The 72089-nt window shown below is 40.5% G+C and overlaps 3 protein-coding genes and 1 pseudogene across 3 annotated transcripts; all 4 read right to left on the bottom strand.

The window, feature by feature from the left end:
* Positions 1-13527: 13527 nt before the first annotated feature.
* On the bottom strand, positions 13528-15927 carry LOC119726599 (E3 ubiquitin-protein ligase TRIM71-like). The gene has a single exon (XM_038198338.1). It carries the CDS (start codon positions 15847-15849, stop codon positions 13906-13908), a length of 1944 nt encoding a protein of 647 aa, XP_038054266.1. The 5' UTR covers positions 15850-15927; the 3' UTR covers positions 13528-13905.
* Positions 15928-42391: 26464 nt separating this feature from the next.
* On the bottom strand, positions 42392-44002 carry LOC119726893. The gene has a single exon (XM_038198744.1). It carries the CDS (start codon positions 44000-44002, stop codon positions 42392-42394), a length of 1611 nt encoding a protein of 536 aa, XP_038054672.1.
* Positions 44003-56895: 12893 nt separating this feature from the next.
* On the bottom strand, positions 56896-59351 carry LOC119726186 (E3 ubiquitin-protein ligase TRIM56-like). The gene has a single exon (XM_038197791.1). It carries the CDS (start codon positions 58929-58931, stop codon positions 56964-56966), a length of 1968 nt encoding a protein of 655 aa, XP_038053719.1. The 5' UTR covers positions 58932-59351; the 3' UTR covers positions 56896-56963.
* A 12401-nt stretch (positions 59352-71752) lies between these two features.
* The window catches only part of LOC119726892, a 2144-nt pseudogene continuing 1807 nt past the window's right edge, over positions 71753-72089 (bottom strand).

The raw sequence follows: 72089 nt of genomic DNA, 5'->3' as shown, positions 1-72089 counted from the left end.
TAGCAACCAAAGTACTATACCATTAGCAACCAAAGTACTATATCCACGGCGCGGTATTTGTGTGCAAATGCATGCTGGTGTGCGCGTTGAGCGTTGCGCGTATTGTTTCCAAGAGCGCGCCACAGAGTTGGGTTCAAACATTTCGTGAAGGGGTGGTTTGGAACAAACCAAATTTTGCACTCCATCAGCAATAGCTTAATTTATTACCAGACAGTTTTGCCAAACATGTTTCGTTGAGTCCGTGAAATGTGACTCACCAGTGACATGTCCCCGATGTCAAGTCTGAGTCATGAGTTGAGTCATGAGAGCCGAGTTTGAGTCATCATCCATTGTAATTTTGCAGCGCAAGTCACACTCAAGTCCGAGTCACAGACTCGGTTCTATATTGCTACCATACTGGTGTATGGCTATGTTGTCCATTTTACTATCTGAAGAATGAATATGCAAAGGTTAAGTCAGGCAAAGATAACTTGATTCGTAATTGAAGTCCGAGCTCGAGAGAGAAAATGCAATGTAATGTGTGTTTTCTGTCAATTTGTTCACTTTGAAATGTAGGTGCTATATGAAATGTCAGTGGCAGTCAACTGTGAGGAAGCCAAGAAATGTGTCTGCAAAAACAAGAACAGATTCCCTAATGTACTAATAGATTCATCGATGTACAGGTAAGTTCATTTGTAGAAATTACTTAACTTTTAAATAGACTGTTAAGTCTACTGCATTGTGAATTGTTCTTAATTGTAGGTGGGGGGATGGGTGCTGAGGTAGTCTGTAATTTTTATCCGTTGTTCCATGGCATCAAAATTGCCGAATCAACAGCTTAGTCCAGATTTCGGAATGAAATGACATCATGTCGACTCCGATTAACTGGCACTTGGGGTCGCATAAATTTGCATGTGTAGATATATCAGACATTGGACCAGAGACAGAGAGGGTGATACAATGGGTGATACTCAGACTAGTGTTAAGGCTTCACTCTTACTAAACCATTTTGTATTTCAATTCATTAAAAAAATAGTGGACTTCAACATTCGGCAATTAAAGACAGTTCATACCATTCAAATCTTTTTTGTTTTGTTCATAACTAGTATTAATTGTAACTGTGTAAGTGACTGTTACACCTGGTGTGACGTTTGAATTTCATTTTCTGTGTACTTTTCAGTGGTGTAACTATGGGGCATGTGTCCCCCCCCCCCTTGAAATGTTTAATTGCACAAACAAATGTATACGTTACCTTAAGTGCCCCCCCCCCCAAAAAAAATAAAACCCCACCAGCTGCCCCCTAGAAGCTTAACCCTAGCATCGCTGCTGGTACCTTTAGAAAGTTCCAGATCACGTACGTTTCACTCCCATAGAGTGTGTGATATTGATGATTTATCTATAGTTGCAGGGGGAACTTGACTGCGCCCTCAGCAACCATACTATGTCGGCCCTGGCATCCAGGGGCTTCCTCTTGTTAGATGTCAGGTGTCTTGTTAACTGTTTTACGTGTGTAATGTAAACAAATATTTACTTTAAACATTTCTTTTTGAGTCGCATCATCGGTGTAAAATAGGCAGCCCCCATTACAATGTATGTATGCAAATAACCCTAGGAGTCACACATGCCCTGTGAAAAATGCAGCTGAAATGTATGTGAGATGCTGATTAGTAAAATAACAGACTTTGGATCTTTGCTGAAATGCCTTTGTTGTCATGATTCTCTTGGAGAGATATTCTGTAATTAAAGCAAATGCTCATTGCTTCAAGTTCATTTAGACTACTTGGTCTATCAGCATTTAGCAAACCAATACTTATTCAAAGAAGCAAAAGCCTCAATCCTTTATGGAATAAACTAAACTTATATTGTAATGATATGGAACCTCACACAAGTAGGTCATTCTATACAATTAAGATCCAAAGGCTGACATTTTTCCAGTCAAATTTATCATTTGCCATTCAAGTGCCATTAAAAATGACTTCAAACTAATTAATATTTGTTGAGTAGGTCATTTGATTCACAAAAGCATTCTTGGAGGAAAGAGTACACACACAAAGGAGTGCATCTTCAATTACAAAATCGTACATGTCAGACGTATAGGGACAGGAAAAAGTGGACCCCAAATTCATAGAATGTTCCAAATGCATCTTCTATTGTAGTATTTTAAAAATTATTAAAACAAATTAAAGGGAATATACATCATTTGCTTTTACTGTAATTTTCAGAAATGGATGGAATTGGGGGGTTGGAAATATATAGCAAATATAGTTACACTGACTTTTTTGAGGTTTTGGGTTCGAAAATGCTATAAAAACCAAGAAAAACAATCATTTTCCTGTAGTCTGGTTCCCTGACTCCATATAAGAAGAAACAGAGCAGTTTACATACATTGGGGAATTGTAAGGTCAGGGAACCAGTCTAGCTGGCTCGTACCCATTCATAGGTTTGTAATCGATTGCAAACAAGTGCGATGGTCAATTGGGGGCAGTATTTGAAAAAAAGCCAGTTTTTTTCCAACGCTAATCGGCCGATCAGCGTTGGAAATTGATACAAAAAAAAATACCACTTTTCTTGAAAATGACAGTATACCAGGTGCCATGATTTTACAGGATGCTTTACACTGTCATTCACTAACAGTCCAGCAAGGTATTTCAAAATGATTTGGTAGTTTTATTTTTTGATGTTTGCAAATGTTGTATTTTCCCTTTAAGAAAGGCAAAAAAAGAAACAAAATCCAGTTCACAAATGTACATCCATATCATACTAACTGCATTTACAAACATCCATTTATCATTTCAGTAGAATGTACAAGTTTCCACTTTCAATTTGGTTGTAAATGTAATGAAACTAATATTAATTTGATGAGGCACTCAGAAAGCACTGTGAAAGAGACAACCAAGGGATTGCATATGATTTACTTTTAAACTATCACTTTAGTTCAAAATCGCACACATATTTCATCCAGTTGCTTTTGAGTACATGGAGGTGCAAGATCTTTTTCATTTAAAAATAAGTTGCATTTATTTAAACTCAACAATTTTCCCAATAATTTAAAAATCAAATAACAAAATGTAAGGAAATGTTTATATTTTATATACAGGAGTATGATTATATCTTATACTTGGAAAACACATCATGCATTGACTTCGTATTTGCTGAGACAAATCTGAGAAAATTGAATTGCCTCTCGTGGTAATACTTTCCCTCTCATTTGTAATATTTCTAAAATGTGCACTATTTGCAAACAATGTTAAGGGTCATTTTTTCCTCTCATTATTGGAGCACCTGATGTAGTATTTTCAAGTACATGTACATGTAGGCTAAGTACATGTACATGTAGGCTGGGTGTTTAAGTTCAAGATTTTCCAAAGGGGAAGTGGTTAAGGTATTAGAGTCAACACATACAGAGACCAAAGACCTTAGAAATAAACCAAATATACAGTATTGTAGAATGTTATTAGAGGGAGTGTACTTTCAAGTTCTTTTTCAGTGATAACAATATTCAATATCTGATGGAAGTGGTTGATGGATACACTGGATAGCCCCAGTTTATTTAATCCGTCCTTACACTCGGTGATAGACCTCTACAGACTGTCCTGCAGCCACTACCAGATCACCACCTGATGTGAATGTGATGCCACATGGATGACCACATCCCTTGATCACACATCCAATGTACTTGCCATCAGGACTGTAATGTAGAATATCACCTGTTTGATATCTGCCCACAGCAACATAGATGCTGCCATCACTGTCACAGCACACACCAGCAGGGCGCCCATCCTCCTGCATGTTGCTGGTCATGTCTACTGAGAATACACTGGCACCATAGTAGTCTACACATACCAATCTTTGCTTAGGACAGTTTGTGTAGATAAGGCGGTGATTGTGCATTGTTAGATGATATTCAATCAGTGGAGCAGGCAGTCTCCTGATGAGGGATCCATCTGGGTTGTGTAGAGATATCTCATCCTCGCCTTCATGACCCACTGCCATCAGATTGCTGTCATCCACTGCAAGGCTGTATGACCCTCTACCTGGTGTGAACTGATGGAGGAGCTGATGTTGCTTGTTGAAGACCTTGACTACTGGACCATCTAGAACAAGGAGCTTGTCATCCTTGCTCACTGCAATACACCATACATCAGTGAGGCCATTGATTTGTAGCCTTTGTGGGATAGGAGATGGTGTGTGTTGACTATTGGTCAGTGATACTGTGAATAGTGTATTAATCCATGTGGGTAATACTATGTTATTGTCAGAGAGTGCTGACACATGTCGTAGCCGTGCATTTCCTAATTCAAAGTTATTGATTTCAGTCTTCAGTTCCCATTTCTTCTTCACACATGATCTTGCAGGTCTTGGTGATTGCTTTGCTGCAGCCTTTGGTTCTTCCTCCAGAATGAGTCTCCCAAGTGACCTCTCACCTTCTTCAAAGTCCATGAAGGTCAACTTGTCAGGAACTTGCTGTGGCTGTTTCCCTGTCAATTCACTGAGGTTATGCAAGAGCTTCTGCTGAAGTTCAAGAATCTCATAGCAACTTGATTGATTCATGAGTTGTTTCACCTCCTCCAACTTGTGCTCTGTCTGTGTCACCTCTTTGCTGTTATTGGCTTGAGCTGCATCAAATGTTGTTACTCTTTTTTGATAAATCCTGTCAGTCTCTTTTAACAGTTTCTGCTCCTCCTGTCGGATCTTGGCAACCTCTTGGTCAGCTTTCTCTGTGATTTTCTTGTTGGTGTTTGCAAACATGGTATTGAGTTTCTTACGAGATTTGTAAGTCTTCTCAATGCTGTTGTTCAGTTTTGTTTTACTCTTACTAACACTTGCAACAAGTTCTTTAACTTTTTTCAGACATTTCTCAAAAGCCACAGGTAGTCCAATGAGGGAGTGTTTTGCATGGTCAAGTACCGAGCAAGTTGTACATATGACTTGCTGACATGAGTTGCAGTAGACATTGAGATTCTGATCTGGATGCTTGCCACATTTTGGAATGTCTTCTCTTAGTTTACTCTTGTAGACAATCTCTCCTGATCGAAGTTGAGCCAGTGTGTAGATTTTATGAGATTTCATGAAAGTCATACGTTCATGAGCCTTTTGACATTCTTGACAGAGGAAGTGATCACAGTCCATGCATCTTGAAATAGCCTGATTCTCCTCATCACAGTTTTCACATTTGATGTCTGAGCCTTGACCTTCCAGTAGCTTTTCCTGCATTGTAACTTCCTCCACCAGGGCACTGAATGCAAAGTTATTAGGGAGATCAGCAACCCCAGACCCTTTCAACATGGTTTCACGTCTGCACAGAGGACATGTCAGCTTTGTACCACTAGGATCTTGGCTCTGTCTGAGCTCTTGGAGGCATTGCAGGCAAAAACTGTGCAAACAGTCCAGCAGTTTGGGCTGCCTGAAACGGTTGGTGCAGATGGAGCATTCCAGATGATCCACACTAATCTTCTCCAACACTGATTGAGCTGTAACATTGAATGCCATCTTCACTGTTGGGCTTGATGTGATCGGAGTAGACGACCTTTAACCTGCAAATGAAGCACATCAATTGAAAGCTTTAGGATTTACATGTTTTCAAACTTCAAAGGATGATATGGTTGTAATAAGCATTCATAGGTTACAAAACTGCACCTGTGCAAACCGGCAAAATCAAACTTGATAGTGAAATTCCAACTCGTGTTTCTTCTCAAAAACTCGTCTTGGGCCCATATTTCACAAATGAAATATTTATTTTTGAAATAAAAAATATGAAGAGAAAAAAAAACAGAAGTCGTCTGATCTTGAACGGGCTGCGATCAGGATAAACGTGCAATCTCCACTTCACCAGGCAGAGTTTTGTTCCGTGTTGCTACATTGTAGCCATGGAAGTTGCCCGTGTGCCTGCTGTATTTCTAGAAAAACACGGACATTGTGTGGATGGAGAAACTTTTAATAGAGAAACTGACGGTTTCAGGCTGTGTAGTGATATTGTAAATGGTAAATTTCACACTTTAATCTTTTTCAACCATGCCAATTGCTTTATGTCATGTTTGGCGGAAATATAAAATTAAAAATTGGCTAAACATTGTATATTTTTTGTTTCAATTGTCAAAGAATTTTTTTTGAATCAGTGGATCTGTAATCCAAATATAAAAAATGTGGCCTAAGGCCAAAAAAATAATGTCTCCGGTTTCTGGTATGCGCGCGCGTCGCCGTAGCCATGCGCATCGGCAAAATGAAAAAGTTTTTTTTTTCAATAAAAGATGATGTCTCAAAACCGCCAAACTCACTGGTTTGACTGGAATTCTGCTGCTGCACAATTTTAACGAGTTTTTAGATGGGGTTATGATCGAGAATAAGCTTTATGTGGCCTCTCTGGACTCCCATATATTTGCACTAAGTTTAGTCGGGCACCATTTGCAGTCATCAGCCGACATTTGAAGCCAAAAAAAAAAAAAAAAAACAGGTAAAAAAAAAAAAAAAGCCGCGTCGCCACACCACTTTTGGGGCAAGCTTTATACCAGAAACCAGATACTTTTTTTTTTTGGCCTAAAGTGTTAGATTTTTACGTATAAATGAACTAAAAAATAGGACTTATCCATTGATAGCGTGGTTGGTACATGTGGGTACATGTGCATGAATTCAAGTTTCTGCATTGCGTGCTTTCATGAACTTCTTCAGACAGGTTTAACACACTGCTCATGCTGCATCAGAGAAGGAAACTGATTTACAAATTGGTAGTCAAATGTCTGCACAGATTCCTATGCCAATTCTGGTTGCCTTTGTCAAGCTTATTCTCAACTAAACATACCTGAATGATGTCAGAAGATATTTCTGCAATCAATTTGGCAGTTTGATGAAGAAACTGGTGGACTATTTGGTGGATTCTCACTCTCTGGATTGACTTGAATGTCTGTAGGGTGTGGCATTGCTCACTGCCTGTAAATTCCCAATTCTATAAATACACCAGAATGCAATGGATCACAGGTCACACAGTTGAACTTGTATTGCCTAGTCAACAGGTATTGTTATTTTGTGAACACCTTCGAAGGCCCAGTTTCTGGTAACAATAGCTTTACCAAGGGCCTGTTCCAGTCACTGTGTTACACTGAAGCAGAAATATGAATATAACACATATGCAATATATTGAACTGTAGTCCTATTGGTACATGTACATGTCTGTACATTTGTATGAAATTTCTGTAGCAAAGGGAATATATGCCAATGTATGCATGGCATTCACTAGATTACAATGCAACATATAGAACATTACAAGTTAGTTATTCCTGTCAGTCCCATTTGGAAATCTTTAAACAAAAATACAGCATTGTGTGGTACCTTACATACGTGTAATATTCATTTTCACATTTCTTAAGGAATTTTCATGATTATTTGCAGACCATAGAAATAGTGTTTGTACTGTTCACCAATACTTTCAATGCAGATATGATATGAGATATGGGATATTTGTGATGACTTGACTTAAGCTTTTGAAAAATGTTTTTTAAAAAGGAGCATTGGTTTTTTACCCCTCAGCCGAGAGGCTCGAGGGGTATTGTCATCACCTACGGCGTCCGTCCGTCTGTCAGTGCGTCCTGACCATACCCCCCTTGTGGGGTGATGTTCCTTTCAGGACACATCACCCCACTTTTTTCACAATAGAAAAACATCACCCCAGAAGGGAATCTTTAGAAAAAGGGATAATGGGAACACAATGCTATCACCCCACAATTCCGTCTGGCTGGAACGGCCGTATGTCCGTCCAGGCAGCTTAGTTTCCGGATGATAACTTGAGTTAGAAATGTTGTTTGGGATTGTAACTTCGGTAGGGGGTTGCCCTTGGGAGAAGGCAAGTTGGGATTGGTTTTGAGGTCAAAAGATCAAAGGTCAAGGTCACCGTGGTGAGTTATCGGTAAATGGTTTCCGGATGATAACTTGAGTTAGAAATGAGATTTTGGTGTCTAACTTTGGTCGGGGGTTGCCCTTGGTAGTAAGCAAGTTGGGATTGGTTTTGGGGTCAAAATGTCAAAGGTCAAGGTCACTGTGGTGAGCTAAAGGTAAATGATTTCTGGATGATAACTTGAGTTAGAAATGAGATTTTGGTGTCTAACTTAGGTAGGGGGTTGCCCTTGGGTACAGGCAAGTTAGGATTGGTTTTAGGGTCAAAAGGTCAAAGGTCAAGGTCACCATGGTGAGTTAAATGTAAATGGTTTCTGGATGATAACTTGAGTTAGAAATGAGATTTTGGTGTTTAACTTTAGTAGGGGGTTGCCCTTGAGAGTATAGGCAAGTTGGGATTGGTTTTGGGGTCAAAAGGTCAAAGGTCAAGGTCACCGTGGTGAGTTAAAGGTAAATGGTTTCTGGATGATAACTTGAGTTGGAAATGAGGTTTTGGTGTCTAACTTTGGTTGGGGTTGCCCTTGGGTACAGGCAAGTTGGGATTGGTTTATGGGTCAAAAGGTCAAGTTCAAGGTCACTGTGGTGAGTTAATGGTTTCTGCATGATAATTTCCATTAGACAAGATATTTGATTTCGGATTGTCAGTTTTCCCTTTTCGACAAACTTAGGCTGAGGGGTTTCAACAGCAACGCTGTCATTTTTGTGTCTACCTTGCAAAGAAAATAAAAAACTGCAAATGATCCTTGTTAATGTTTCTGGCATCTAAAATGAGTTCATGGATGATTTAAAAACAGAATTATGGATGATTTAAAAACAGAATCAATTTTTCAATTTGGCAGATTAATAGCTACTTGTTGTACACCCTATCAGATTCAATAGGAATAAATATTTCCAATTTTAGGTATTTTTTATAATTTCACTATACTACTTGTGATCATATTGTGATAAAAGTGTCCAATACATATCATGACAAATGGTTACACCCCTGTTCCTACAAATTCAACCGTTCATTAATGACGTCATAGACTAGGCCAGCAGTACACATTTCAGACATTAATTTTGTGGATATCTAATTTATTAACGTTTGCACAAGGAATGAAGGGGATACATGATTCAGTCAGTCTAATCATAAAAAAAAATGTGAAGACAAAAGTTTCCCATCATGAAAATCTGATTAATGACTAATACATGAACATTTATATGGTGATAAAATTATTATTTCTTAAGAAACAACAAAGTATATGCTCTTATGAAAACCATTGTCTCTCACACTGTTTGAAATGGCAAACTCTTCTGGTTTTTAGGAAGTAAAGGATTACGAAGGTTGATAACCCATATGTTGTCAAATTATCCAGGTTGACTTGTCCTAACTAAAGTCCCCTAAGTCATGATGAAAGTTGTTTTATTTCACTTTAAAAGGAGAGGAAGAAAAACGCTTTACGAAAACAAAAATAGTTCTGACAGTATTCTCAGACAGTATGCTCTGGCTACTTTCATTTTTTTCTATAAACATTCTAAGCTTTTCTGTACATTGAGTCAGGTCCCTTTGATTGGCTGAACCAAATGTCCAAATTCAACTAGCCTTGGATCCAAGTTGATATTTAGAATGCACCACCAGGATTCTAAGACAATGAGTGATTTTCTTTGAATTCAGGATTTGCCAAAAAATAGGTGGTTTTTTTTCTTCTTAAACTACAAGAAAAGATATGTTCAAGTTTTGCTGCACACTTTTTTTTAATGAAATTGCTCACTGTAAGGTAATTAATGTAAGGTCTCACTGAGTAAGACAGTCACATCACTTTCTTGGTCTAGATCCAAGTCAGAATTTTGGATTATTATTGGTAGAAACATAATAACAAACAAGTAAAATGATGATGACATTAGCAAGCTCTGAAAATACAATCATTTACCCAAATTGAATATATATGTACTTTTAACCATGGGTGTCAATCTTTGGGGGGGGGGGACCAGGGGGACATGTCCTCCCCCTACATACACCTTTTGAAGGATGGGAGACACAATATCAAATGTTGCCCCCCCCCCCCAGATTTTTGAACTTGTGTGTCTCATTTACAGGGCCCTATCATGTACTACAATGTATCTTTTGCTAAAAAAATATTGGTTGAAGTGTTCAGAAATTGCCTCAGATCGCACCACAGAGCATTTGAATCCAAAATTTTCGGGGGCCTTAAGCGGGCCCCGAACCCCACGCCTTTAGCTCAGAATATAATAGCTTATTCTATTACTTCAACCTCAAAAATGATGTTTAAATTATTATTTTTTGCCAAGAAAATATTTGTTAAAGTGGTCAGAAATTGCCTCAGATTGCACCATAGAGCATCTAGAATTAATTTTTGGGGGGCCCTTAAGCAGCCCTGAACCCGCACCGTAAGGGCATCGTGTTTCATGCCCCGATTTATTCTGATCGAGGTATGTGTCCCCCCCCCCCACTTTTGAGAAGTGATTGACGCCCCTGCTTTTAACACATTGTTGCATCTAAAGAAGTTCTCATGTTCAGAAATGTAAAGTTACGTGAATGCTTATTTACAGAATGGGTTTCAAGTTAATACAAAAATGTCTTCTGTTTCTCACCTTTAACCCATGTTTATATTGTCACCGACAAAATCACTAATCTTTGCTCACAGCTGAAAAACTAAGTTTTGAGAAGATAATGTTTGAAATTGAACAATTTTTCTTTAAACTTGAAAAATATATAACTGATGCAATAGCTGATAAGTTATATAGCTCAAAATTGTCTCCGTTTTCATGAAAGCTTGTTTAATTAAGAAACATAAAAGATATTCATCACTTCATCAAAACGGAAATGTTACGGGAATGTCACAGGTATGTAGCATTGTGTTTGTACACAGATTCGTTGTGTGTGCATGTATAAAAGTTATACAATTTAGAATGCAGATTCTTCACGTTATCAAAATGCAAATTATACAGGCTAAATACATTTAAATATAGTACACATATAAAATCAATGAGACTAAGTGACGGATAAGGATTTGTCAATTTCGCCAAAACGAAAAGAAAAAAAAGTTGTCACACATTCACCTCTTTGTGTAATTAGCCTTATTAATGAACTAGACAATTTTGTGTCTAAACATGTTGGAATTATGTACAATTAGAATATCAAAAAAATCTCAAATTGCTTCGTCATTGATTGTCACATTGTCAAAATGGCGACGATTATGTGCAGATAAATTGCCATACTATTTTACTGCATTCAAATCAACAGCAGCTTGACTTTTTTTCTTTCCCTAAAAGAAAGCTGCGGCTGTCTTTACAGGGAGAGTAAAAAAAAACCTGTGAATTGATACATTTTTTACAAAGCCTTTATCCAAGATTGATGAACCAGTGATATTCAGTTATCAAATTGTTTCAAATAAGTCTGCAATTTGAAAGATTTTTAAATTTAAAATGTCAGTAACAAAAGCAACTAAATGTGACAACTACTAAGCTTTGTACATAATGTATGCACATCCTTTCTATTTTTGAGATGGCTATTACTGTTTGATTCTCAAAACTGAGAATATTCTATCTCATATTTCCCACTTCTTAGAGTAAGATCATCGGTGTTATCACATTTTTATTTGTGAAAACTTGGGCATGAAAAATGGTAGACAATTATAGTTGGTTAAAAGTGTTATACATTGTGAGTGGATTATGTACAATTGTACATTGAGATTTGACCAGACTTCCAAGATGAATGATGCAATATGTGGCACTGGCAACTAACAATGGAAGTCTATGCTTACGATGACCTGTCTGCGCTAATGACCTGTCTGTGCAGTAACCAAGTAATGAGCACTGAATCACTTTTCAGTAAACAAAGAAATAGATTTTTATGTGAACTAATAAGCCAGTGTAGTAATAACATCCTACTTTGTTTACATGTGCACTTTCTAAAGGAGCCAGTGGTGGTCTACAGTCCACTGAGCACCATAGGAAAGCACACACATAAACAAAGTGTGACGTCATTACTACGGTACAGAGGCTTATAGACAGGGGTATACCTTTTTCGATTTTAGTTCTGATATGAAAGGAGATTTCTGATATTTTAGATACCCTGGGAAATTTATGTGCAACAAACCATGCATAAATATCACCGCACACAAATATTGGTGAACCCCAAGCTTCTAGATCTAGAAGCTTAACCCTAGTTACGCTGCTCAGGTACCTTTAGAAAGTCCCAGATACTAATTGGTAAAATAACAGACTTTGGATCTTTGCTGAAATGCCATTGTTGTCATGGAAGCTGCGTTCTCTTGGAGAGATATTCAGTAATTAAAGCAAATGATCATTTCTTCATAAGGAGTGCGTTCAATTAATTCCCCTGTGCTTACTCGTGCAAGTGCAACAGCGTTCGATTTACCTCTCACAAGACTTCTCGCGCTTACTAGAGGCTGGCCCAAGTAACCGACTCGCTGAGCCGGTTACTTGGGTAAGTATCCCATAAGACCATGCAATAAACATGGCTGCCAACATGACGTCCAGTGGGCGCCTCATGCTGTGTCCAAAATGGGCTTCCAGAGCTATGGCTACGTCTATTGTCAGCGTGTCCCTGCGTATTTTCAATGGGCGTGGACCTAGATAGCTCTAGACAGTTGATTTGTATGCAGCCCATGTCATGTCAAAGTTCAACTTTCCAGCTCTTGCACGAAACTGTACCCAAATTGTTCGTTACTTAGCTCCACTGCGCATGTCTGTCATCACGCCAGGAGCCAGGCGCGAGTTAGCTGTGGGAAGTAATCAAATGCACTCTTAGACTACTTGGTCAATCAGCATTTAGCATACCAATACTTATTCAAAGAAGCAAAAGCCTCAATCATTTATGGAATGAACTAAACTATTACCGTAAAGATATGGAACCTCTCACAAGTTGGTCATTCTATACATTTAGGGTCCAAAGTCTGACATTTTTCCTGTCCCTGTAACCTCCAAATTTATAATTTGCCATTCAAGTGGCATTAAAAATGACTTCAAACTTAATAATATTTGCTGGATAGGTCATTTGATTCACAGAAGCATTCTTGGAGGAAGAGTACACACATAAAGGAGTGCATCTTCAATTACAAAATCGTAGATGCCAGACGTATAGGGACAGGAAAAAGTGGACCCCAAATTCATAGAATGTTCTAAATGCAACTTCTATTGTAGTATGTAAACAATCACATATGAGGAAGGCAGAAAAAAATATTTCAATTTACAAATGTACATCCATCATACTAACCACATTTACAAACATCCATGTATCATTGCAGTAGAATGCACAAGGTTTTCATTTTCAACTTGGTTGTAAATGTAATGAAACTAATATTAGTTTGATGACGCACTCGGAAAGCACTGGGAAAGAGACAACCAAGGGATTGCATATGATTTACTTTGAAACTATCACTTTAGTTCAAAATCACATATTTCGTCCAGTTGCTTTTGAGTATTTACTTTTGTCTCGTGTACACGGAGGTGCAAAATCTTTCTCATTTGAAACTCAGTTGTGTTTTTTTTTAACTCACCAATTTTCCCCATAATTGGAAATATTGAATAACAAAATCTAAGGAAATCTTTACATTTCACAAAGGAGTAGGGTTATATCTTATACTTTCAAAACACATCATGCATTGACTTTGCATTTGCTGAGATGAATCCGAAAAACTTGAATTGCCTCTCGTGGTAATATTTTCCCTCTCGTTTTTTAATAATTTTAAAATGTGCAATCTGCCCTATTTGCAAACAATGTGAAGGGTCATTTCTTTGCTGTCATTATTGGGCCCCCAGATCTGTGATTTTATAGGAAGTAGCAAGTAGAGCGGGTGTTAAAGTCCAAGATTTTTTAAAGGGGAAGTGGTTGAGGTATGAGAGTCAACACGTACGGAGAGCAAATACCTTAGAAATAAACCAAATATAGAATATTGTTGAATGTCTTATTCGAGAGATGAACTTCAAGGTTCTTTTCAGTGATAATTAACAATATTCAATGTCTGATGGAAGTGGTTGGTGGATACACTGGATAGCCCCAGTTTAATTAATCTTTCCTTACACTCGGTGATAGACCTTTACAGACAGTCCTGCAGCCACTACCAGATCACCACCTGATGTGAATGTGATGCCACGTGGAGAACCACATCCCTCGATCACACATCCAATGTACTTGCCATCAGGACTATAATGCAGAATAAAACCTGTTGAATATCCACCCACAGCAACATAGATGCTGCCATCACTGTCACAGCACACACCAGTAGGGTGCCAATCCCCCTGCATGTTGCTGGTCAGTTCTACTGAGAATACACTGGCACCATAGTAGTCTGCACAAACCAACTTTTTGTTCTGAAATGTTGTGTAGAAAAGGCGGTGATTGTACATTGCCAGATAACCTCCAACCATTGGAGCAGGCAGTCTCCTGATGAGGGATCCATCTGGGTTGTGTAGAGATATCTCCTCCTCATCTTCATAACCCACTGCTATCAGATTGCTGTCATCCACTGCAAGGCATGTTGGTTGGCTGTCTGACCCTCTACCTGGTGTGAACTGATGGAGGAGCTGATGTTGCCTGTTGAAGACCTTGACTACTGGACCATCTAGAGCAAGGAGCTTGTCATCTTTACTCACTGCAGTACACCTTACATCATCAGTGAGGCCATTGATTTGTAGCCTTTGTGGGATAGGAGATGGTGTATGTTGACTATTGGTCAGTGATACTGTGAATAGTGTATTTTTCAAATTGGTTAATACTATGTTATTGTCAGAGAGTGCTGACACATGTCGTAGCCGTGTATTTCCTAATTCAAAGTTCTTGATATCAGTCTTCAGTTCCCATTTCTCCTTCACACATGATCTTGCAGGTCTTGGTGATTGCTTTGCTGCAGCCTTTGGCTCTTCTTTCAGAATGAGTCTCCCAAGTGACCTCTCACCTTCTTCAAAGTCCATGAAGGTCAACTTGTCAGGAACCTGCTGTGGCTGTTTCCCTGTCAATTCACTGAGGTTATGCACGAGTTTCTGCTGAAGTTCAAGAATCTCATAGCAACTTGCTTGATTCATGAGTTGTTTCACCTCCTTCAGCTTGTGCTTTGTCTGGGTCACATCTTTGCTGTTATTGGATTGAGCTGCATCAAATGTTGTTACTCTTTTTTGATAAATCCTGTCAGTCTCTTTTAACAGTTTCTGCTCCTCCTGTCGGATCTTGGCAACCTCTTGGTCAGCTTTCTCTGTGATTTTCTTTCTGGTGTTTGCAAACATGGTATTGAGTTTCTTACGAGATTTGCAAGTCTTCTCAATGGTGTTGTTCAGGTTTGTTTTATTCTTACCAACTCTTGCAACAAGTTCTTTAACTTTTTTCTTACATTTCTCAAAAGCCACAGGTAGTCCAATGAGGGAGTGTTTTGCATGGTCAAGTACCGAGCAAGTTGTACATATGACTTGCTGACATGTGTTGCAGTAGACATTGAGATTCTGATCTGGATGCTTACCACATTTGGGAACTTCTTCTCTTAGTTTACTCTTGTAGACAATCTCTCCTGATCGAAGTTGGGCCAGTGTATATATTTTGTGAGATTTCACGACAGCAATACGTCCATGTGCCTTATGACATTTTTTACAGAGGAAATGATCACAGTCCATGCATCTTGAAATAGCCTGATTCTCCTCATCACAGTTTTGACATTTGATGTCTGAGCCTTGACCTTCCAGTAGCTTTTCCTGCATTGTAACTTCCTCCACCAGGGCACTGAATGCAAAGTTATTAGGGAGATCAGCAACCCCAGACCCTTCCAACATGGTGTCACGTCTGCACAGAGGACATGTCAGCTTTGTACCACTAGGATCTTGGCTCTGTCTGAGCTCTTGGAGGCATTGCAGGCAAAAACTATGCAAACAGTCCAGCAGTTTGGGCTGCCTGAAACGGTTGGAGCAGATGGAGCATTCCAGATGATCCACATTAATCTTCTCCAACACTGATTGAGCTGTAACATTAGATGCCATCTTGGTCCTTCAGTTCAGCATGTATTGTTAATATTCTTGGACCTGTTAATTAGAAGAACAAGGTGACCTGCATCTTAAATCATGAATCATTAGTTCTTCTGTGGTTTGGTCAAATGGGTTATTTTTCTTTTTTCTTTTTTTTATTGTACATTTTGTTTTACAGACGCACTGTTCGATTTCTAAAACATAAATGGGTGCACCTGTAAACAAAAAAAGCAAAATCTAAAGGAACTGAAATTTGAAATAATTTTCCCCCAAAAAAATCCTCCAAAGGCACAAATGTTTGCGAAGAAAAAGTTTATTATTGCATGGTGTACCTTTCTCATATTAAAAAAAAGAAAGTAAAAAATGAAGTAAAAAAAATAAAGAGGAAAAATTAGGCAAAAGTTGCCAGGTCATGAGCAGGCTGAATGCACAATATGCTCTACACCAAGGCACAAGCACGCTGCCACTAACCATTCAGTCAATATACTTTTTCTATATTGAATATTTGGTTTTGCCCTTCACCAAAGTATTTTTATACTTTTTATGAAGTTGCATTCACGTAAACATTCGTGTAAGCAAAGTTTCGTACCATAGTGCTTGCCATGAGCATTGCCCATGCGTTTGCAGCATCTCAACAAAACCCAGTTGATGTATGGCCAGAGAAACTGACACTTCTCTGGCTGTGTTGTGATACGGTAAATTTCATGCTTTTATTTGTTCCAACACTGCCACTGCAATAATCACAAGTACGGAGAAAATATAAAATTAAAAAGTGGCTAAACATCTCAATTTTATCTTGTTCAATTTGGCCTACAAAATAAAAAAGGCAGCAGAAAAGAAAAAGAGTGTGGCCTTAATGAAATTGTTGCTTTTCTAATACATGAAAAAAAAACACCCAAAAACGTCTAATCCAATGATAGTTGATAGAATGCATTAACTCATTTTTCCCCATTTGGTGAAGTCATGATTTTCTTCAGACTGGTTAAACAAACTGCTCATGGTGCATCAGAGAAGGAAACTGAAGTACAAATTTCTAGTCAAATGTCTGCACAGATTCCTATGGGGTTATTGTGGTTACATTTGTCAAGCTTAGTCTCAACTAAACATACCTGAATGATGTCAGAAGATATTTCTGCAAGCAATTTGGCTGTTTGATGAAGAAACTGGTGGACTATTTGGTGGATTCTCACTCTCTGGATTGACTTGAATATCTGTAGGGTGTAGCATTGCTCACTGCCTGTAAATTCCCAATTCTATAAATACACCAGACTGCAATGGATCACAGGTCACACAGTTGAACTTGTATTGCCTAGTCAACAGGTCTTGTTATTTTCTGAACCCCTTCAAAGCCAGTTTCTGGTAACAATAGATTTACCAAGGGCCTGTTCCAGTTGCTGTGTTACACTGAAGTGGAAATATTCAACACATGTAATATGTTGAACTGTAGGTCTATGTACATGTTTGTACATTTGTATGAAATATCTGTAGCAAAGGAAATATATGCCAATGTATGCATGACACTCACTAGATTACAGTACAAGATATAGAACATTATAAGTTAGTTATTCCATGGTTATTCCTGTCAGTCCCATTTGGAAATCTTGAAACCTAAATACAGCATTGTATGGTATCTTATACTCATAATATTCCTTTTCACATTTCCAAAGGAATTTTCATGAGTATTTGAAGACTGTAAACAGTGTCTATACTGTGCATGAATAATTACAATTGAGACATTTGATATGGGATCACAATATAAGATATTTGTGATGACTTGGGTTAAGTTTTTCAAAAATGCTTTTAAAGTAACAGATTTTCCCAAAGAATCATTGTTTCTTTTGGTGTCGACCTTGCAAAGAAAACAAAAACAAAAACGTAAATAATCCTTTTAAAGGTTTCTCGCATCGAAAGTGAGTTCATTATGGGTGATGTGTGTACTGCACATCGACTGCAAAATGCAGCCTGTGCCCCAGTGTGTAATGTGATGGCCATACATGTACATGTACATAGCACCCGAGGCAATTTGCAGCCCCTGGGTGTTAAAAACGTCATATCCCACACAGCGGCCTATCCAGCTTTTGATGTCAGGGGGGCAACCGCGAAAACCAAAAGGGGGTCGGGGGGGGGGGGGTCAGGCTGGTACTCATTTTCCAAATGGGGGCTTTTTCAAAAGTGACCATTATTATGCATACTGGAAAATATATGCCGATTTTCACAGATCAATGTAATGGTTTCGGAGCTTGGTTTCTTTTTTTCCTGTCAGAACTCTCTAACCATTTATGGAAATAGTTACTGAAAAAATATCTTTCAAAAAAGCTGCTGGGGACAAGGTGCCCCCCCCCATCCCCTGCCCTGCCCCATCCCCTGCCCCCTCCCCTCCCCTCTGGATACACCACTGATCCCACATCACATTAGTCAACAATTGTCAATTGTAATTGAAGTCCGAGCTAGAAAGAGAAAAAGTATTGTAACATGTGTTGTCAATTTGTTTACTTTAAACTTCAGGTGCTAAATGAAATGTCAGTGGCAGTCAACTGTGAGGAAGCCAAGAAACCTGTCTGCAAAAACAAGAACAGATTCCCCAATGTACTTCCATGTACAGGTAAGTTCATTTTGTAGAAATTAGTATCAGTTTAAATAGACCGTCAAGTTGAAAAGTGGCCTCTTGAGGCAAACACTTGTTGGCACACTCGCACAGCATTGTGGATTGTTCTTAATTGTAGGGGGAGGAAGCTAAGGTAGTCCATGGAATATCCCTGTACACAGCAAGGGTCTATGATATGCCAGCAGATGCGGCGATTAATTAATGCAAAACAAGACTGCGTATTGACCTCTATATTCTGACCATTCAGCAGGCGCCTTCTATATCGGGTCTTCGGTAACCCATTGTCATGTGCATCTAATAAAACCTAAACACGATATATAATGTGCTTTTACGTTGTAAATTATGGTTGCGGACTGTATGGATATGTTACACAATTCCCGAACATCCTGTGACTTTGATTTGTCATCATATAGTATTTCGAAGACGTAATGAGAATGCCCTCTTGCGCATTCACGTTTCACCCACGGTGAGAGTTCCTGTATGTTAACAGTTTTGAAAGCCAGTGTCGAGTTTTATTGGATCTCTATGCCCATTGTTGTATTACAAAACATGACATCAAAATTGAACAATCAACAGCTTAGTCCAGATTTCGGAATGAAATGATGTCACGTCGACTCATGGCTTGTGCATGGGGTCAAATAAATTTGCATGCGAAATTATATCACTCACTGGACCAGAGACAGAGAGGGTGATACAATGGGTGATACTCAAGACTAGTGTGAAGGCTTCATTCCTACTAAACCATTTTGTATTCCAATTTATGCAGAAAAGAGTGGACTGCAACATTAGGCAATTAAAGGGGGTTGATACCATTCACATCTTTTATTGGTTCGTAACTAGTTTAATTGTAACTATGAAAGGGACTGTTAAACCTGATATGATGTTAGAATTCTTATTTCTGTGTACCTTTCATTGGCGTAACTATGGGGCATGTGTCTCCCCCTACCACTCCATTTGAAATCTTGAATTGCACACAACAAATGTATATGTTACCTTCCTTGCCCCCCCCCCCCCCCAAAAAAAAATTTGGTGAACCCCCAGGTGCCCCCTAGAAGCTTAACCCTAGTTACGCCGCTGGTACCTTTAGAAAGTTCCAGATCACGTACGTTTCACTCCCATAAAGTGTGTGATATTGATAATTTATCTATAGTTGCAGGGGGAACTTGACTGCGCCCTCAGCAACCATACTATGTCGGCCCTGGCATCTAGGGGCTTCCTCTTGCTAGATGTCAGGTGTCTTGTTAACTGTTTGACATGCGTAATGTAAAGAAATATTTACTTTAAACATTTTGTTTTGTATATAGCATGCCCTACAAATGCTATTTCGGGTAAAAAATTCCAAGTGGTAGTTTTTCCCTTGTCACAAGCGGTTGCTAAAGTACCAAAAAAATTCTGAGTTTGTCTTGTTCATGACATGTGAAGTTTTCACAGGCAATAAAATACTTAACATGAAACCCCATAAGGCAATCTTTAACATACAATCGATTTCTTTTCGCTTCATTTTTTTGTTTTGACAAAAATGAGCACTTTTAAAAGCTGACCAAACAGTATTGTTTCAATGTTTATTTTTTTGCTTGCGATATGTGGTACCAGACATCAACAAGCCTGACTAATTTTCTAAGATCATAGTTACATACTCAATATATTTTGAGAGCATTTGGACAATATTCAAATGCAGTCAATCAGGAGATAAAAAAAATCAAGAGAAAATGTGTTCACAAATCTGATTACTTGATAATCCCCTCTACCATTATGTACAAGTATAAATGTTGGGGAAACCACTGATGTTATGTTTTTGTCAAAAACAACATGGTCCTAAATGTAAAAAACGAAAACTGAGAAAAGACGGTTGTTCTCAGAAAAAGTTTTTTAAAATGTCTTCGACAAAATATACAGTAAATGAACTAACTAGTGATACAATAACAACGGCTTCCAAATTAAGTGATCTATAAATGATAAAATACAAATATATCTTTTTGAGTTGCATCATTGGTGTAAAACAGGCAGCCCTCATTATGTATGCAAATAACACTAGGAGCAGAGTTGTAACAGGCCCAGTGGAAAATGCGGCTTAAACGTATGTGAGATGCTGATTGGTAAAATAACAGACTTTGGATCTTTGCTGAAATGCCATTGTTGTCATGGAAGCTGCGTTCTCTTGGAGAGAGATTCTGTAATTAAAGCAAATGCTCAGTGCTTCATTTAGACGACTTGGTCTATCAGCATTTAGCAAACCAATACTTATTCGAAAAAGCAAAAGCTTTGATCAATTATGGAAGAAACTGAACTATTATTGTAATGATACAGAACAAGTAGATCATTCTATACATATAGGGTCCAAAGTCGGACATTTTCCTGTCCCTGCAACCTCTGCAATGTATAATTTGTAATTCAAGTCGCATGAAAAATTACTTTAAACTAATTAATATTTGTTGAGACTAGTCTCGAGACCAGTACTTTGGTAGAGACCTCCAACAATGTCTTCTAATACAAAATCGTAGATGCCAGATGTACAGGGACAGGAAAAAGTGGACCCCAAATTCAAAGAATGTTCCAAATGCATCTTCTATTGTAGTATTTAAAAAATCACATTTAAGAAAGGCAAAAAAAAAAGATTTCAGTTTACAAATGTACATCTATCATACTAACCACATTCACAAACATCCATGTATCATTGCAGTAGAATGCACAAGGTTTTCATTTTCAACTTGGTTGTAAATGTAATGAAACTAATATTAACTTGATGAGGCACTCAGAAAGCACTGTGAAAGAGACAACCAAGGGATTGCATATCATTTACTTTTGAACTATCCCTTTAGTTCAAAACCACACATTTTTCGTCTAGTTGCTTTTGAGTGTTTACTTTTGTCTCGTGTACACAGCTCAGGTGCAAAATCTTTCTCGTTCGAAAATAAGTTGCATTTATAAAATCCCAACAATTTTCCCAATAATCGAAAAATCGAATAACAAAATTTAAGGAAATGTTTAAATTTTATACAGGAGCAGGGTTATGTTATATATTATACTTGGAAACACAAAATTGAATTGCCTCTTGTGGTAATACTTTCCCTCGTGTTTGTAATACTTTGAAAATGTGCACTGCGCTATTTGCAAGTAATGTGAAAGGTCATGCCTTTACTCTTTACTATTAGGCCAGATCTAGGATTTTTTAGGAAGTAGGCTGGAGTGTTAAAGTCCACGAGTTTCCAATGGGGGAGTGTTTAAGGTATTGGAGCCAAGTTCAACAAATACAGGGACCACTGTCCTTACAAATAAACCAAATATACAGTACTGTAGAATGTTATTTGAGGGAATGAACTTTAAAGTTCTTTTTCAGTGATAGTATTTTTACCAAGGAGATCCAACACCTCGGACCTCTGGTGCGGAAATGGATTCTTGACCTGATAAACAATTGCATGGTGACCAAGAACATCCCAAAGATCTGGAGAAAGACCAGAGTATTTGCTCTTTTAAACCCGGTAAAGACTCCGCACGTGTGTAAAGTTTTTGACCGATCTCCCTGCTATGTCACCCATACAAGCTGTTCGAGCGCCTGATCCTAAACAGGCTTGCCCCTGTTACCGAGACATCCCTTATCCCTCAGCCAGCTGGATTTCGACCTGGCAAGGCAACAATAAGCCAACTCTTGAATCTGACACAGCATATTGAGGATAGGCTTCAAAAAAGGACAAATAACCGCAGCTGTTATTGTTGATCATTCGGCCGCATATGATACTGTAAACCACTGCGCCTCCTGAAAAAGATCCTTGGGTTGATACAAGACCTGGCATTTACAGATCTTATTAGAGCCCTTCTCAAAGACAGGTGCTTTTTTGTTGTTCTGCACAACAAACAAAGTTGCTGGCGATGACAGCAAAACGGCCTACCTCAAGGCAGTGTGCTGGCTCCGTTGCTGTTTAACGTCTACACAAATGACCAACCAATAGATCAGGACACTGAGGGTTTCAGATGTGGACGATCTCTGTGCTTCATCAAAAGAGACTTCGTTCAGAGCTGTAGAAGCAAAACTGCAGTTAATGTAATAACATCATAAGGAAATTGACAAACTCGAAATGGGGATCCAAAGCACGCACCCTAAGATCCACTGCCCTGGCTCTGTGCTATTCTTCAACGGAGTACGTATGCCCCATCTGGGAGAGATCACCCGTGCTAGGAAACTTGACCCAGCCTTAAACAATACATGCTGTTCGATCACTGGATGCTTGAAACCCACCAACACAAGCAATTTCAACGTCATTGTTGGCATTGCCCCTCCTGATATCTGAAGGAAGTTGCCAGCCGAGCTGAGATGTCCAAAGTGATCAATTATGAGCGTTAATCATCACTTCCTCCTTGGACATCAAGCTCCGGCACAAAGACAGAAATCAAGAAAAAGCTTCCTCAGCCATGTCCACTCCCTCGCAACATCCAGGGAAGAGGTCAGACTCCAATTCTGGAAGGAAAGACTCGGAAACAACCCCCACCGACTGACATGGAAATACCACTAGCTGAAAACCTCCCAACAGGTGCTACATCGACATGGGTTAATGGGACAACTCTCAACCGCTTGAGAACCAGGACTGGCCAAACACAGACCGCGTCAAATGGGGCTACAAAGTGGTTCAGCTGCCGGCATGTGATTGTGGAGGGGCAGAGCATACCATATGCTCTCATCTGCCCTTTGCTAACTAGCCTGTGCAGTGCAAGAGATCTTGCGGAGTTCATTGAGCAAGTGGCAAAACATATTGTAGGTTACTTTAAAAACACGCAAAGAAGAAGTGACAGCAATGTTCAATGCCTGATGGAAGTGGTTGGTGGATACACTGAATAGCCCCAGTTTAATTAATCTGTCCTTACACTCGGTGATAGACCTTTACCAACTGTCCTACGGCCTCTACCAGATCACCACCTGTTGTGAATGTGATGCCATATGGGCGACCACAGTCCTTGATCACACATCCAATATACTTGCCATCAGGACTGTAATGCAGAATATTACCTGCTGAATACTTGCACACAGCAACATAGATGCTGCCATCACTGTCACAGCACACACCAAAAGGCACCCCATCGTCCTGCATGTTGTTGGTCATGTCTACTGAGAATACATTGGCACCAAAGTAGTCCACACATACCAACATTTTGTTTAAGCCTGTTGTGTAGATTAGGCGATAATTGTACATTGTCAGATAATATCCCATCATTGGAGCAGGCATTCTCCTGATGAGGGATCCATCTGAGTTGTGTAGAGAAATCTCCTTCTTGCCTTCAAAACCCACTGCTATCAGATTGTTGTCATCCACTGCAAGGCATGTTGGTTGGCTGTCTGACCCTCTACCTGGTGTAAACTGATGGAGGAGCTGATGTTGCTTGTTGAAGACCTTGACTACTGGACCATCTAGAGCAAGGAGCTTGTCATCCTTGCTGACTGCAATATGTCTTACATCATAAGTGAGGCCATTGAGTTGTAGCTTTTGTGGTATATAAGATGGCTCAGTTTGACTACTAGGCAGTGAGACCTTGAATATTGCAGGAATACAAGTAGGGGGCCTGTTGTTATTTACGAATAAGAAGTTTGATTTAGAGAGTGCCAGTATTTTATTGTTGGAGAGTACTGAAACATGTCGTACATGTATATATGTATTTCTTAATTCAAAGTTCTTGACTTCAGTCCTCAATTCCCATTTCTCCTTCACACTTGATCTTCCAGGTCTTGGTGATTGCTTTGCTGCAGCCTTTGGCTCTTCCTCCAGAATGAGTCTCCCAAGTGACCTCTCACCTTCTTTAAAATCCATGAAGGTCAACTTGTCAGGAACTTGCTGTGGCTGTTTCCCTGTCAATTCACTGAGGTTATGCAAGAGTTTCTGCTGAAGTTCAAGAATCTCACAGCTACTTGCTTGATTCATGAGTTGTTTGACCTCCTCCAGCTTGTGCTCTGTCTGTGTCACCTCTTTCCTGTTGGTAGCTTGAGCAGCTTCAAATATTGCGACTTTTCCTTGATAAATCCTGTCAGACTGTTTTAAGAGTTTCTGCTCCTCCTGTCGGATCTTGGCAACCTCTTGGTCAGCTTTTTCTGAGATTTTCTTTTTGGTGTGTGCAAACATGGTATTGAGTTTCTTGCAAGATTTGCATGTCTTCTCTAAGGTGTTGTTCAGTTTTGTTTTACTCTTACCAACTCTTACAACAAGTTCTTCAATTTGTTTCTTACATTTCTCAAAAGCCACTGGTAGGCCAATGAGAGAGTGTTTTGCATGATCAAGTATAGAGCAGGTTGTGCATATGACTTGCTTACATGTGTTGCAGTAGACATTGAGATTTTGATCTGGATGGTTACCACATTTTTGAACTTCTCTTTTTTTACTCTTGTAGGCAGTCTCTCCTGATCGAAGTTGAGCCAGTGTGTAGATTTTATGAGATTTCATCAAAGTCATACGTTCATGTGCCTTTTGACATTCTTGACAGAGGAAATGATCACAGTCCATGCATCTTGAAATAGCCTGATTCTCCTCATCACAGTTTTGACATTTGATATCTGTCCCTTGACCTTTCAGCAGCTTTTCCTGCATTGTAACTTCCTCCACCAGGGCACTGAATGCAAAGTTATTAGGGAGATCAGCAATGCCAGACTTTTTCAACATGGTTTCACATCTGCACAGAGGACATGTCAGCTTTGTACCACTAGGATCTTGGGTCTTTTGGAGTTTGTGAAGACATTGCAGGCAAAAACTATGCAAACAGTCCAGCAGTTTGGGCTGCCTGAAACGGTTGGTGCAGATGGAGCATTCCAGATGATCCATACTAATCTTCTCCAACACTGATTTAGCTGTAACATTAGATGCCATCTTCACTGTTTGGTTTGATGTGATAGGTGTAGATAGACCTTTAACCTGAAAATGAAGCACATTACGTAAAAGGTTTTGAAATATATGCATTAAACTTTCAAACGATAATATGGTTGGAATACGTTTAAATGTACATGTACAGAAGTCACAAACTCGTGTCTATCTAGTTCAATATTCAGACAATTGAAAGAATATTCACGTTATATGCATGATTCAAACCTGCAGGCTGTTTTTCCAAGAAAATAGCAATCAATCATAACAGTGTGGAGTATAGGGTCTACATTGTCAATGTAAGAAAAATGCCGCATTATCAGTTCAGTTGTTACATATACATGTATGAGACATTTCTCACCACATAAGGGGAATTGTACATTAAGGTTCATTGAAAGTCAGTCCCAAGTAAGGTGACAATTGACATGTTTTCAATGACAAAGAAAGAGTGGTTTAAATCACTACGCTGAATAAAGATGGCACTATGACATCGAAAGCTACACTGCTACATGTACACCATTTTTAAAACGGAAAAGGTATCTAATCTTTTCTTATTAACGTAATGGAGAACAAGATCAGTATACATGCTGCTGACAAAGAATGTCTTTGGCACCGTTAATTAAAATAGCTTGTGAGTTGACCTGACTAAGAGTGACTTCTGATTTACTTTAGCAGGATGGGGCTATAAGCTCTGAATGAAGCAGATCATAACAGACAGTTCATACACTTTTGTTGTACCTCTGCTTTTTCTTTTGCAGACCCATAACCCGGGGAAGGGGAGTATCTACTTTACGGTCATAGAATAAGAAAATAGTTCAAGTAGGCCTACAGCAGCCGGCCTTTTTTTTTCAATTTGAAAGAGGCACTAGTTTGTAAACCAAAAAAAAAGTCTCCCTGAATTATTTGTACTTTTTTTTATCACAAAGCAACACGCCTGCCAAGTCTTTTGATAGGTCTAACACTAGTTTTGCAAGTTTAAGTATCAACAAAAAGCCACATATTTCAGTCACAAGTACAAGGAGATTCATGTACATGTATTCCATCTCTGGATTATTCTAACTGGTTTGACAGATCTGCCTGAATGTCCGTTACATAAACATGTAATTGGCAAGGATTCAGTTTACATGTAGTTATTACGAGATAGGATGCAAGTCCATTTGTTTGCAATCCATTAAAAAAAGCTTACCTTCACTACACATGAAATGAGCCATTGCTACCTACCCATTCTAATGTCAATACGGCAATGGTAGAAATGAGCAAAGATGGCGATCTACTGTATGTATACGCCCCTCTGTACAGCCATTTGCAGTTCCCGGATTCCACTTGTGTACAGCTTTGGTATGCACCTGTAGTTAAATAAAATAGAGCATGCAGACTAGCTGTGTTTTATTTGGATCCAAAGGTCTAGTGCTTGTGGTATGAGCATGATGATTGACAGGTTTACCAGAAGGGTAAACATGAAGAAGTCACAGGGATCACAAAATAATTACAGTTATTCTAAGCTGACTGTGATTTTGTTTAATATCTTTTGGTATGTCACAAATCAGGATACTCAAGTCCGTAGTACAGGCCAAAATAAATCACTAAATAAAAGAGGTACAAGTATAGAATCAACCAACATGGATTATTTTCGTAAGGTGGTTCTTTGTTCTTTCTTTTTTATTTCCTTTATATTTATCTATATTTTAGCTAGTATTCAATTGGTATTCATAAATAACTCAGACAGTTTAGCCATTCCTATTGGTCGAGAGCCCGTCACGTGGCCGGTCTTAAACGGATGATAAAGACATGGCTAGCTGGTCTTAAACACTTTTCAAGTGTCACATATTATGTGGACTCCTAAAAATCCAGTGCCTCTTACCGTTTCATTGGTTGAACGTTCACAATCCTCACGTAGGCATGCGCAACACTACCAGTGAGTAACATTAGATGCAATCTTCACTGTTTGGTTTGATGTGATAGGTGTAGATAGACCTTTAACCTGAAAATGAAGCACATTACGTAAAAGGTTTTGAAATATATGCATTAAACTTTCAAACGATAATATGGTTGGAATACGTTTAAATGTACATGTACAGAAGTCACAAACTCGTGTCTATCTAGTTCAGTATTTAGAAAATTGAAAGAATATTCATGTTATATGCATGATTCAAACCTGCAGGCTGTTTTTCCAAGAAAATAGCAATCAATCATAACAGTGTGGAGTATAGGGTTTACATTGTCAATGTAAGAAAAATGCCGCATTATCAGTTCAGTTGTTACATATACATGTATGAGACATTTCTCACCACATAAGGGGAATTGTACATTAAGGTTCATTGAAAGTCAGTCCCAAGTAAGGTGACAAGTAACATGTTTTCAAAGACAAAGAAAGAGTGGTTTAAATCACTATGCTGAATAAAGATGGCGCTATGACATCGAAAGCTACGCTGCTACATGTACACTATTTTTTGAAACGGAAAAGGTATCTAATTTTTTCTTATTAACGTGATGGAGAACAAGATCAGTATACATGCTGCTGACAAGGAATGTCTTTGGCACATTGAGTTGACCTGACTAAGAATGACTTCTGATTTACTTTAGCAGGATGGGGCTATAATCAAGGCCATAGGAAGCGGTATGGATTTTTCAAATCATCTACTGATGACGTCATGCAATCTTCGAGCGCCCTCTAGCGACAGGTTGAAAATTAGCAAAAATGTATTTTGAATAGATGTCTGTGGCGAAGTTTGTCGGAATCGCCTAAATATTGGTGTATATGATGACCTTGACCACCTTAAGACGTGTGCGAAGTTTTAGGCGAATGACGTCATGAGACCGGAAGTTATAATGAAAAGACTCTTTTTCATTTGAAAATTCCTGAAAAATCAACCATGGCAGTTTTTATATTTGTTTTTACTTTAATTGTTGAGTGAAGGGTAGGTCTAAAACATTTCAAAGTTTCGAGGCGATAAGGGAACTCAAACATACCCTGCACACGCTTAAAACTTCACGTTGACAATACCTCTGCTTCAAAACATGCACATGCACAGGACAGGACGTCCACAATGTACATGTACATGTACATGCACGTACGTTGTACATAGGCACATACATCGTATGTCAGTCAGCCTGCAGCGCACGTGTTGCTGAGGTCAAATGCTGTCCACAGTGACCGTTTTATCCGATTTTTGGCTAACTTTGACAGATTTTATGTTCATGTATGCGCATAGACAGTGACGTATTATAGCACTTTTGGCATTAATCTTTGTCAGATATCATTGAAAGTTGGCATAAGCATAGTCCCTATAGCCAAGATGTGTCCCGAAGAGTGATGTCATGGTGACTTCATCAAGTGATTTATTATGGATTTATGAATAATTAATTTTTCGCATAGACTTTGTACACAGCTTTCTCCAATAATACCAATAATAACAGGCTTATCTTTTCTTTTAATGTATACAAGGCCTTGCATGGCCCCAAGGGTGGATGTTTTTGTTTCTAGATGCTCTGTGGTGCGACCTGAGGCAATTTCTGACCACTTTAATCATTTTTTTTTTAAGGAAAAGATGGTGATGTATGCAGTTCCTGCCTTTATTGTGACGACACTGAACCAAAAATGGGTTCCAATTTTTTTTTGGGGGGGGGGGGGGGGTGGCCCACGTTGCCCTCCCCCAATTTTTTCTTGTGTTGTGTTTGTGTTTTGTTTTTGTTTTTGTGTTTGTGTTTAAAAGAAAAGGGCGTAATCATACATGTACATGTCGCCACTAGGTCTACATGTTAAGTTAAACGGAATGGCAATTGGCGGCCACCATGAATTTTAATTGTCCTCAGACTTGTACTTGTGTTTTCTTAAAAAGGAGTGGTTTTCTAAATGAGAAAATAGCAAGGAAGAACCGGTTTTGTGCAAGCAAAATTCAGGGAATAATCCGTTGAAGTTAATATCTTGTTGGAAAATTTCAAAATCATTCAAAGAAAGTAATTACCGCCGTGAATCAGAGTTTATGAAGGGACAGAAAGTGGGATTTGCTATCAACAAGACCGTTCGTCATTCTTTACCTGATGGGATGTGAATCAATTGGAGGATGAGAGACTCTGCGAGCTGATGTATTCTTTTTTGAAAAAAAAAATACTTAACAAATGTGGTGGTCTACCCTATTATAATTCTAGGGCTGGGGTCTGTCCTTGATTAAACACGGATGAAACTGGACACCAATCAATCACTTCTCGATCACTACGGTTTATTACCAATCGGATGCTTGGTCAATCATAGAGGTAGGAATAGAAAACCCCCAAAACAAAACCCTGAAACAAAAAATAAGTATTGCCTATTTATTACATAATACACAGTTTCATAATCATATCTGGGTTCTAGACACACTTTTAGTTCAATAATCGTCTTCAAAAATAATAATAAATATATATAAAACCTTACCCCAGGGTCAGTCAGTCCCAAATGTTAGGATGTCTCATGCATGTACATGGAGTAGTGTACAGTCTGTACTGTGAAAAACACATAGAACTACATGGTTAAACACATGTACATGTGGCCTACGCAGAAAGTTTCATTTTATACCTCACGTGGCTGCAAACTTTACACAAATAAAATGATCAAAGGAAGCTGTAAAGTGGGTCTATGTATCTTGGCTTAATAAATACTCACTTCCTGGAACTTTAGTCCCCCGAAATTATACCATTCTGTCTCATTTCAGGAAGCAGGGTTGTCATTCTTGAGTTCCTAACATTAGTGTACAGCATTCTCCTACATGTGTCCGAATTTCTCATTGATCGCCCACTCGAGCTCTCCGCAAAATTATTTCTCATTGAGGGAAAGTCCCTCCGCACGCAATCGCTGTGCCATAGAGATAAACGATAAACACACCATGCACAATGGCGGTGTCCTATTATATCGGGACTCCCACACAATTACGCTCCGCAGTTCAATCATGTACATACACTGGTATCCATACCTGTGAATTAAGTCTTAAATAAACAGAAATCTTCCCCACAAGCTGGTTGCAAAAAAAAATGTTTTTCTAAAAAATACATAAGCCCTGTTGATGCTGATAGCAAATCCCACTTTCCGTCCCTTCATAAACTCTGATTCATGGCGGCAACTTTCTTGAAACTATTTTCGAATTTTCCAACAAGATATTAGTATCAACGGATTATTCCCTGAATTTTGCTTGCACAATACCGGTTCTTCCTTGCTATTTTCTCAGCTAGAAAACCACTTCTTTTTAAGAAAACACAAGTACAAGTCTGAGGAAAACTAGAATTCATGGTTAAATTCCATATAACTTAACATGTAGTGCATGGCGACATGCGATGAGCAAATGTCCAAAACTTTTCACTACGATAGGCTAAATTGTGACGAATTAATTTTGACGATTTATGTAAAGTTCATCAAGTGACATATAAGGCCTACTGGTTAAACTTGCAGATGTGCAGTGCTCCAAAATGTGTCTGGTACAAATTGCGAAGAATAAAATTCCCTGTATACATGCATAGTGTTTGGGAGGGGGGGGGGGGGAGTGGCTTTTGGTTACATTTGGGAGGGATTGGGTCAAATCCTGGATCCGCCTCTGCAGCCCTGCCAACTCTAACACATTGAGCGTAAGACTCAAACATTTCAGGTTATTCTCATGCTTTAACGCCGACATGGGATTTCTCATATAAAATATAAAATATAAAAAGATAATTGACTCCAAACTTGAAAATGATGTTTAAATGATGATAGCTCAAAAAAAAAGGTTAAAGTGGTCAGAAATTGCCTTAGATTGCACCACAGAGCGTCTGGAATCCAAAATTTTTCGGGGCCCTTAAGCGGGCCCCGAACCCCACGCCGTTAGGGCTTCGCGCTATGCGTATGCATCAACTGAGCTCCCTGCCCTGAGATGAGCCTGACCAATAAATTTTAGCTTCCTACGGGCCTGGCTATAAGCTCTGAATGAAGCAGATCATAACAGACAGTTCATACACTTTTGTTGTACCTCTGCTTATTCTTTTGCAGACCCATAACCCGGGGAAGGGGAGTATCTACATAACGGTCATAGAATAGGAAAATAGTTCAAGTAGGCCTACAGCAGCCGGCCGGCCTTTTATTTCAATTGGAAAGAGGCACTAGTTTGTAAACCAAAAAAAAGTCTCCCTGAATTATTTGTCCTTTTTTTATCACAAAGCAGCACGCCTGCCAAATCTTTTGATAGGTCTAACATTAGTTTTGCAAGTTTAAGTACCAACAAAAAGCCACATATTTCAGTCACAAGTACAAGGAGATTCATGTACATGTATTCCATCTCTGGATTATTCTAACTGGTTTGACGGATCTGCTTGAATGTCCGTTACATAAACATGTAATTGGCAAGGATTCAGTTTACATGTACCGTAGTTATTACAAGATAGGATGCAAGTCCATTTGTTTGCAATCCATTAAAAAAAGCTTACCTTCACTACACATGAAATGAGCCATTGCTATCTGCCCATTCTGATGTCACTTACGGCAATGGTAGAAATGAGCAAAGATGGCGATCTACTGTATGTATACGCCCCTCTGTACAGCCATTTGCAGTTCCCGGATTCCACTTGTGTACAGCTTTGGTATGCACCTGTAGTTAAATAAAATAGAGCATGCAGACTAGCTGTGTTTTATTTGGATCCAAAGGTCTAGCGCTTGTGGTATGAGCATGATGATTGACAGGTTTACCAGAAGGGTAAACATAAAGAAGTCACAGGGATCACAAAATAATTACAGTTATTCTAAGCCGACTGTTATTTTGTTTAATATCTTTTGGTATGTCACAAATCAGGATACTCAAGTCCGTAGTACAGGCCAAAATAAATCACTAAATAAAAGAGGTACAAGTATACAACCATAGGGATTAGTTTTGTAAGGTGATTCTTTTTTCTTTCTTTCTTTTTCATTTCCTATATATTTATCTATATTTTAGCTAGTATTCAATTGGTATTAATAGTTAAGCACTTCACTTGCATACTTGAGTTAAGTTATAGTCAGCCTAACTCAATACTTATTTCTTTCAGTGATTCAGCATCAGCAGTGCTACTTTGCAATATTTCCACAGTGCATTGTAACTACCTGTATGCAGGGAAGTTGTATTGATTCACGTTTTAGGTAAAACATCCATCATGATAAAGACAAACCATTTTTGTTCAACAAGTAATAAAATTGCATATGGGTAATTCCACAAAGTTGGGTACAGAATGTGTGACATGAGGGTGAGTTTTTCAAAATAATGTGAAGAGCACTAAAATAACTTTTTTAGGTGCTGACATATATGTAGTGTCTAAAATAATAAACCATTTTGAGACATCTTGTCAAACGTTTTATTTTTAACAGTGTTGTTTATTAACAGATGCAAAGCAAGTTTCACATGTAACACGGACACCAAACATGAGGAATCACCTTTCCCATTGTTATTTTATAGAATTGATATGCTCCAAGTATAGAATGTATTTAAAAGGGCTTGATAAGTACATTAATTAAATTCATACATTTTTTGGCTAATCGTTATGAGATTATTGAAATCAGCTGTTGTTCACTCACATGAAATGGGCAAATTATATAAATTTGGCCCTTCATACATATTTTTTCTTGTATTGTCTGTTCCAAAAATGTTTGTCTACACCAAACGTGTAAAACACAAGGAAGCAAACCCACACGTTCAACTTATTTTGCCATGTTACCATTTCTTTTACACAAGACAGTATCCATGCAAAATAATTTTTTGGTTTCACATGTAACAATGACACCAAAATATTGGTGTCCTGTTACACGTGAAACTGATATATGGATTATAAGGTAATAAGCTTTAAACTTGATAAAAAATGAGTAAAACTTCATTTATATTAGTTAAAAATGAACAAATTTGAAACATCAGCTGAAGATGTGAGTGTGTTTAGCTTTGAGACTCCCATATTGGACAGGGTTGGGTTTCACATGTAACATGGATGCCAAATTATTGAACGTTCTGATTACATCTCAAGATGTGATGCCTAAACCATTTTGCCGTCCCCATCCTTCCCGTATCCCGTCCCTACCCTCCCCTACCCCACCCCACCCTCCCCCACTCCATTCCCACCCTTCTAGTACCCATAACATATTGGACAGGGTTGGGTTTCACATGTAACATGGATGCCAAATTATCGAAAGTTCCGATTACATCTCAAGATGTGATGCCTAAACTATTTTGCGGTCCCCATCCTTCCCGTATCCCGTCCCTACCCTCCTCTACCCCACCCCACCCTCCCCCACTCCATTCCCATCCTTCTAGTACCCATTACATAACAGTGTTGTAGTCGAGTCCATCACAAGTCCCTGCAAGTCCATCATAAGTCCATCACAAACAATTCAGTCTTAATCAGGTAATAAACTTTAAACTTGATAAAAAAATGAGTAAAACTTCATTTACCGGTATATTAATTAAAAATGAACAAATTTGAAACATCCGCTAAAGATGTGAGAGAGTTTAGCTTCGAGACTCCCATTATTGGACAGGGTTGGGTTTCACATGTAACATGGATGCCAAATTATCGAACGTTCTGATTACATCTCAAGATGTGATGCCTAAACCATTTTGCCGTCCCCATCCTTCCCGTATCCCGTCCCTACCCTCCCCTACCCCACCCCCCCCCCTCCCCACTCTACCCTCCCCTTCCCCACTCCATTCCCACCCTCTAGTACCCATTACATAACAGTGTTGTTGGATGCATTGTTCCTTGGATTAACCATTCCCAAATGGATGAATTTACTGAACATGCTGAAGCCTAAATCAATGCAAATTATGAATTTATTTCTTAGGGGAAGATTTTTTTTTAGTTTTGTACTATTCATTCTTATGTGTTTTGTTTCTTTTGTTTGAAAGAAAAGTTGAAATATCTTAATTCAAACCAGAAAAAGAAAATCACATGATGCTCCACCCCCATTATGAGAATGGAATGGTCTGGCGGTATCCTGGCCTGTGACCAATCAATGTTGACACTTCCCCTCTTATTTTAGACTAACTTCAGTAAAAATCACCAACTTTCGAACCCCCTTCAAACAGATAAATGAAAAGGACCCCATTTTTAATAGATCAGACGTTGACCATCCAACGCAGGCAAAAGCACAGGCCAAAACACAAAATCGTACCACACCGTCGCATGGAAACCACGTCGTGATATTTCCATTACGATGTGCAATTTCAGTTAGGGTTTCGGGACACATATTTAGCGTCATTTGTGAAAGCTTAGCCTCTTCTAGTCCGAGTAACTTGGACCCAACTTATCGCCTTTTTTAACATTTTGGACATGGTCTGGCGATAGTGGGGTCCAAGCTAATACCGCGACCTGGACAACATCATCCTGTCACTGTCCCAAACCAACATTTTCCAACAAAAAACATCAGATTTCACCTTCAAAACGGCCTCCAAATTACTAGATATGCCACCTGAAGTACAAGTAGACATCGATGATTAAGATGGTTGTACTTAAGTTTACTTACGATCCGGAAGAAAAGTGAAATTTTCCGTTCATTTCGGAGAGCTCCCCTCGCGATCTTGAACACGTTAAATTTCCGATCGTGTTTAATGTTTGAACGACGCGATTTCTTCTACATGCCCAGTGTACATTCAATGGTCCCCGTATCCCGTGTGCGATTCCGTTACCGAGCGCGCGCGATGCACGATTATGATAATGAGTCACGTTTGTAAACACATACATGTGCATTTTGAACTGTAAAAGGGAATCGGGAACCAGCTTGAACTGGTACCCGCCATAAAAGCTGCGCTAGTTCCCGACTCCCTATTATCGTTTGAAATGCACATGTGTTTACAAACGTGATCCAGTCTACTCATTATCATAATCGATGCATCGCGCGCGCTCGGTAACGGAATCGCACTCGGGATACGGGGACCATCGAATGTACGCTGGGCATGTAGAAGAAATCGCGTCGTTCAAACATTAAACACGATCGGAAATTTAACGTGTTCAAGATCGCGAGGGGAGCTCTCCGAAATGAACGGAAAATTTCACTTTTCTTCCGGATCGTAAGTAAACTTAAGTACAACCATCTTAATCATCGATGTCTACTTGTACTTCAGGTGGCATATCTAGTAATTTGGAGGCCGTTTGACCGTGCATGAACATGTTTTATGCCAAATCACGGAAATGGAATATCACGTCGTCACGCGGTTACCATTTTGTTTCGTATCCATTCCGTAGCTAAGTGCAGGTTTTAGCATGTCAACTATACTGCAACAATTGTTTGAGATGTTATTCATGTTTCAGCATACACAGGGAGTAGTTCTTCGGGATTACCAGGCACCGTGTTGATAAATCTGTAATCTAACCCTTGTTTGTCCTCCCCGAATGTGGTATACCTCGTAACTGACATCACACCGTAAAAAAATGACACCAAAACTATTGGCACCCACGATGGAAAAGTTGCCGAAAGCACGCGGGTTTCTTCTTGCAACAAAGCAAGGGTTGCATCCGGGTACTTTGATCGCAAGACGTTCATCCAGAAAATCTATAGAGGGCGCACGCGCGATCGCATTTAATTATCACGTCGTCACGTTTTTTAGTGGATGCGAAGTCAACTACCAGTGAGTAACCACGGTTGTTTTTTTTAAATCGTGTAGTTTTTTTCATGATTTCTGGTTGGATACGAATGGAATGCTACTGTTTCTCGTGGAAATCGTTATTTGGGTCTTCTAAATGACTCTGACATTTTACAATATGTCGGTAAATTTCGGTTTCACCTCGCAACATTGCTGACACGAAATGTTACGATGGGCGCTGAGACTTCCGTGATCGATACTTCAGAAATGCAAGACGCATGGAATAAATAACAATCAGGGAATCGTAAACGGTCTATTGGTTCAACTTTATTTGCAAAACATTATTTAAAATATACTCTTGGGAACACAGAATCGTACATTGAAGACCGAGTATGTTTCATGTCACAAAATATTCTTAAAATAAACATGGATACCATGATATTTTGGTGACGTAGTTTGGGTTTCGACCAATTGGAGGTCCCAAACAATTTTTTTTTCTTGTTCGCCCATTCATCCTCAATAAATCGGGATCGATAAAAAATGTGATTAATTTGTCAAAAAAAAAAATAACAGCACTTTGTTTTCACTGGACCACTGTCACTGATGCATTGATTGTGTACCCAACTTCATGGAATGACCCCCAAACAGGTGAAACATTTCTTACTTTTGTAGGCTTCCCTGCCAATTTCAACGACAACTCTTAAAGATAATGTTTATCAGTTCCCTGTCAGATTCAATTCTGTTTGGAAATAAATGAAGTCTTACATCAACAATCACTCTTCAACCCACCTTATTTTGATCTGAATTAGGGGGAAACTGCTATGCTGAATGTGTATTAATGAAACTGACCGAAATTTATCAAGTTTGGCCAAAAAGCAATAATCGTAACTCTTCAGTTGATTTCAAAAAGCTGTGCTTCTATGGAAGGGGGATTATGCCATATTGAACTTATTGGGATGGTTGGGGTGTCGCCTGGGGAAACAATTCTCAACAAATAATTAATATCATTGACTCTAAAAAGATATATATCAAGACACCTCAGTTGACAAGTATGGACGATATCCTGCATAAATACATGTATATACAAAAGTGTATGCTAATGATGGTAGCTAATTTGCATAATGTGCGTAAAAATGTACAAATATCATTTCAGAAATGGCCTCTGATAATGGTGCATGCTAATTTGCACATTTTGCATAAAATATACACAATATTACTGTAGAAATGGCTTTAATTTGTTAAGAACATGGTTTAGATACCTCATTTGATACAATTATGCTTATTATCAACTAAACATACCTGAGTGATGTCAGAAGATATTTCTGCAATCAGTTTGGCTGTTTGATGAACAAAACTGATGGAATAGTTTGCAGCAAACTAATGGTTCTCACTCTCTGGATTGACTTGAATGTCTGTAGGGTGTGGCATTGCTCACGGCCTGTATATTCCCAATTCTATAAATACACCAGACTGCAATGGATCACAGGTCACGCAGATGAACTTGCATTGCCTAGTCAACAGGTATTGTTATTTTGTGAGCCCCTTTCAAAGGCCCAGTTTCTGGTAACAATAGATTTACCAAGGGCCTGTTCCAGTCACTGTGTTACACTGAAGCGGAAATATGAATTTAATGCATATGTTATATGTTGAACTGCATTCCTTGTACATGACATTTTTGTAGCACATGGAAATTCAAATCGTTGGGTGCACTAAGAAGTGACAGATCTTCTATGAGTTTTGTGCACACAATACGTCACTTTGTGATGCGACCAGCGAAATGAATGCATGATACTTGATCTAGATTAAAATACCGGAACCAAACAAGACCAGATCCAGAACACATTTCAGGAGGGGGCCAAAACATTTTATGGTCCTGAAAAAGTGGGTCCAAAAACGTTCTGCACCAAATTGAATATGAAAAGCAGGGGAGGGGGTGCAACTGTATTGCTTTTGTTCAGTTGTGTGGGTGGTGTACGCACAATGGCTGCCTTTTTTGCGACGTAACCCCCCCCCCCCCAAAAAAAATGGGGTTTTTTTTGGGGGGGGGGGGGTGGCATGACGCCTGTTGGGCCCCCTGGATCCACTGGTGGTACTCCCCCCCCCCCCCCCCCCCCCCGGATCTACCATTGGTACTATAGATGTGTAGAACATAAAATGTGGTTATTCTACAAATGCAGGAATCTGTGGCACCTTACATACATCTTGATATTCATTTTCACAGTTCTAAATAAATATTTCCTTGCTCCGTAACATACTAAATGTTAATGTGTATAAAGCGACATTCCGGCTTATTATGACCTGTGTTGACTACTTGAGGCCTTAAGGTGTCAAATACAAAACAATTTTCTTTGAGGTTTAATGTCAATTGTGTACTGATTCTTATCTGCATTTTTATTGAGTGAAAACGTCTCAGGTTTGTACATAATCCTTGTTGCACAATCAACACCATTTGCAAGCACAAACAAGTTCATGTCACATCCTTTTGTGTTTCAATGAGTAGTCCACAGAGCACCATCTTCAATTCCTATCTGCTCCGTCCACAAGCACCCCCTCACCGGTAAAGGAAGTACAGTTGGGGGTGACTGACCAACGCCATCTTGCCTAAGTGCAATTCATTTTCCGCGAAGCGCGGCCACTGCGTGTAAATAGAACAAATCCCCTGGTGTACGTGCGTCACACACAAGGAACAGTGCGCGTCAACCAGCGAAATGTTCCGCCCATAAGACGTCATTGTTAGGTAAAAGGGCGCCCTTTTTTTGGAGTGCACAGAGCTCATAGGGCACACTACATGACTGTAACTGATACACTCATATAGAATCATTAACTGATGTTTATTTGGTTCGTTCAGCATTAGCCAAGATGTGTGAAACAAAGAACAAATATAGTATGCTAACTGCTATTGCTCCACCTCATCCCACCTCATCCCACACCCCCATCCAACCCTAGGTGGCAAAACTGTAGCTAACTAATCAACACATTTATAGCTAGCTGGATATGCTAGTGCTACTTCCCCCTCCCCCTCCCCCACTCCACCCCACTTTTGCTGCTCTTAAGTGGTATTCTCAATAACATAAAACAAAATGTGCAAATCTTGTCTCAACACTTCTTAACTATACAAAACATGCCACCTTATTCCCCCTGTTTCTCAGAACTTACTTAATTGAATTTCAACATTCTATTTCAACATTCGGATTTTGCCAAAATTAACTGGCACTTTTTTTTATAGTCCCCACTCTTTGTATGCCCTTTCTGTAACAGGGCGTAAGGCAATTTAAATGTGTACCTTTACATAAAAAAAATAGTTTAACCAAAATTGTTATGTACTTGGTTCTAGTCATTTAACATTTCTCACTATGACATGGAATGCATAAGACTTGGAAAGCAATCATTCACCATGAAAGACTAAAATGTTAACAAAATTAAAGTATCTTTTGATACGTTTTCTAAAGGTACAATTATTATAACTACACATATACATCTGTTAAAACAGATTTTAAATAGGAAGGCAACCATTAACGAGATGAGATATTAAATTGCAAACTAAGTTTGGTTATATCTCTTTACATATTTTTCAAAGGCAAACTGTTGCCATATATCTGTTTGATTTAGACTTGAAATACATTAAAAAGGATACTAAATACTTATCAAAACAACAGGTTGAATTGCTAAGTTTTATTCAATTTCTTTTCTCATTGTAAAGTTTGTAAAAGAGCATTTCTACATTAAAAATAAACAAAGCAAAGCAATTCATTTCGAAAGCATGTCATGCAAAACTAGTCCTAATCAATTTAAACAAAAACTTTCTCTTCCTTAATCACGATGGTAAAACAAGCAGTGAACAAAATTTTGTTTGCCTCTAAATAAGATTTCTTAAGATCAAAATATTAGACCCTTGTATATGTATATTTCAAATCAATCCAGTCAGTGAGCAGTTTTCAGCAGTTTAATTCATGTTCAAGTTTATTTAAAGTTAAAAGTAATCTTAGAGTATGTATATGCATGCAGTTTATTTTGTTCTTTCTCATCGATGGTTTAGTTTGCATATTTGTATTAATAAAGCAAATGCATGTATGTATCTATGCTTGCAAGTATAAGACCCCCGTCACACGTATTCAGAATCAGCAGGAATCAAGCAGAACCAGCCGGAATGAAGAATTTTCAAAATTCGTGCCACATTCGGGAGGGAATTTCAAACTGACCAAGCTTTGTAAGAATGCCGTTCGAATACTTAACATGCGCTTCGAACCCGCCTCGAATGATTCTTGCACATTCCGGGTGTATTAGCTCTCGAATGCAACTTGAATGTAGTTGGAACACAGTAGGAATATTTAGAATGCTGTTAGAATACAGTCAGAATATTTAGAATGCACTTTGATTGCTGCCAGAATTCAAAGAATTCAAACAGAATGCAGCTCGAGATGCATTTGAGGTGCATTCCGGCTCATTCGAGGCGCATTCGGGACATTCTGGCAGGCCAAGTGGCTTGGCCTTTCGATTCTCCCTCGAATGCGATTAAAATGTTTCGAATGCTGTTGGAATGCCGTAAGAATATTTAGAATGCAGTCAGAGTGCAGTTAGAATACACTTCGAATGCCGTTCGATATTTCTCCACTTCGAATGCACCTCGAAAGTTCTGAGCATGAGCAAAACATTCGGGCCGGCCACAAGAATGGGCCCAAATATTTGAAATGCACTCAGAAGTTTTAGAATGCACTTCGAACATCCAGAAATATACAAAGAATTTTCATTCCGACGGCATTCTGGCTCATTCCGCCTCTAGTGTGACTAGGGTCTAATGAATTTCTTCTCACTTACCAGTTATGAACATTTTTCCACTCCATTCCCTCAATTCTTAAAAATCAAACGTTTTGTTCTGCAGCAGTTTTTGATAGAGCCAGCGCTGAATATCCCAGTATTATCAGGCAGATTGGTGCACAATATGATGGAATTGTTAATTTGATGATAAAAGCATGAAATTTGACACACAGTCAGAGTATACGATTGGAAAGATATTTGGCTGTAAGGCCATCGCAGATTTGTCCTTTGAAAAAAATCATAGGATAACATGCAATGGCTGCCATTTGGAAAATTTTGATATTTTTTTTCAAAGGACAAATCTGCGCCGGATGGCCCTACAGCCAAATATCTTTCCCATGACGTACTCTGACTGTGTGCCAACTGTCATGCTTTTATCATCATTCTGAAAAATCTTATCACCAATCTGCTGAACTAGTACTGTACATGTGCCATCTGTTCTACACACGCAGTGTTGGATAATCCAACAGAAAATAAATGTTCACAAATTAACTTTTTTATGAACTATTTTCCAATGGCAAAAAAAGACTGATACATTGCAAAAACCCCTTTATTTCATAATTTCTTAATTTTCTTAATTTCAGTAAGCATGTAGATCCATACATGTAGCTCCATACGATTAGCCTAACCTTCAAGTTATATTGTACCGATAAATGCAGTTACTGTGTGTGACTTCAAGAAATACTGTTGCATACTCATTCCTTTTGTATTTTCCATGTTACTTACACGTACACAAATAGATGATATCTTATAGCATTTATGTTTCCCAATATCAGAGTTGTAACGAGTCACTGATTTTTGTGACTCGAGTCGAGTCACAAAAATTTTAAAGAAGTGACTCGAGTCGAGTCGAGTTATTAGGTCAACAAGGTCGAGTCGAGTCGAGTCGAGTCACAGAGTGTGGTCGAGTCGAGTCGAGTCGAGTCAAGTATTTAGCTCGAGTCAATTCGAGTCACAAATATTTGAACACTTAATTACAATAAAAAGCAACAAACACAAGAGAGAAAGAATACAAGTCACCAGTCTATTACGGAAATCCAAAGACATAAAGTATGCTGTATGGTACCCAACCAACAGTTTCCATTGCTAGCTCACGTCACAGATAAGAAGATGTGAAACTTCGGTCTTATAACTGGTTTGGCTTCGGGTCTAGATTTTGTTGTTCGCTGATCGCTGACAACGTTAAAACCTAATTGCATTATACAAAACTGTTTCTGATTATTTAAAGGTGGGCCCGTCCGTATCCATTTTTGTGTGTGAAATCGGGACATGAATTTAGCCAGCGTTCCACCAAGAACTTCAAAATCGCCCGAAACCAATGATGAAACCACGGATTGAGAAATGCGTTTTAAGTCTGGTTCCGGGTTTAGCATTACATGCTATAGAACCACAAGGTGGGAGTCCGCAACACGGTGTATGTTTGTTGTTTCATTATGGAGGAAGGAAACAGACTGCCGCTGTATATAAACGTACATTATTCGCGAACATTAACGTGACGTGAACAAAAACTGGCAACGCGAACGGCGCAGCGTAAGTCATTGCAAATATTTTTCGCAAGTAAGTTTTGCTTTTATTTTGGGACTCGAGTCTTATTAGCCTTCCTCGAGTCGAGTCGAGTCATTCTGATGAGGGACTCGAGTCGAGTCGAGTCATTTGCTCGCAGTGACTCGAGTCGAGTCGAGTCATTTACCCGTCGGGACTCGAGTCGAGTCGAGTCGCCAAAAAATGTGACTCGAGTCAGACTCGAGTCGAGTCATTGACTCGAGTCATTACAACTCTGCCCAATATGCGCCCATTGTATCATCTGCACACTCATCATCAGCGATATCAGTGTCGTTGCTTCTAAATGTACACGGAGGGACTGAATAAACAACATATTGTTTTGATGAATTCTCCCCTGAAAATGTTGTAATGTGTTTTGTCTTGGTGACACCGGAGTAGATTTGTACAGCTTTCTCTCCAAACAGGATGAGGTCATTGTCTTTTGTGAGTATCATCCCATCTGGAGTTTGGCATTTCTTGATCACACATCCCTGGTACTTGCCTTTTGGACTGTAATAGTGAACCTGACTTGAATGTAGGTCCTTGGTGACAGCCACAAAGATTCCGCCTTCGCTGTCGCAACACACTTGTGATGGGTTGCCAATGTCAGTGTCGTCAATAGCTGGAATGCGGGTGCCATTGTAGTCCACTGCTTGCAGCCCCTCTGAACTGGTGTAGATGACACGCTGATTGCTGATGGCTATAGACCGCTCCATCTTTGGTGCTGGCAGTATTCTGATTATATATCCGTCTGGATTGTGCAGGGCTATTTTGTCACGCTGAAAACCCACTGCTATCAGATTGTTGTTATCGACAGCAAGACAAGTTGGGAAAATTAAATCATCTCCACCAGGTTTGAACTGACACAGCAGCTGATATTTCTGATCCAGGACCTTGACATTGCCTTGATCCAAGACAATGAGCTGATTGTCCTTGTTTACTGCAACGCGCCATGGACGAACAAGACACGGGATGTCCTGCTGTGTGCTTGGGGCATCGAGTGGGAAGGAAATCAACTTTTCCCTCCTTTGGTCTACCACAACTATTTCATTGTTTGAGAAAGCTGCAACGCCAGATACCCCATTGAAGAATTCCTCTGAATTAAACCTTGGCTTTTCTATTCTCAGTTTCCACCTCTTTGTTGTACTCATTCTAACAACCATTTCTGGCTTGTTATCCAGCACCAAACACCCAAGGAAACATTCCTCGGCTTCATTAAAGTCCAGCATGGCCAGTTTGTCAGACACTGTCTCTAGCTTTTCTCTCATGAGATCTTGAAGATTACCCACAACATTCTGACGAAGACTGAGAATGTCGCAATACCTTTCTTGAGTCATGAGTTGGTTCACCACCCCCAGAGTGTGCTGTGCCTGGGCCACCATTTTGCTGTTGTTGACCTCTGCTTTCTCAAACGTCTTAATTCGAAAGTTGTAGTTTTTTTCCAAGTCTTGTAGAAGTTCTTGCTCCTGCTGCTTGATACGGGCAACTTCCTTGGCAGCTTTTTTGGAGATTCTGTCTCTGGTGGTTGCATATGTGACATCTAATGTCTCGTGGGACTCATTTATATCTTTTATGGCAGAACTCACAGCTGACATTTTCTTGTCAACTGCAGCCACCAGCTTAGCAACTTGATCTTTGCATTTTTCCGCAGCCTCAGGTAAGCTAATGAGGCTGTGTTTTGGATTTCTATGTTCTAACAAAGTGCATGATGTACACAGCAACTGCTCGCAGGTGTTGCAGTAGACATTGAGATTCTGCTCTGGATGCTTGCTGCATTTGGGAACTTCTTCTCTTAGTTTACTCTTGTAGACAATCTCTCCTGATCGGAGTTGAGCCATTGTGTAGATTTTATGAGATTTCATGACAGTCATACGTTCATGAGCCTTTTGACATTCTTGACACAGGAAATGATCACAGTCCATGCATCTTGAAATAGCCTGATTCTCCTCATCACAGTTTTGACATTTGATCTCTGACCCTTGACCTTCCAGTAGCTTTTCCTGCATTGTAACTTCCTCCACCAGGGCACTGAATGCAAAGTTATTAGGGAGATCAGCAACCCCAGACCCTTCCAACATGGTTTCACGTCTGCACAGATGACATGCCAGCTTTGTACCACTAGGATCTTGGCTCTTACTGAGCTCTTGGAGGCATTGCAGGCAAAAACTATGCAAACAGTCCAGCAGTTTGGGCTGCCTAAAACGGTTGGTGCAGATGGAGCATTGCAGATGATCCACATTAATCTTCTCCAGCACTGATTGAGCTGTAACATTAGATGCCATCTTGGTCCTTCAGTTCAGCATGTATTGTTAATATTCTTGGACCTGTTAATTAGAAGAACAAGGTGACCTGCATCTTAAATCATGAATCATTAGTTCTTATGTGGTTTGGTCAAATGGGTCTGATTCTTTTTTTTCTTTTTTTTTGTACATTTTGTTTTACGGACGCACTGTTCGATTTGTAAAACATAAATGGGTGCACCTGTAAACAAAAAAAAGCAAAATCTAAAGGAACTGAAATTTGATATTATTTTCCCCCAAAAAATTCCTCCAAAGGCACAAATGTTTACAAAAAAAAGTTTATTATTACATGGTGTACCTTTCTCATATTAAAAAAATTAAGTAAAAAAAATAAAGAGGAAAAATTAGGCAAAAATTGCCAGGTCATGAGCAGGCTGAATGCACAATATGCTCTACACCAAGGCACAAGCGCGCTGCCACTTACCATTCAGTCAATATACTTTTTCAATATTCAATATTTGGTTTTGCCCTTCACCAAAGTATTTTTATACTTTTTATGAAGTTGCATTCACGTAAACATTCGTGTTAGCAAAGTTTCGTACCATATTGCTAGCCATGGGCATTGCCCATGCGTTTGCCGTATCTCAACAAAACCCAGACAATGTATGGCCAGAGAAATTACTGACACTTCTCTGGCTGTGTTGTGATAAGGTAAATTTCATGCTTTTTTTTGTTCCAACACTGCCACTGCAATAATCACAAGTACGGAGAAAATATAAAATTAAAAAGTGGCTAAACATTTCAATTTTATCTTGTTCAACTTGGCCTACAAAATAAAAAAGTCAGCAGAAAAGAAAAAGAGTGTGGCCTTAATGGAAGTGTAGCTTTTCTAATACATGGGGAAAAAACACCCAAAAACGTCTAATCCAATGATAGTTGATAGAATGCATAATAAACTCATTTTTCCCCATTTGGTGAAGTCATGATTTTTTTTCAGACTGGTTAAACACACTGATCATGGTGCATCTGAGAAGGAAACTGAAGTTGGTAGTCAAATGTCTGCACAGATCCCTATGCCAATTGTGGTTACATTTGTCAAGCTTATTCTCAACTAAACATACCTGAGTTATGTCAGAAGATATTTCTGCAATCAATTTGGCTGTTTGATGAAGAAACTGCTGGAATAATATTTTGCAGTAACTAATGATGGCTGGTTCTCACTCTCTGGATCGACTTGAATGTCTGTAGGGTGTGGCATTGCTCAGTGCCTGTAAATTCCCAATTCTATAAATACACCAGACTGCAATGGATCACAGGTCACACAGTTGAACTTGCATTGCCTAGTCAACAGGTATTGGTATTTTGTGAACCCCTTCAAAGGCCCAGTTTCTGGTAACAATAGATTTACCAAGGGCCTGTTCCAGTCACTGTGTTACACTGAAGCGGAAATGTGAATTTAACACATATATAATATGTTGAACTGTAGGCCTACATGTACATGTTTGTACATTTGTATGAAATTCATGTAGCAAAGGGAATATATGCAAATGTATGCATAACACTCACCCAAATTACAATACAACATATAGAACATTACAAGTTAAATATTCCTATCAGTCTTATCTTATACACGTAATATTCCTTTTCACATTTCCAAAGGAATTTTCATGTTTAAACAGTGTTTAACTGTGCGTGAATGATTACAATTCAAACATTTGATATGGGATCGCAATATAAGATATTTGTGATGACTTGGGTTAAGTTTTTCAAAAATGCTTTTAAAGTAACAGATTTTCCCAAAGAAGCATTGTTTCTTTTGGTGTCGACCTTGCAAAGAAAACAAAAACATGTAAATAATCCTTTTAAAGGTTTCTTGCATCGAAAGTGAGTTCATTATGGGTGATGCGTGTACTGCACATCGACTGCAAAATGCAGCCTGTGCCCCAGTGTGTAATGTGTTGGCCATACCTGTACATAGCACCCGAGGCCAAATGCAGCCCTTGGGTGTTAAAAACGTCATATCCCACATAGTGTCCTATCCGGCATTTGATGTCAGGTGGCTACCGCACTGCACATCCCCGAACACTTGGCCTCGGGGGGGGGGGGGGGGGGTGCTCTTCAAAACTGACAATTATTATGCATGCTGGAAAATTTATGCCGATTTTCACGGCTCAATGTAATGGTTTTGGAGCTTGGTTTCTTTTTTTCCTGTCAGAACTCTCTAACCATTTATGGAATTAGTTACTGAAAAAATATCTTTCAAAAAAGCTGCTCGGGGCAAGGGACAAGGTGCCCCCCCCCTCATCCTCTACCCTGCCCCCTCCCCTCTGGATACACCACTGCTCCCAGCTCTTCAAAACTGACAATTATTATGCTCTTCAAAACTGACAATTATTATGCATGCTGGAAAATTTATGCCGATTTTCACGGCTCAATGTAATGGTTTTGGAGCTTGGTTTCTTTTTTTCCTGTCAGAATTCTCTAACCATTTATGGAATTAGTTACTGAAAAAATATCTTTCAAAAAAGCTGCTCGGGGCAAGGGACAAGGTGCCCCCCCCCCTCATCCTCTCCCCTGCCCCCTCCCCTCTGGATACACCACTGCTCCCAGCTCTTCAAAACTGACAATTATTATGCTCTTCAAAACTGACAATTATTATGCATGCTGGAAAATTTATGCCGATTTTCACGGCTCAATGTAATGGTTTTGGAGCTTGGTTTCTTTTTTTCCTGTCAGAACTCTCTAACCATTTATGGAATTAGTTACTGAAAAAATATCTTTCAAAAAAGCTGCTCGGGGCAAGGGACAAGGTGCCCCCCCCCCCCTCATCCTCTCCCCTGCCCCCTCCCCTCTGGATACACCACTGCTCCCACATCACATTAGTCAACAATTGTCAATTGTAATTGAAGTCCGAGCTAAAAAGAGAAAAAGTATTGTAACGTGTTGTCAATTTGTTTACTTTAAACTTCAGGTGCTAAATGAAATGTCAGTGGCAGTCAACTGTGAGGAAGCCAAGAAACCTGTCTGCAAAAACAAGAACAGATTCCCCAATGTACTTCCATGTACAGGTAAGTTCATTTTGTAGAAGTTAGTATACTTTTCAAAAGACTGTTAAGTTGGAAAGTGGCCTCTTGAGGCAAACACCTGTCGGCACACTCACACTGTAGGATTAATAGGTGCTAAGGTAGTTTATGTAATATCTCCTTGCACAGCAAGAGAGATTTGGTGATTATTATGCAAAACAAGACTGCATCTTGACCTCGAGATTCTGACCATTCATCAGTGGGTACCTTCTATATCGGGTCTTTGGTTTTGTCATGTACATCTAATAACACGACTATACTTTTATGTTATAAATTGTGTTAAAAAAAAACAGCCTTTGTCAAAACGTTCTGTGACTTCGAATGATCATCACATAATATTTGAAATAACTCGCGTAATGTGAATGCCCACTTGTGCATGTTAACAGTATTAAAACCCAATGTCGGGTTTTATTGGATCTCTATGTCCGTTGCTGTATTATAAAAATATGGCATCAAAATTGACCAATGAACAGCTACGTCCAGATTTGAGAATGAAATGATGTCATGTCGACTCATGGCTGGCGCGCGGGGTCGCATTAATTTGCATGCGTAGATATATCAGACGTTGGGCCAGAGACAGAGAGGGTGACACAACGGGTGATACTCAGACTAGTGTTAAGGCTTCATTCCTACTAAACCATTTTGCATTTCAATTTATTAAGAAAAGAGTGGACTGCAACATTAGGCAATTAAATGGGGTTGATACCATTCAAACCTTTATTGGTTCGTAACTAGTTTTAATTGTAAATATGTAAGGGACTGTTAAAGCTGATATGATGTTTGAATTCCATATTTCTGTGTACCTTTTAAAGGTGTAACTATGGGGCATGTGTCTCCCCCCCCCCCCATTGAAATCTTGAATTGCAAACAACAAACTAGTTACCTTCAGTGCCCCCCAAAAAATTGGTGAACCCCCAGGTGCCCCCTAGAAGCTTAACCCTAGTATCGCTGCTGGTACCTTTAGAAAGTTCCAGATCACGTACATTTCACACTCACATAGAGTGTGTGATATTCATGATTTATCTATAGTTGCAGCGGGAACTTGACTGCACCCTCAGCAACCATACTATGTCGGCCCTGGCATCCAGGGGCTTCCTCTTGTTAGATGTCAGGTGTCTTGTCAACTGTTTTACGTTCGTAATGTAAAGAAATATTTACTTTAAACATTTTGTTTGTATTTAGCATGCCCTACAAATGCTATTGTTAGCAATTCATTTCGGGTAAAAAATTCCAAGTGGTGGTTTTTCCCTTGTCACAAGCGGTTGCTAAAGTACCAAAAAAATTCCGAGTCTACATCACTCTACTTACCTGTAGAGCGAATACTACATATGCATTGTTCCCTATGCCGGCAGGCAATTCGCTAAGAGTTTTACATACAATAGCGCCCTCACGTGTCCTACCCACGACGCCCTGTGACATGCGCACTACGTTAGCGTCCTCTTTTTCTCTTAGCCGCAGGCGAGGTATAACGTGGAACTTCAATCGACCTGAATTTCACTATTTTATTGGTACCTCTTTTGCTTGGAGAAAGCTATTTCGAAGAAATAAAGAGAAAGTATTTATTGTAGAGTTGTTCTAGTGAAGGATTTGAGTGAAAGTGAAGTAAGAAATGAGTAAATCTAGGAAGTTGGGGAGGACTGGGTGTGTCGATAATGGAGGGACGTACATCCCACCAGACAAGCCCGAGTTCTCGGGGGACTGCACCGGTGATGGTACGTCACCGCGGCAGCAGTCCCCTAGTCGGCCCCTTCAGCCACTGCCGGCTGTCGAAGCTGACGGACCCGTTGACCAAGCGGGGGGCCGTACACCCCCACCGTCTTCGGTCAATATTCACGGGTCCGCCCAACTGAAGGGGAAACGCACCGGCAAGACAAGGAAATTGTCTGACGCCGGGGCAGTACCCAAAAAGGGACGTACGGCAAAAGGTGGCCCCGCTACGGGGCGCACCGTGCCTGTCCCTGGCCCGTCTACGGGGCACACGCAGCCGGAGGAAGTACTCCTCCATGGCTCAGTGCACCCAGGCCCACCCAGCCCCGTGATTACCACGATGCCTGGGGATGGGCTGTTATATGGCCGGTTGATCGACCGTACAGCACCCGCCTATGTTACCGGCGTGGGAGCGCTGTCGGCCGCCCGGGCTATTGATAGCGTAGAGCCGAATCCCTGGGATTCCCCCAGAGATTTAACGCTACGCTCGGAGGGCCGTGCCTCTACATCGGATTTTATTCGTTGTTCGGGCATCCCCGTGTCCCCGCAATCCTCGGCAACTACTCGGAGTCGTTCTTCAAAGAAGAAAAAATCAAAAAAGAGCCGCCGTTCCCGCCGTTCTTCGACGAGTTCTAGCGAGTCATCCGGCCGATCACACCATGGGAAACGCCACAAGGGTGGCGACCCGATCTCACGCGATGATTTTTTGGAGGCCTTTCACTCCCTCGCGGCCTCATTGTCGGGCCGACAGGGAGATTACGGTCACAGTTGGCCGACTCCGGGCCAAAGGGACATACCACACACGGTTAGCCGTGCGCCGGAGTCCCCTCCAGAATTACAGCCCCCACACGCCAGTCATCACGGCCGTGGTGGGGTGACTACAGACCAGCGGACAATGCCGTGCACGGAGGGCCGTGCACCGGCGTCCCCGCCCGGTATTAGTTTACACCCATCGGTGTCACTAGACTCTGAGCGGGGCTCGATACCGGGACACCGTGACGGCGCTGCTTCGCCCCCGGAGCCTGGTTCCCATTCCCCGGTGACAACTCGCCCCCCGGACTCTGAAAATTCGGCGGACGAGAGCGAACTGACCCGCACCATGCAACGCCTATCGGTGGCTGAGACCGAACTTCGCCTGGTCCAACGGGATATGATCAGAGTTCTGAATCTTCCTGCTGGTACCGAACCTCCTCCTCCTGAGCGTCAGTCGTTCAAGAAGAGATCGGGACCGACGGCAGAACCGGTCCGGGCTTTTCCCACAATGCCCTTGGACCGCGTGTGCGTTGACCACATCGACGGTATAATGCACGCAAAGACATGGAGTGCCTACGCTAAACGCGTAGACTCATATTATCATTTCCCCCCAGGGGATTTTGAGAAATATTTCTCAACTCCAGTCCTGCCGGACTCGGCCATTGACAAACTCGCCGCTGACCGAGGGACAGCTTCATCCAAGGTTCCTTTTACAGACAAGACCCGTGGAAAGCTGGAGGATGTCACCCGCAGGATGGACTCGGCGGCACGCATGGGTATGCGTGCGACGTCCTTTCTTCTTCTCCTGTCAGAGTACCTGGCACTGGGATATGAAGAAGATTCGATGATACCAGCCGACATGATGGTGGCTGCTCTCCATTGCCTCGATCGCGGCCTGTGCTCCACTCTCGACCAGTTTGCTAGAGTGTCGACCTTAGCAACATCGTCACGCCGCAACAATGTGCTAGATGTGCTTTTCCTCCCTTCACCGGGAGCACGAAAGCGTCTCGACGATCTCCCGGGCTTATCTCAGGCCCGGACTTATTTTCTGGTAAGTTCCAGGAGGCCATGGAGGCCGAAGCAAAGCGCCTCAAGGCCACGGAGAAAATAAATCTCAAGAAACCGGCCGAGCCGAAAACCGCGGACAAGAAGAAACAGCCATCTTTTGTCATTCCCCGGCGCCGCCCCCCGGTCAGAGCGGCCCGTGGTGGATTTCGTGGGCGCGCCGATAAGGCGGTCGGCCCGCGCTATTCACAACCACATACCGGACAACAGCGTCCCCAGTCGGGACGCGGTTTCCGTGCGCCCACTCCCCGGTACACCGGGGCGTGGCGCAAGTGACTTATGCGTCTCCGGGCGGCCTCCCACCGCTGGACCCGTGGGAGGCCGCCTTCAGGAGTTCGTGGGGTCCTGGGTGCAGGTGACTTCCGACCGGTGGGTCCTCGAAACAATCAGCAGCGGTTACGCGCTCGAGTTTACGAGGACCCCCCCGTCGGACATGCTAATTCGGACAACGCCCGTACCGCCCGACACAGCAAAACGCCGCTCCCTCGAGGAGGAGATCGACGCCCTCCTTCTGAAGAGAGCAGTTCGTGTTGTCCCCCAAGGGGGGACCCGGGCAGGTTTCATGTCAACCTTCTTCTTGGCCCCCAAGAAGGAGACCGGCGTGTGGCGTCCAATACTGAACTTAAAACCCCTCAACAAGTTCATACGTCCGAAACGTTTCCGCATGGAAACGTTACGGACCATTCTTGCATCGATCATGACACCAGCGTGGGCGGCCAGTATAGACTTGAAAGACGTGTACTTTCACGTACCGATCAGGCCGGAACATCGCAAATTCCTACGTTTCCAATACAAAAATACACTGTACGAATTTGTGGTGCTCCCGTTTGGGCTATCCACTTCTCCGCGGGTGTTCACCCGGATTGTGAAGACGATCGGGGCGGCACTGCGGCGTCGAGGGGTCATGATATTCATGTACCTCGACGATTGGCTAGTAGTGGGCCGTTCTCGAGGGGAGACGGAAGCGGCGCTCCAACTAACGTGGCAACTTGCTTCCGACCTGGGATTTCTCATCAACACCAAGAAATCCCATCCAGTCCCCTCTCAGGTTCCCACCTTTCTAGGTGCATCCCTCGATCTTCGCAGGGGACTGGCCCGGCCATCGGAGGACCGCCTGCTGAACCTTCGGCAGTGCGTGTCCCTCTTCCTCCCGACGGTAGTGGCTCCGGCCCGAGCCTGGCTCAGGCTGTTGGGCCTTATGGCCAGTCTGGTGGACTTGGTGGATTTTTGCAGGCTGAGGATGAGGCCAATTCAACTTCACCTGCTGTCTTTCTACAGACCCCGCTGGCACCCGATCAACCATCCGGTGCCCACTACGTCTTGGCTAGTCCCCCACCTTCGTTGGTGGCTAGTCGAGGCCAACATAACGCAGGGCCGCGTTTTCCGCCCGCCCCGCCCGTCGGTACTTATCACAACCGACGCGTCAGGGTACGGCTGGGGGGCTACCCTCCACCCGCGACAGGTCGCGGGCGTATGGGGCCCCGCACATCAGTCATCCCACATCAATGTCCTGGAAATGCTGGCAGTCACCAACGCACTAAAACATTTCCAGTCGGACGTCAGAGGGCAAGCAGTCCTGGTACGATGCGACAACGCCACAGTGGTGGCATACATCAATCACCAGGGTGGCACTCGGTCAGGCCATCTGTGTGCACTAACGTGGGATCTCACCCTCTGGTGCATACATCACGGGATAGCCCTGTCGGCAGTCCACATCCCGGGGGAAGAGAACGTCACAGCCGACGCTCTCTCCAGAGGCTGGATCGCCCCGACAGAGTGGTCACTGCTCCCACAGGTGGCTCAGTCGATCTTCAGACTAATCGACCGGCCGCATGTGGACCTATTCGCGTCGCGAATGAACAATCAGCTACCGATCTACTGCGCGAGGGGCCCAGATCCCAACGCGTGGCAGACTGATGCACTGTCGGTGCGGTGGGACGGCCTACTGGCCTATGCCTTCCCACCCATCTCCCTCGTGTCTCGAGTGCTGACCAAGATCGAGCAGGAGGATTGCCGAATTCTCCTCATAGCCCCGTTCTGGCCCCGCCAGCCGTGGTTTCCCCGGCTCGTCCGACTCTTGGTTCACCGCCCGGTAATTCTACCGAGGAGGGCCGATCTCCTTTATCAGCCCAGCTCGGGAATCAATCACCAGGCTCCGGGGGATCTTCACCTGACGTGCTGGGTATTGTCACGCGATCCCTCTGCTCAGCAGGCCTTTCGCGACGAGCTGCAACAATTGCAGCCCAGTCCCGTAGAGCCTCAACCAGAAAGGTGTACGATAGCCGACTACGCCATTTCTTTAAATGGTGTAGACGGCAATCCATTCATCCCCCCAATACTTCTGTAGGGGAAGTGGGGGATTTCCTCCTATACCTTTTTAACAGTGGGCTCACGATGGCCACGGTCAAAAATTATCGATCGGCCGCGATCCATCAGGGATTTTCGGACGGTTCCTCCGTTTCCGGCAACCCTGCAATTAGCCAACTGATCAAGGGGATGTTTAATACTCGTCCCCCAGTACGCACATTAATCCCATCTTGGGACCTCTTCGGTGTATTATCTACACTGGCGAAGGCTCCCTTTGAACCAATGAATTGCTCAACTTTGTTACAGCTCTCCATCAAAGTAGCTTTTCTATTGGCTGTTGCTACGTCCCGACGACGTAGCGAACTACACTCGTTATCGATACAGACGGGACACATCCGGTGGGAACCGGGGGGTGTCCGCCTGATCCCTATGGCCGGTTTTCTCGCAAAGAACCAGTCGGAGACCTTTATGCCCCCGGACATCTTTGTCCCGGACATCAAGTCTTTTTCGAACGAGGCAAACGATAAACTTTGGTGCCAAGTTCGAGCACTTAAGTGGTATGTCAACCGTATGAAGTCACTTCGTACGGGACACGAAAAATTGTTCATCACGACGACCCCGCCCCATGGGCCGGCGTCCCGTGATACAATCACTCGCTGGATCGTGACAGCTATCCGGTCCGTACCGGGCGGCTGGCCAGCGACCCAGGGACCCATTCGAGCGCATGAGGTCAGGGGAGTGTCCACCTCGTGGGCCTTTTTTATGGGTGTCCCCCTAGGTGACATCGTCAAGGCAGCCTGCTGGAAGAACCCTACCACGTTCTCCGAATGCTACCTGAAGGATGTCCTCCAGGCAGATGGCAAGGCTGGAAGAGAAGTGCTGCTAGCGGCCAGTCGAGCCTCACGGAAGCACTAACGGGTGAGCATATCAATATACATATATATATTTGTATGGGCATTAAGTTTACTTAGGTGTACCTATCATGTGTTCATTCCCATAATGGTTACACCCCCCTGACTTCTTGCGCACGAGCTCTTTGGGTTCCCCTGACGAGGTGAAACCTAGAGCGTCTGGGGTGTAGGTTTTTGGTTGGGTGTTGTTTGCCTTTGGACACGCCTCATGTCCTACACCCCTGTAGACATACGGTAATTTGCGTATACCCACCGCCTTACTCGGTGCGAGTCTATGCATATGTAGTATTCGCTCTACAGGTAAGTAGAGTGATGTAGACTCCCCCCCCCACAGTAGTGTGGTTGGGGTCTACGAGCGAATACTTACCTGTAGAGCACCCCTCCCTCCTTCCCCACTATACTCGATTCCTTGAGTGCTTACGCAAGTAACGCTTGAGAAAAAGAGGACGCTAACGTAGTGCGCATGTCACAGGGCGTCGTGGGTAGGACACGTGAGGGCGCTATTGTATGTAAAACTCTTAGCGAATTGCCTGCCGGCATAGGGAACAATGCATATGTAGTATTCGCTCTACAGGTAAGTATTCGCTCGTAGACCCCAACCACACTACTGTGGGGGGGGGGAGTTTGTCTTGTTCATGACATTTGAAGTTTTCACAGGCACTAAAATATTTATTGTAGAACCCCACGAGGCAATCTTTAACAAACAATAGATTTCTTTCGACTACATTTTTTTATTTTGATAAAAATAAAAAGCTGACTTAAAATAAAAGCTGATTAAACAGTATTTTTAGTGGGTTTCTTTATTGCTCATGACACACTGTACCAGACTTCAACAAACCTGACTAATTTTCTAAGCTCATAGTTACATACTCAATGTATTTTGAGAGCATGTTGACAATATTCAAATACGGTCAATCAGTAGATAAAAAAAATCAAAATAAAATGTGTTCACCAATCTGATTACTTGATAATCCCCTCTTCCATTATGTACAAGTTTAAATGTTGGGAAACCACTGATACTATGTATTTGTCAAACACAAAATGGTCTTAAATGTAAACAAACGACAACTGAGAAAAGACGGTTGTTTCATGAAATCATTGTTGCTATGTTCTTAGAAAAAGTTTTTGAAAATGTCTTTGACAAAATATACAGTGAATGAACTAACTAGTGATACAATAACAACGGCTTCCAAATTAAGTGATCTATAAATGATAAAATACAAATATATCTTTTTGAGTTGCATCATTGGTGTAAAAACAGGCAGCCCTCATTATGTATGCAAATAACACTAAGAGCAGAGTTGTAACATGCCCAGTGGAAAATGCGGCTCAAACGTATGTGAGATGCTGATTGGTAAAATAACAGACTTTGGTTCTAAGCTGAAATGCCATTGTTGTCATGGAAGCTGCGGTCTCTTGGAGAGATATTCTGTAATTAAAGCAAATGCTTACTGCTTCATTTAGACTACTTGGTCTATCAGCATTTAGCAAACCAATACTTATTCAAAGAAGCAAAAGCCTCAATCATTGATGGAAGTAACTAAACTATTATTGTAATGATATGGAACCTCTCACAAGTAGGTAATTCTATACATTTAGGGTTCAAAGTCTGACATTTATCTTGTCCCTGTAACCTCGGAAATGTATAATTGGCCATTCGAGTGGCATTAAAAATGTTTTCAAACTAATTAATATTTGTTGGGTGGGTCATTTGATTCACAGAAGCATTCTTGGAGGAAGAGTACACACATAAAGGAGTGCATCTTCAATTACAAAATTGTAGATGCCAGACGTATAGGGACAGGAAAAAGTGGACCCCTAATTCATAGAATGTTCCAAATGCATTTTGTATTGTAGTATTCAAACAATCACATTTAAGAAAGGCCAAAAAAAAAAAGGATTTCAGTTTACATATGTACATCCATCATAATAACCACATTTACAAACATCCATGTATCATTGCAGTAGAATGCACAAGGTTTTCATTTTCAACTTGGTTGTAAATGTAATGAAACTAATATTTATTTGATGAGGCACTCAGAAAGCACTGTGAAAGAGACAACCAAGGGATTGCATATGATTTACTTTTAAACTATCGCTTTAGTTGAAAATCACATATTACCTCCAGTTGCTTTTGTGTATTTACTTTTGTCTCGTGTTCAGGGAGGTGCAAAATCTTTTTCATTCCAAAAATTGTTGCATTAATTTAAACTCAACAATTTTTCCAAGAATTGAACAATTGAATAACAAAACTTAAAGAAATGTTAACATTTCATACAGGAGCAGAGTTGTATCTTATACTTGGAAACACATCATGCATTGACTTTGTATTTGCTGAGACAAATCAGAGAAAATTGAATTTCCTCTCGTGGTAATACCTTCCGGACCATTGGTACCTTCCTCTTGATTGTAATATTCTTAGAATGTGCACTCTGCCCTATTTGCAAGCAATGTGAAGGGTCATTCCTGATTGCTCTCATTATTGGGCCACCAGATCTAAAAAAAAATTAGGAGTAAGGCTGGGTGTTGAAGTCCAAGATTTTAAAGGGGAAGTGGTTAAAGTGTTAGAGTCAAAGCATACAGAGACCATAGACCTTAGAAATAAACCAAATGTACAGTATTGTAGAATGTCATTCGAGGGAATTATGTTCTTTTTCAGTGATAACAGTGTTCAATGTCTGATGGAAGTGGTTGGTGGATACACTGGATAACCCCAGTTTAATTAATCTGTCCTTACACTCGGTGATAGACCTTTACAGACTCTCCTGCAGCCACTACCAGATCACCGTCCCATGTGAATGTGATGCCACGTGGACGACCACATCCCTTGATCACACATCCAATGTACTTGCCATTAGGACTGTAATGCAGAATATCACCAGTTGATCCACTCACAGCAACATAGATGCTGCCATCACTGTCACAGCACATATTCGTAGGGTACCCATCCACCGGCATGTCGCTGGTCATGTCTGCTGAAAATCTGGCTCCATAGTAGTCTACACATGTCAATCTTTTTCTGTAGGATGATGTGTAGATTAGGCGGTGTTCGTACATTGTCAGATAATCATCAATCATTGGAGCAGGCAGTCTCCTGATGAGGGATCCATCTGGGTTGTGTAGAGATATCTCATCCTTGCCTTCATAACCCACTGCTATCAGATTGCTGTCATCCACTGCAAGGCATGCTGGTTGGCTGTCTAATCCTCTACCTGGTGTGAACTGATGGAGGAGCTGATGTTGCTTGTTGAAGACCTTGACTACTGGACCATCTACAGCAAGGAGCTTGTCATCCTTGCTCACTGCAATACACCTTACATCAGTGAGGCCATTAATCTGCAACTTTTGTTGGATAGGAGATGGTTTCTGGTGACTATTGAGCATTGAAACTGTGAATAGGGCATATCCAGCAAATGCACTAGAGACTAGTGCAAGTATTGTATTGTTAGATAGCCCAGCAACAACTGATTTAATTGCATGGGTGAATCCAAAGTTCTCAATTTCAGTTTTCAGTTTCCATTTCTCCTCCACACATGATCTTGCAGGTCTTGGTGATTGCTTTGCTGCAGCCTGTGGCTCTTCCTCCAGAATGAGTCTCCCAAGTGACCTCTCACCTTCTTCAAAATCCATGAAGGTTAAATTGTCAGGAAATTTCTCTGGCTGTTTCCCTGTCAATTCACTGAGGTTATGCAAAAGCTTTTGCTGAAGTTCAAGAATCTCATGGCAACTTGCTTGATTCATGAGTTGTTTCACCTCCTCCAGCTTGTGCTCTATCTGTGTCACCTCTTTCCTGTTGGTAGCTTGAGCAGCTTCAAATGATGTGACTCTGTCATTATAAGTCCTGTCCATCTCTTTCATCAATTTCTGTTCTTCCTTTTGGATCTTTGCAAGCTCCTGTTGGATCTTTGTAATCTCCCGATGAGACTTATTGGAGAGGTTTTTTTTAGCGTTGGCAAACATTGTGTCCAGATCCTTGCGAGATTTGCACATCGCATCTATGATGGTGCTCAATTCTGTTTTTCTGCTCTCACTTTTTTGGACCATTTCTGCAACCCTTTTCTTGCATTTCTCCAATGCCTCGGGTAATCCAGTGAGTGAGTGTTTTGCATGATCAAGTACCGAGCAAGTTGTGCATATGACTTGCTGACATGTGTTGCAGTAGACATTGAGATTCTGATCTGGATGCTTGCCACATTTGGGAACTTCTTCTCTTAGTTTACTCTTGTAGACAATCTCTCCTGATCGAAGTTGCGCCAATGTGTAGATTTTGTGCGAATTGATGACAGTCATACGTTCATGAGCCTTTTGGCATTCTTGACAGAGGAAATGATCACAGTCCATGCATCTTGAAATAGCCTGATTCTCCTCTTTACAGTTTTGACATTTGATGTCTGACCCTTGACCTTCCAGTAGCTTTTCCTGCATTGTAACTTCCTCCACCAGAGCACTGAATGCAAAGTTATTAGGGAGATCAGCAACCCCAGACCCTTTCAACATGGTTTCACGTCTGCACAGAGGACATGTCAGCTTTGTACCACTAGGATCTTGGCTCTGTCTGAGCTCTTGGAGGCATTCGAGGCAAAAACTATGCAAACAGTCCAGCAGTTTGGGCTGCCTGAAACGGTTGGTGCAGATGGAGCATTCAAGATGATCCACACTAATCATCTTCAACACTGACTGGGCTGTAACATTAGATGCCATCTTCACTGTTGGGCTTGGTGTGATAGTATGACCTTTAACCTACAAATGAAGCACATTAAGTAAAAGGTTTTGGAATTACATGTATTTCAACTTCTAATGATCATTTGGTTGAAATAACCTACATGTAAAGTTTAAAACATTCTGTCAAGTAGAGTATTCATAAAATAGAAGGTTTATTCACATACTATACGCATGATTCAAACCTGATTTTAGTTTTTTTTCCCAAAAGAAAATAGCAACTTGTATAATAGGGTTACCATGTTCATGAAAGAGCATACTTTGTCCTGAAAATGTAACATCAAAGAATTCTTTTCAGCTGTTTTTCAGCTGGGACATTTTCCACGCCTAATGTAAGTTGTAATAAAGTTCATAACAAGTCAAAATAAAAGTAGGTCGCATGTGAAAAGGTTTTTAATGGCAAAAAAATGCCTTTGGCACAGTTTGTTTTATAAATAGTTTGTGAGTTGACCTGAGAAAGAATGACTTTTCATTGACTTGATGAGGACGTGGCTACCAGTCTGAATGAAACAGTTCACAAAAACTAGCATTTTTTTTCTAAGACTGGGGTTTGCTCTTCACCGACGTATTTTAATAAACACTGTATACTCGGTGTTGTAAAAAGTTCATGAAAAGAGCACTCGCTGTAAAAACTTTTTTTGTAAAATAAAAAATTGGGAGTGGGGGCTAGTACTATCTTCCTATGAGGGCGCTGTTCAAACTAGACGAACATGGACAATATGATTACAGACCAGTAAATAAACTTCCATAGACCCCAATGGTAAATGCTCCCACTTCCGAAATTCGGGAAAAATACTCACAAGTTCACAACTCTCCAATCTGTTCGAGACACACATCAAATTGAAGCTTATTTCATCATCTTACTTTTTTTTCTCCAACTTTTGGGGGGTCAACTGATGACTTTTAGGAGAAATTTCCATCCGAAGATGATCTCCCCTGAAAATAGTCCTGAAGCCCATCGCCATTTTGAAAAAACGATGCCGACACTCCAATGCAAAATAGAGCGCTTTAAGGGCCCCAATTTCATCCAAATTGAACAGAACTACAAGTTCACAGTCTTGTGCACGGCTTCCACCCATATTTTTTTTCAAACCCTCAAGTTCATGACCCACAGCATGCTTAAATACTGAAGATTTTGAGGGCATGCAAATCGTAATTTACTGGTCTGCAACCATATGTGTCAGTTGTCAGGACGGCACAACTAATGCCGATTGTGTGAAATTTCAAAAAGGGCACTCGTAAGAGGGTGCTGGTAACAAAAAGGGCACTGGTTTAAAAAAACCCACATATTTAAAATTAAACTTTTACAAATAGGGGGGAGTAAATGCTGGTGTAAAAAGGGCACTTGTATACAAAAGGTCAGTCTTACTATTACTCAGGTTGGACTCGAACCCAGTACCTCCTGTTTAGTGCAGACGTCTTACCACTCCACCTTTTGAGCTTGCCTGGGTCAGCTGGGTGGTTTGAGTCGAGGTGGGCAGGAGTTACTGCAACCAAATATTGCCTGCACCAGAAAATATATATTTCAAGTACTTTAACTGGCCCATATTTCAATTGTAAACTTGTCAAAAAAGTCCACTTTTCTGTAAGAAAATAAAAATAATAATAATAATAAAAGAACATATGTAAAGCACCGGTATCCACCTAAAAAAGGGGCTCATGGCGCTCGAGGAGAAAGTCAAGTTAGGATTGTGTGTTGTGAGAGTAAGCTTGTTTGTACAGGTGAGATTTTATGTTTGTCTTAAATGTTGTGATGGATGGAGATGATTTGATAGCCAGAGGGAGTTGGTTCCACACTCGGGCTGATGCTGCAGTAAAGGATCTGTCACCCCAAAGAGTGGAGGTCCTGGGCTCATGAAGCATGATGAGCTCACTGGAGCGGAGTCCGGTGCGTGCTGTTGAGTACGGGTGGATGAGCTCCATGAGATACTCCGGTGCATTGTTGTGGAGGATTTTGTACACGAATAGGCCAAGTTTGTATTTGATTCTATATGATACTGCAAGCCAGTGGAGATCTGCTAGTACAGGAGTGATGTGAGAATGTTTACTGGTGAGAGAGATTAGTCTGGCACTGATGTTTTGTAGTCGCTGCAAACGGTTTAGTTGATTTAGGTTAATGCCATACAATAGTGAATTGCCCATGTCAATTTTGGATGTGATGAAAGCGTGAACAAGTATTTCAGTTGTGTGTTTGTCAAGGTATTTACGTATGTGTCCGATGTTACGGATCGACATGCAGACTGATCTAGCGATTGATGTAAGGTGAGGTTCCATGGATAGAGATGAATCAAAGATAATACCAAGATTTCTGACTTGATTTGATGGCATGATGGCTGAATCACCAACCCTTATGGATGGAACATGAACTTTGCACGATTGCTGCTTTGAACCTATGATGATAAATTCGGTCTTTTCATCGTTGAATTTGAGCCAGTTGTGAGTCATCCAAGAACGTACGTCATCAATGCATGTTTCCATCTGCTGGATTGCTGAATCAACCTTGTGTTGTTGAGGGTCTACTGACATAATTGGGTATCATCTGCATAACAATGATAGGATAGACCATGCTTTCGAATGATTTCACCAAGTGGCATTGTATACAGAGAGAACAAGACGGGCTCTAGGACTGATCCTTGAGGTAGCCCAAAATCAAGAGAGACAGTAGATGAACTTGAATCATTGACCCGGACAAATTGGGATCGGTCATTAAGGTATGATTTAAACCAGTCTAATGCAACTCCATCTATCCCAATGCGATTGTTGAGACGGCTGAATAATGTGGGATGGTCAACTTTATCAAAAGCTGCTGATAGGTCGAGCCACACGAGCAATGATATCTTGCGCTTGTCCATAGCCTGCAAAAGGTCATTTTGGATTTTGAGGGTGGCAGACTCGACGCTGTGATTAGCACGGAAGGCAGATTGATGCGGGTCATGTAGATTATTCTCAATGAAGAAAGATGAGAGTTGCATTAAGTCTACCCTCAAGGGTTTTACTCAAAAGGGAAAGATTCGAGACTGGTCTGTAATTCTTCATTTCCTCTTTGTTTAGATGCGGCTTCTTTAAAAGAGGTCGTATCTGAGCAACTTTCATATCATCCGGTACATCACCAAACAGTAAACTGTCATTAATGATGCCAGTGAAAACCGGCACAAGGGAAGCTGAGCATTTCTTAAACAGGGATGATGGAATTGGATATAATTCGCATGATTTAGATGATGATTTACTGAGAATGTTAGACACATCATTTTCTGTAACTGGCTGAAATGATGTGAGGTGATGTGAGGCACAAAGCTCTTCCTCATGCAGCAAATCAGTAGTAACACGCTTGAAACCTTGGCGAATCTTCTGGATCTTCTCAGTGAAGGAACAGCAGAACTCATTTGCCAGATTCTCGTCAGTGCTTTCAGGGAGAGGGGACACACGACACCTGTGAAGTAATCGGTCAGTTAGTTTGAAAAGCTGTTTTTGGTCTTTGGCATTGGCCAAGAACAGCTTGTTGTAGTAGTTTTGACTTAGCGGTCGCCATCATGTGATTGACCTTTTGCTTTTGTTCTTGGTAGAGCAGGCGATCATTTTCAAGACGTGATCGTCTCCAGGCACGTTCTAGATGTCGCCGTTTCTGCTTTTCAGTATGAAGATCATCGCTATACCACAAGCAGTTGGGTCGAATTTGTATTGTGCGTTTCTTGCTTGGGGCATGTTTATCCAGGAGTTTTTTCAGGGTATTGTTGTACCTTTTCACCCTAGTTCCTAGAGCAGCCGTTGGGGTTGAGTGGAATAGATCCTTCCGTGTCGCCTTGTCCTTCCGTGGGTGGGTGGGTGGGTGTGTGTGTGTGTGTGTGTCCGGACAAATCTTGTCAGCGCGATAACTTGAGAAATACTTAACATATGAACTTCAAATTTGGTTTGTGTATTGTTCTTGGTAATCCTAAGAAACCTATTGCATTTGGGGCCGAAAGGTCAAGGGTCAAGGTCACAGTGACTAAAACAAAAGAAATTTTGTCAGCGCGATAACTTGAAAAATACTTGACATATGAACTTCAAATTTGGTTTGTGGATTGTCCTTGGCAATGCTAAGAAGCCTTTTGCATTTGGGGCCAAAAGGTCAAGGGTCAAGGTCACAGTGGCTAAAACAAAAGACATTTTGTCAGCGTGATAACTTGAGATATACTTAACATATGAACTTCAAATTTGGTTTGTGGATTGTTCTTGGCAATCCTAAGAAGCCTATTGCATTTGGGGCCTAAAGGTCAAGGGTCAAGGTCACAGTGGCTAAAACAAAAGAAATTTTGTCAGCGCGATAACTTGAGAAATACTTTACATGTGAACTTCAAATTTGGTTTGTGGATCGTTCTTGGTAATCCAAATAGGCCTATCGCATTGGGGGTTGAAAGGTCAAGGGTCAAGGTCACAGTCGCTAAAACAATAGATATCTTGTTTTTATTCTAAAATCATAGGGATTAGGGATTAATTCATATAAAACCTACAGAAGACACTAATGCTGTCAATGAAAGTTCCATGTGACCAAGGTACATGTAAGTTGATGTTAAAAGAGTGGTGTTATGTCATGGGAACAGTCACGGTTGCGGGGCATTTGTGTTTGTAAACACACCTGACTTGTTTTGTAATTTACTCAGCAATAACTGTGCCGAATCTTTTTAAAGGCCTAACATTTGTTTTGTAAGACTGCATGTAAGTACAAACAATGCATGTCACTTATTTCTGTCATAAATACAAGATCTGTGTATTCCACGTCTGTATTCTAACAGGTTTGACGGATCCACCTGAATTTCCGTCAAATACGCAAAGCTGTAATTGCCAAATACTGAATTTGAATGTACATGTACTTCATACAAGATAATGTGTTGCTGGTGATTTCTATCAAATGTATAGACAGACTTACAGGTAGACCCACTAAATAAAACTCTTACCTTCAGGTACACATGAAATGAGCTATTGCTATCTTCCCATTCTGATGTCACTTACAGCAATGGTAGAAATGAACAAAGATGGCGATCTACTGTACATATACGCCCCTCTGTATCAACACAGACCATGTCACATGATGTTGAGTTCAGTTATTTGCAGTCCCTGGAGTCCACTTATGTAGCGCTTTGGTACGAGCTGTACGAGTAAAATCAAACACAGCATGCGACTGTTTTCTACATCAAACAGATCCAAAGGTCTATAGGCTGTTAATATTAACAATTTGACAGACAGGTTTATCAGAATAGTAAACATTAAGAAGCCACAGGGTCAAGCTGAATTTCATCACAAATGACATTTGTTGTGAATATCTTTTGATATGTCGCAAGTTAGGATACTCAAGTCTGTAGTATAGACAAAAGTAAACAAATAAGAAAGAGGTACATGTAATGAACCGACAGTAAATAGTTTTGGAATCTAGTTTTGTTTTGTTGGTTGTTTTTTGTTTAATTTCTTTATATTTATTCACATTTCAGCAAGTGTGCAATTGGTGTTTTACATTACACTCAACGGCACTGTGCTTGCATAGTTTATCTTAGTTATATTCATCATAACCAAAGTTGTTATTTCTTTCAGTGATTCGGCATCAGTGCTTCGTTACCAAATTTCCAAAACTCACATTTTTAACGCTTTCTCTTTTATCAGTAAGCTACATGCATCCCAATTATTAAGTTCATGCAGCACTAAATTTGAATATTCATTCATATATTTTGCCTTCCCATAGGCTGATTGGTCCATTGCTGAGATGAATACTGAGATTGAGGAGAGCCACGCCTACCTCTACACATCACAGACTGATGAACAGGTAACACAACATCAATATGTGGTGTCAGTCTATTTGAAATCTGTATATGGTTGCTCAAGATGGGCAGGGCGTTCATGCCAGTTTTCAGGATATAGCCTGAAGTCAGGCTTTTTTTCTTATTTTGAAAAAAAAAACTCAGGCATTCCGTCCCATTTCGTCTTAATACATGATTGTATGAATTGTAAGTTCAAAGTAGACATACATATATGTACACATGTGTGGTATTGCAATGTGTTTACAATGTGTTGGCATTCCTTTGTTATTGTTCAACTCCTGTTACCTGTGACTGAACTGGTAAAGGGACTTGTGATTTACTAATAAAAGGACATGTGATCTTGCTTGTAGTCTTGCTTGAAATTGAGGGTCGAGTTGAAGCCTTGGGCTTAATGACCCATCAAATCTTGGTCAGAACTAATCTGATAGATCTGAGCTTAAAGAGGGCATGTGGTTGCAGAATAGAAATAACACATAAGAATAGCACTTGATGATATGATAAATGATTAATATTTTGGAGTGAATTTGCACTTGTGGAATTTCCAAACATTATTGAGATTTGCTATTAAAAGAACTATGGACTTGTGATGGACTTGACTACATTATAGACTGTAATTCAGCATATATTGGTTCCCATTTTCTTTTCTTTTCTGTAATTTTTTTCCCCTCCTGAATTGACCAAGGGAGTTTCCCTTGATTTCTGACATCTCTGAACAATACGAAATAAATTTCCTATTCAATGTGAAGAATTTCAAGAATACCACCAGACATTATCTGGCACAACTATTCTTTATAACAATGTTTTATTTGAGGGTGCTCAGGGATAAATGACATGCTTACTCAGGTTGTAATTGAACCCATGACCTCCTGCTATTACAGTATAAAATGAAATAGCAGAAAATATAAGTCCACTTTTGTTTCACCCCATGTTTCAAAATAAAACAACTACAAAATGAATAGACTACATAGTTTAATTCTACAAAACTTTCCACACCTGCCAACAGCTTTGTTAATAACTTGTGTTTCTTGATTTTTTTTAATATTGCTCTGTCATTTTAGGATTTCATTCACAAGCTGGTGGTGCATGAGATCCGTGTCTCATGGACAAGGTTCAACAGAGATGCGGTGCTGGGACTCTATGACACCTACAACAAGTCACAGGTAATCAGTGTGCAGGCTGCGTGGCTTGTGTTAGAAATCAAAAAGTTCTCATTGGTAACTTGGGGGCAGTATTTGAAAAAAAACAATTTTCTTCCCAAAGCTGGGCGACCAACTGGTGTTGGATATGGATAAAATAAACCACTCATCTTGAAAATGACAGTTTAGTAAGGTATTTCATAATAATTTGGTAGTTTTGGTTTTTGATGTTTGCAAATGTTGTCTGTTCCCTTAAGGCTTCGTGCACATTGCAGGGAAATAAATAGGTTGGTGGTACTGCTAAGATGTAACAAATTTTCAATTTCCCAATGCTAATTCCGTCTTGTTAAATAAGTTTCCTCTGTCTTGCTTTGGATGTGATCAGATGAGCTAGAGAACAGCCAAGTCATGCTGAAAGGCTGCGAAGCATCAGGCTATGTCATCATCTGCACGTCTAGTGCCCACATCATACAGTGTTCCCACTAACCAGCCTGGAGGGAAGGGTACCTGACTAAGAAGACCAGCTGGGTGGGCAAGCTGGATGGACTGCAGGTTAGAAGACTTTTGAGTTCATCAATTAGAAGTGTTGCCCTTACTTCCATTGCTTTGTGCATCTCATGCAGCATACTGTATAGAGTAGAATAGTTTTTAAATTGTATAACTCCTAAATTATTGGCTGTTTTGGCAACTTGCTGAAACAGCCATTGTTTTTGTTATTTTGGTGTGATTGTGAAGTTTAGGACACTTTTCCCCATGACTGAACACAATCTACTTGTAAGTTGCTTGTTGTGTCACATTCGTAACAAACGGCCATGTCGTAGACAGATTGCAGGTTTTTTGGGGAGGGAAATCTGGGGTTAACTCTGTTCAAGTCTCCTGACCATCGACAGAACCACCACAAACTCGCAAAAGGGAATAATTTCACATTGTGCCACCGCAAACTTATTATCCTGCTGTTATCTTCACCATGCAAACTTTTCATTCTTATCTAATTAAAAACAGTTTTGTAATAACGCAATTAGGTTTTGATGTCAGCAATCAGCGAAATGCAATGCTAGACCCAAAGCCAAACCAGATGGGATCAAAGTTTCACTTCTTGAAACTGTTATGATATAAATTACTTTCTCTCTTGTCTTTATTTGTTACATAGTGTTCAAATATTCATGACTCAAATTGGCTCGAGCTAAATATTTAACTCGACTTGACTCGATTCGACTCAACTCGACCTTCTTGATCTAATAACTTGACTCAACTAGAATTGAGTCCCTTCTTTAAAATTATTTGACTCGACTCGAGTCACTTCTTCAAATGACTCAACTCGACTCGAGTCGCAAAAAACAGTTAATCATTACAACTCTGCCGAGGAATGACAAGGAGATTCCAATCCAGGAGATAATAAAATGAGTCCTTGGCATTGTCAGCAGCGGCCTTTGTATAATGTTGGCTAAATGTTTAAACATGTGAACACTGCATTAAAAGCTCTGCAAAAAATGCTTACAAAAATAAACATGCATGACCATTATTACAGTATTATATTAGTAAAATGTGATGTTTTATCCTTCCCCCCAGGCCAGGCCCATGTCCCTGAAAGCGATGATGATAATTCCAGCTCCTGGGGTTCCGACACCAACACCCCCTCTAGAAGGACCAAGACCGCATGGTCAGCGACGCCGAGATGTGACACATGACGCTCAACAAACCGGCCAAGCTTGATGCTTATTGGGTCAGTCACTACCGAACACCATTACCACACTGCAAAAACAGATAGACAAGCAAGACCCTGTGGAGGAATTCAAGGCGAATCTGAGGTAAAAGTTTGGCTCAGCGGTATTTTGAGAACTCACAAATTTAAAAATCTCAAACAAATTGCATGAATTTCTGTAGTCTATAGAACTTCAAGTGAGGTTTATCAGATCTTCCCATTTTCGTATCTGCAAAGCAGAATGTATCAGAATACAAGGGCTCTATTTTACCCAAATTTTGCACTCGATCAGCAATAGCTAAAGGTATTTACCAGACAGTTTTGCCAAAAATGTTTCATTGAGTCACCGGTGACATGTCCCCGATGTCAAGTCTGAGTCATGAGTTGAGTCATGAGAGCCGAGTTTGAGTCATCATCCATTGTAACTTGAAGTTAAGTTTAAGAATTTGCAACTCAAGTCAAACTCAAATCCGAGTCACAGACTAGGTTCTATATTTCTGCCATACTGGTGTATGGCTATGTTGTCCATGCACTTGCTGAAGAATGAATATGCAAATGATTAAGTCAGCCAAAGATAACTTGATTCGTCATTGAGGTCCGAGCTAGAGAGAGAACAAGCAATGTAATGTGTGTTGTCTGTCAATTTGTTCACTTCGAAATGTAGGTGCTATATGAAATGTCAGTGGCAGTCAACTGTGAGGAAGCCAAGAAACCTGTCTGCAAAAACAAGAACAGATTCCCCAATGTACTTCCATGTACAGGTAAGTTCAATTTGTAGAAGTTGGTATACTTTTAAATAGACCGTTAAGTTGAAAAGTGGCCTCTTGCAGCAAACACTTGTTGGCACACTCACACTGCATTGTGAATTGTTCTAAATTGTAGGGGGATGGGTGCTAAGGTAGTCTATGGAATATCCCCTTGCTCAGCAAGGGTCTGTGATATCCGAGAAATTCGGCGATTGTTATGCAAAACAAGACTGTGTCTTGACCTCGAGACCGTTCAGCAGGCGCCTTCTAATTCTATGTCGGGTCTTCGGTTACCTTTTGTCATGTACATCTAATGAAACCTAGAGACAACATCCATTATGCTTTTACATTGTGAATTGTGTCAGCAAAAATAGGCTGTGTCACACTGCCTGTTACGATATGTTACGTGATGCGCGAGTGTGACCTTGAATCATCATCACATCATATTTTAAGTAACGCGCGTAATGAGAATGCCCTCTGGCACGTTCACATCTCGCCCATGTCTCACCCACACTGAGCGTCCGCGTATGCTTACAGTTTTGAAAGCCAATGTCAGGTTCCATTGGATATCTATGACCGTTGTTGTATTACAAAAACATGGCATCAAAATTGACCAATCAACAGCTAAGTCCAGATTTTGGAATGAAATAATTTCATGTCGACTTCGATTGGCTGGCTTGGGGTAACATAAGTTTGCATGTGTATATATATCAGACGTTGGACCAGAGACAGAGAGGGTGATACAATGGGTGATACTCAGACTAGTGTTAAGGCTTCATTCCTTCAAAACCATTTTGTGTTTTAATTTATTCAAAAAAGAGTGGACTGTAACATAAGGCAATTAAATGGGGTTCCGTTGATACCATTCACCTTTTATTGATTCGTAAGTAGTGTTCGTAACTAGTGTTAATTGTATGAAAGAGACTGTTCAATTCTTATTTCTTTATACCTTTCATTGGTGTAACTATGGGCCTCGTGTCTCTCCCCCCCCCCCCACTCCATTTTGAAATCTTGAATTGCACACAACAAATGTATATGTCACCTTCCTTGCCCCCCCCCCCCCCCCCAGTGAACCCCCTGGTGAACCCCCAGGTGCCCCCTAGAAGCTTAACCCTAGTTACGCCACTGGTACCTTTAGAAAGTTCCAGATCAGGTACATTTCACTCCCATAGAATGTGCGATATTGATAAGTTATCTATAGGTGTGGTGGGTACTTGACTGCACCCTCGGCAACCATACGATATCAGTTCTTCCACTTTTAGATGTCAAGTTTAACTGTCTTTACGCCCATAATTTAAAGAAATATTTACTTTCAATATTTTTTGTATAAGCTTGCCCTAAAAATGCTATTGCTAGACATTCAGTTTGGAAAAACAATTCCATGCTCTGATTTTTCCCTTGTAAAGTGGTTGCTAAGGTGCCAACAAATTTTGATCATTCATGTGTCACTTTTTCGCTTAGGATTTCTAGACATTTGAAGTTTTCATAGGACAATAAAATACTGAACATAAAACCCCATGAGGCGATCTTTAACATACAAAAGATTTCTTTTTACTACATTTTTGTTTTGTTTTTGTTAAAAAAAAAGAATTTTCAAAGCTGACTAAACAGTGTTGATGTAGTGATTGTTTTTTTGTTTTTTTGTTTTTTGGCTCGCAATACGTGGTACTAGACCTCAACAAGCCTGACTAATTTTCTAAGCTCATAGTTACATACTCAATGTATTTTGAGAGCATGTTGACAATATTCAAATGCAGTCAATCAGGAGATTAAAAAACTCAAGAGAAAATGTGTTCACAAATCTGATTACTTGATAATCCCATCCTCCATTATGTACAAGTATAAATGTTGGGGAAACCACTGATGTTATGTTTTTGTGGAAAACAAAATGGTCCTAAATGTAAACAAACAACATCTGAGAAAAGATGGTTGTTTCATGAAATCACTGTTTCTCCGTTTTGTTTTTAAAAATACCTTTGACAAATATACAGTGAATAAATTAACAAGTGATACAATAACAACGGCTTCCAAATTAAGTGGTCTATAAATGATAAAATACAAATACATCTTTTTGAGTCGCATCATCAGTGTAAAACAGGCAGCCCTCATTCTGTATGCAAATAACCCTAGGAGTCACACATGCCGAGTGGAAAATGCAGCTGAAACGTATGTGAGATGCTGATTGGTAAAATAACAGACTTTGGGTCTTAGCTGAAATGCCATTGTTGTCATGGAAGCTGCGTTCTCTTGGAGAAATATTCTGTAATTAAAGCATATGCTCATTGCTTCATTTAGACTTCTTGGTCTATCAGCATTAATTAGCTAACCAATACTCATTCAAAGAAGCAAAAGCATCAATCCTTTATGGAATAAACTAAACTATTATTGTAATGATACAGAACCTCTCACAACTAGGTCATTCTATACAATTAAGATCCAAAGGCTGACATTTTCCTGTCCCTGCACATCCGAAATTTATCATTTGCCATTCAAGTGCCATTAAAAATGACTTCAAACTAATTAATATTTGTTGAGTAGGTCATTTGATTCACAGAAGCATTCTTGGACGAAAGAGTACACACATAAAGGAGTGCATCTTCAATTACAAAATCGTACATGTCAGACGTATAGGGACAGGAAAAAGTGGACCCCAAATTCATAGAATGTTCCAAGTGCATCTTCTATTGAAGTATTTAAAAGTTTATAAAAAAAAAAATTAAGAAAGGCAAAAAAAAAAAAAAATTCAGTTTACAAATGTACATCCATGATACTAACTGCATTTACAAACATCCATGTATCATTTCAGTAGAATGCACAAGGTTTTCATTTTCAATTTGGTTGTAAATGTAATGAAACTAATATTAATTTGATGAGGAACGCAGAAAGCACTGTGAAAGAGACAACCAAGGTATTGCATATGATTTACTTTTAAACTATCACTTTAGTTCAAAATCACACACATTTCATCCAGTTGCTTTGGGATAATTTACTTTTGTCACAGGTACATGGATGTGCAAAATCTTTCTCATTGGAAAAACAGTTCCATTCATTTAAACTAAACAGTTTTCACAATACTTGAAAATTCGAATAAAAAAATTTAAGTAAATATTTACATTTTATACAGGAGCAGGGTACTTGGAAACACATCATGCATTGACTTCGTATTTGCTGAGACAAATCTGAGAAAATTGAACTAAATTGCCTTTCGTGGTTATACTTTCTCTCTCATTGGTAATACTTTCCCTCTCATTGGTAATACTTTCCCTCTCATTTGTAGTTCTTTAAAAATGTGCACTGTGCTATTTGCAAACAATGTGAAGGGTCATTCCTTTGCTCTCATATTAGACCACCAGATCTAAGATTTTATAGGAAGTAGGCTGGGTGTTGAAGTCAAAGAGTTTCCAAAGGGGAAGTTGTTGAGGTATTAGAGTCAACACATACAGAGACCAAAGACCTTAGAAATAAACCAAATACACAGTATGGTCGAATGTTTTTTGAGGGAATGAACTTTGAAGTTATTTTTCATTGATAACAACGTTCAATATCTGATGAAAGTGGTTGGTGGATACACTGCATGGATAGCCCCAGTTTAATTAATCTGTCCTTACACTCGGTGATAGACCTTTACAGACTGTCCTGCAGCCACTACCAGATCACCATCCGATGTGAATGTGATGCCACATGGATGATCACATGCCTTGATCACACATCCAATATACTTGCCATCAGGACTGTAATGCAGAATATCACCTGTTGTATACTTGCAC

This window comes from Patiria miniata, unplaced genomic scaffold, assembly GCF_015706575.1.
Source record: "Patiria miniata isolate m_02_andy unplaced genomic scaffold, ASM1570657v1 HiC_scaffold_2, whole genome shotgun sequence".
Taxonomy (NCBI): Eukaryota; Metazoa; Echinodermata; class Asteroidea; order Valvatida; family Asterinidae; genus Patiria; species Patiria miniata.
The sequence above is the reverse complement of the archived record's forward strand: the minus strand, read 5'-3'. Positions and strand labels throughout refer to the sequence as shown.

Bases quoted from the DNA above. Each gene is read 5' to 3' on its own strand.
- LOC119726599 (XM_038198338.1), bottom strand. From the start codon at position 15,849: ATGGCATCTAATGTTACAGCTCAATCAGTGTTGGAGAAGATTAATGTG.
- LOC119726893 (XM_038198744.1), bottom strand. From the start codon at position 44,002: ATGGCTCAACTCCGATCAGGAGAGATTGTCTACAAGAGTAAACTAAGA.
- LOC119726186 (XM_038197791.1), bottom strand. From the start codon at position 58,931: ATGGCATCTAATGTTACAGCCCAGTCAGTGTTGAAGATGATTAGTGTG.